This window comes from Corapipo altera, unplaced genomic scaffold, assembly GCF_003945725.1.
Source record: "Corapipo altera isolate COAL_440 unplaced genomic scaffold, ASM394572v1 44, whole genome shotgun sequence".
Classification (NCBI taxonomy): Eukaryota; Metazoa; Chordata; class Aves; order Passeriformes; family Pipridae; genus Corapipo; species Corapipo altera.
In genome coordinates, this window is record NW_020884880.1 from 6,498,325 (window position 1) to 6,570,413 (window position 72,089).

General features: G+C 37.2%; 1 long non-coding RNA gene across 1 annotated transcript; it reads left to right on the forward strand.

The window, feature by feature from the left end:
• The first annotated feature begins 23,247 nt into the window (after positions 1–23,247).
• On the forward strand, positions 23,248–53,187 carry LOC113945261. The gene is made up of 3 exons (XR_003527017.1): positions 23,248–23,325; positions 51,845–51,964; positions 53,031–53,187. It is a non-coding gene; the product is annotated as an uncharacterized LOC113945261 (long non-coding RNA).
• The last annotated feature ends 18,902 nt before the right edge of the window (positions 53,188–72,089 follow it).

The window sequence follows — 72,089 nt, forward strand, 5'->3', positions numbered from 1 at the left end:
TTAGCTTATAAGATAAAGATATATTAAACACTGAATCCAGTCTTCGATGGCTGAAGTGTTATCTGAAATGCTGAGGTCTTGTTTTTTGCCATTACTTTGATTTGAAACAGATCTCTTGCTCTAGAATGTTGTATATTGCAATGACTGATTGAACTCAGTTACTGTGAAATGGGTATATAATTATCCACACCCCTACTAAGAGTCTAAGAGTGGGATGAGTCTTTGACAACCTTTTTTTTTTTTTAACCATGTAACAATACATAATTATTTCTCAAGCAATTTACTTGTAGTCTAAATTTAGGAATTATTTCTCAAGCCAGCTGTTCTCAGTAAAATTGAGAAATAGAGATGATTTAGTGGTTTAGTGAACAAGAGTAAAGATTGCTCAAATGCTAATTTTTTTAATGTTTGAAACCCAAATTTAATTCCCAAACAGTGCAACCTTACTCAGAAATAAGAATGCTAAAACATCTGTAAAGCAGAATGGCAGAATAAAAAAATCTAAGGTTGAAAGTAATTTATCAAGGCAGGACAATCAGATTTAATTTTTGGAAGTCTGTCTCTACAAGAAGTGCTTAGATTGAGAAAAAACAGTATTTTGAATTATTATTATGGAAACAATAATCAGGGACTGATGATGATTATCCTTTAAAGATACTGTAGTCTTTGCCATATAAATGATTCAGGGCATTGCTGAAATGAGTTTTTATGCCAACGAGGCTTTCTGTTGTGTATTTTTTCTGGCAAGAATGGAATATGAACATATGTGGTATACAGTACATACACAATTGGGTTAAAGTTTGTTTGCAAAAGACAGACTCCTTGCAACGTATAGTATGTTAAATGGATATGTAAGCAGTGATTGCTTTATTATCCAGAGACCCTGCAGCATGTATGGCTATAACACAAAATCCTAATCAAGAAGTTTTTAACTTCGTTGGCTGCTATCAGCCAGCTATCAAGGCAAATTTTTGCAAGGGAGGAGCCCCAGCTGCTCAGGAAGCATTGTACACCAGTTCCAACAACTTGTGCCAGTTTTGTGACTAAGAGAAGGGCATGAAACCATGCTCAGCTTCTCAGACTACAAGCGTGCTGCTTGAAGCAGAAACTGGAATAGCCTGAGACTCCTGCAGATACTCTTGTGTAATGAGCCATACTTCAGCTAAGAGGTTTGTTTTGTTGCTTTAAAAAAACCTTTAGAGTATCTGAATAAGGGGCATATGATTAGTTTTACACCATATTCTGTAGAAAGGGAAAATCATCATCTGTGGAAGTCTTACCTCTCCACAGCTGTATGTAACAATGAGAGAGGGGCAGAGTACCAAAACCTGCAAAAAGTGGTAAAGCACTGTTGTGAGGTGCATTTATTTTATTTGTGTGTTTATTTTGAATTTTTACAGAAGTCTAAACATGTACGAAGGCTATCCTGATTCATGGTATTTTCAGGCTTTGATTTCCTTACAAAGCATGAAAATTAAAAGGAAAACCAAAAGTATTTGCAGGCCTGTTTTCAAAGGAACTTGTTCTTAAGAATCTGTCCTTAATACCTTAGCAAAGTTAATTTGGAAAAGAAGAATGGATTGTTGTGGTTTCATAGTCCTATTTCCCTTTCAACCACAAAAATCATGCAAAATGAACCATATTGCATTATTGCATGGTTTTAACCAACTGTTCACCATCATGTACCTACAATGATTTTCTTTTGCTTGCTGAGGATAACACTGTACCAAGAGTGTCACTGCAAGGCATTTTTAATCCAGCAGTGTTAATAAAGAGATGTGGAGATAATTCAAATCTGTGCAGCTGAAGTACCTAGTATATTAATTTCACCACTCTTGTCTGTGCTACTTACCACTACAATATATATTGGAGATATGGACTGTACAGACAATGTCATGAAGGATATAGACATATATTGGAAAGAATTTGGGATGGTAATTGCTGATAATCTACAGGTAAGCAAAGAATCATCAGGAGTGGGTGTGTAATGAGGTTGTGATCCAATTCTTATGTACTCATAATATATCCTATAATAATAGCATACAGTATTGTGAGACATTCTAATCCCTTTATAGGCCATATGGAGTCATGCTGCTTTGTGTTGATAGTGTGGATCTAGTGTCAAAACACGGCTGACCAGCTTCACCACATTCCTCCAAAGCAGTAGTTAGCAGATCTGTGTACTCCTAGGTTTGTTTGTAGTTTGTTTTTGTTGTTGTTGTTGTTGTTTGTTTGAGTTGTATTTTTTCTTTTTTGTTTGTTTGTTTTTTTCTTTTTTAACTCTATGTAGCCAGTCTGGAGTTACTGATTGAAATTCTGAAGCATTGTAAATAATAAGACAATTGACTTTTATTTTCTTTTAAAGTAATGCCACTAAATGAAAGCTATCAGCTAGATCAATATATCATTTCAAAGGTAAGTTTAAAATCACCTTGCATAGGTTTTATCTCTAAGTTTTAGATGACTACACAGAAGGTGTCTGTAGTTGAAATGACCATCTGATTGCCCTTAGCATCCATGTGGTGTATCTATAGGCCCATGCTCCTGTACAGGCTCAGGGCAAGCATTGCTGAACTGCAGGGTACAGCTGTGAACTCAGTGTGTGAGCCTGAGCACCTCCTTATATCCTGCATGCCCTTCTAAGGAGAAGGGATGGCAATGCCCTCGCCTGGTAGCATTGCCAGATGCTTGAGGGAAGGCAGAAGGGGTTCTCTGGTGTTGCCTTCCTACTGCAAGGACATTGTACACTGCCCTGCAAACAGCCTGTACCTTAACTTTGTGTCCAGGCAGAGCTACTGTAGGCAAAATGCTGACCGCTAATGATACAGTATAAATGTTAATTTTGAGCCTAGCTTGCAAAATTCCCCTGCCTGGGTCTTGTCTGCTTGTACACGAAATCTGTCAATGAAATTCAGCAGAACATAAATTATGCTCTCTGATCACAGCACTGAAAGGCCACTGACTTCATCACCCTTTTCTTCCAGCATCAACCTTTATTTTGGCAGTTGTGAAGGATCTATTGTTCATTATTATATCTTTACTGTGCTGAACAGAGTCCTTCTGTTGTAGCACCAAATAGTCTGCAAGGTGTCTATCACCAAGTGACCATTACGTACTGAAGTTCTACTTTTTTTCACTCTTCTGTTTGTAGAATAACTAAATTGATCTCTGTGAAGGGTAAAATACTAAAAAAGAAATCTTTCTTAACTGCTGTTTTTGGAATACTATGGAATGGGTTTCCATAACTCACCTACTTAATTTTGCTTAGAAAACAGATTTTTTTTAACTCATTGAATATTCACTCTTTCTATGACACTCTTCTAGAAGTTTATAATGCTGTATTGGCAAAACAGAATAAATGGAATTATAGGTTTTTGGTTTTGGGGCTCTTTCCCCCTTTAGTTGGTATCTGAAGTACATAAGCTTGTGCAGTGAGCACTTTACCTGCCTCCCGACTTTCTCAGTCTCTGCAGTGCAAGAATTAAAGCACCTTCCTCTCCTCTCTTCCTTTAAAAGACATTTATGTTACTATGGTGAGGAAAGCATGTAGTATTTGGAGCTGCAGACTAAATATAGCTATTTTCATAACTCATTTTAAGTATTACACCAATAATTTGCTGAAGTAATTCATATTACAGCAAGCAAAATTTACATATATGTGCTTGACAAACATTGTAGGAGTTCAGGAAGGTGAACCAACCCTGGCTTTAATCCAGCATTCACTTGCCCTGAATCCAGAACTGGTCAGGTCTAAAACCTCATCATTTCCCATTCCAGACACAATTTTCTGGTAAATGTAAGGGAGACGAGAGAAGTTTTTTGGCTTCCAAAATTTCTAATTTTTGTCACTTTTTTCTTTCTTTTCATAATGGATATAGACATGTAACCAGCATGACTTACTGAATCAGGATTTTTATTTAACACAAAAACTCAAACTGGAAAATAGTGATATTAAATCTGGAAAAAAACCCCAGTAAATTTTAAAGTGTAATTGGGAATCTATAGGAAGACAACTCTAAATTGTATATCACCACAGTCTTACAAAAATCTTTTCTTGAAGGTGTCATTCATGCAGCTCCAAAAAAAACCTGGGAATAGGCTTTTCATTTTTATGGCTTGTTAGCTTCAGTTATATTAGAAGGTACTCCTGTTTAGATGTGCTGGGATGGTTTTCTGGTATGTATTTATAAATGCTTGCTGTAGTATACATAAGTTATTTGGATGAATGATCCTTTTAAGTTACTATATTCGTAAGTAAACTAGCAAATAAACTTTTCAGTTCATGGCCAGTAAAGATCTTATTGTATTAAATAGAGTATCTGAATAATTTACCCTTTTCCCTACTATGGGTAATGTGTAATGTGAGTTCAGAAGTGTTCTTTCCAAGAGCATGGTGAAGAGTAGGCTCAGAAGGGCTCAATTGATGTATTTGCACACTTTACCAAGTACATTGAGAGTATCTGAAGGATCTGTGTCTTAGATGGTGTATAATATCACTTAGAAAAGGCTGAAGAAATAATTCATGACTGTATTACTGTATTTTGTGCAGAGGCTTTCTGAGAAATTATCCTGTCAAAAGTCTGCAGTTGCCTGGCAGTGAATTTGACCTTCAGTTTCTGGACAACTCTGGTGCAAAAGACCCAGCAGTGCAGAGGTTGGTGCCAGTACCGGGTGAGACATGGGCATCCCCACTCTGGAGAGATGCTGAGGGCATGACATCTGCCTATGGGATGGCTGTGAGGAAGACACAGGCAAGTTGGGAGCCCTGGCTGGTGGGATGAGGCTGCAGCTCTGGGGGCAAACGCAGGCAGAGGCTGACAGCGGGCTGTGCACCTGCACAAGCTGAGGGGAAAGTCCAGGTGGTGGCTCTGTTTTACTGGATTAGGATTTTTAGGTGGATGTTTTATTCTGATGAAAAACTTGGCAACTCCCCTTATTATGTCATGCACCAAAAACCGGGGTGCACATGACTAGTGACCATATTTGAGGAGCTGCCTTAATGACCCCTTTCCCACCACACATCAGCAAGATGAATGGGACAGAACCTGAGTTTGGAGAGGATCATTCAGTCACCCCAGCCATGAGACTGTCCCCTTGTCTACTTTCTTTCCTCAGGCACAACATATCTTTTGCCTTCAGTGTCGAATAAATCAGAAGTCCCAGGCACAACTCAGCTTCCAGGGCTCTCTGGTCTTAGTTCATACCCTGGCAAAAGGAATTTGAATGAAACCACACCATTTAGTGTGACCTTAAACTTAGGTTGATCTAATGGAAAGGCGGCAGTGGAAGGGGCCAGCCTGCTCATCCTCTGTTGAGATGGGTAACCTGCCATCTATGGATCCACAAATCTCTCTGATTGTTGTTTGCAGGATGAACCAGCTCACTGCATAATCAAAGAGAAGACTTCTCTTTCTTTTTTCTTTTTTTTTTCTTTTTTTTTTCTTTTCCTCAGCAAGGTTAATTGCTTAGATAATTTACTTTGCATAGTCAGAGTCCCTTAATTTAATGGAAGGAAATTGGCAGGAGGGCATTTCCCATCAGAGCAGGAAAAACAGTTCTGCCAGCTTAGCCCTTGTGTCAGACCTTGTGCCTTGACTTTGACAAGAGGGCCCCACACCCTTCCATGTGCTCTGGTGTGGATGTGTTTGGTAAACACTGAACAAATAAATAGGTATGATAAAGATGGATTTCAGGAATTTTCTCATTAATCAGGAAAACTTATACCAAAGCTATGATGAACATTTGTGGTGCTAAAAAGCAAAAATAATTTCCATTCAGCATGCTCTAATATCCTACTTTGTGAGCAATCTTGTTTGCAGAATTCCAGCCTAGCTGGAGATTTGGTGAGCTGTTAGGCATTGTTCATTTGATCTGGTGCATTTTTTGAGACATATCTGAAATATGATATGGTATTTTCTACTTTAACTTGCTCATACGGACTTCTGAAGTGCAGCTTTCTAGTTTGCCTGTATTTAAATCTGGGATATGTCAATGATGGTTGTACTAATGAAAGCCGCTCAGAATAACAAAGCCCAGATTGTATTTTTGGACAGTAAGCACAGCAGTGCTGTTCAGTGAGATAACCCAAGGGAAAAAGAAATAAGAACGACCTGCTTTTTAAAGTACAGAATTTTCCTGTTCTTTTTGTCGGTATGACTTGATCTTCACCTGTGCTTTTTGTAAAAATGTGTAAAAAGAAGGAATAGTTAAAGGTTGCTAAAACCTCCCTAATTTTGAGAAAACTTTTAACAGAGAAAAAAAATAGTCTTCCTGGCTTTAGAAAGTACATCAAAACCCTAATTCTGCTAATATTTTTATAACAGTCTTGAGAACATGAGTTTCAGTGAGCTAAGAAAAAAAAACTGTAGCTATTTGGAAAGCTTTGTGTGCTTCTCATTACTAATTATTGACTATTTGTAAATATGGTACTGTAGTATTCCCGTTTCATTCTTGCCCTAGCTCATTGCTTTTAAATGTTTTATGACTGTATTGTATTTACTGATGATATAAATGCACCTATAAGTGAAAATTTAATTTATTTTTCCCTTTTGTGAAATACGTAAACCTGGCATCAAACCTAATGTTTTGATTCATTATTCTGTGGCATGCAAAAATGAGTTGATAAGTGTTCTAGTGCAAGTGGCTTTATGTTTTCATCAGGGATAATATTTGACTCAAGAATAACAACAAAAATAGGAATATGCCAGCAATGCATATCAAAACAGCACTTTATTTCTGTAAATATATTTCTCCATATCAGATAACGGCAGTATTTTTATATTTGTAGGCGTGCATCTAAGATTAAGTAATTATAGTAGAACGGTAAAGTTCCAGACTTTCATCCAAATTTAACTGAAGTCAATGGAAGTCTTAAAAAGAGCTGTAACCCTTTATGCCCATCGGCATTCGGGTAATTAGAAACTGCTCAATTGGACCTCTCATTAAAAAAACCCTTTATTTTCTAAACTTAGTGATCTCACACGGTATAGGAAGAGTTTACCCTAGTCAACTTAATGTGAATTATGAGCATTATCCTGATTTTTTTTGTCAGAGAATTAGGTTAGGTATAGTTTGCTGTTTCAGGAGCCACTGAGCTGAATCAGTGTTGCATTTCTGTTGTGAAGGGGATGTGCTGCTCCAACTCTTCTCCTGCCTTTTCCTGCAGGTTGAGCCCCATGTTCTGTTCCCTGGTGGCTCTGGACCTGTCTTTGTGAAAGCGTTCAACTCAGTAGCACCATAGGAAACCTCCAGTTGTTTTTGCTGGTTACTTTTTTGCCAGGTTAGCAAATTGATTTAACTCACAAAAGGGATCAGTGAAACAGTAGAACAGATGTGAAGGAAGAAGAGGAAGTGTGTAGACAGGAGTGGTGGGTAGTTCTGGAGGTGGGAAGTTTTCCTTTTCAGTGATTGCAAACTGTGAAATTGCCCAAGCTTGCTAGTGAAATCTCACCCCTTGGCTGACACTTTCTGGCTAAGACTTTGCCCAGCCACTGTTCCCTGACCAGTGCAAGTCCTTTAGAGCTACAAATTTTGAAGTGATTATTTCTGAAATGTATTTTGGGTATTGTATTTTGTTGATGATTGAAAGGCAGCTCACGAACAGGCCTTTACCATGCAGATTTCAGTCCAGTTCTCACAGAGCTGGAGCTGCCTTTCTGGGCAGTTGCTGGCTGGTGGCTGAAGCACAGCTGCTGTCTGCAATCGTGCAGGATGAGATGGAAACTTTGCAGCTGTGTTTGCTGTTGGGTATCAGTTCCTGCTCAAAGAGCTTTCAGCTCTTGAAATTAGCTTTCATATGCACGGAATTTTTAGAGATTTTTTTTCTCCTTTTAATATTAGCTAAAGGAAATCTGTGCTCTTTTGAAAGTTTTTGTGTAGGGAGAACAAAAAAATAAGAGCCAGATTCTTTCCAGTGCTGTCAGAAATAGAATCACCCTGTAGTTAAATAGCTCCTGTAGCATGCTTGTATCCCAGAACACAATATTTTTTGCTTTTCAAAATTTTTTTTCTTTAAGTCCTTGCCTGCTTCAGGCAGAAGAACATCTTACTTCCCTATGTTTTCAATAGGAGCTGTAAGCAAGTCAAATATTGTTTAATTCAATGTTAGAAGATATCTGATGATGTGCTTTTGGCTAAATAATTCTCCAGTGGGACTATAAGTACCTACCTAGGTACTTGAGATCTAATATAAACAGGTATGCCCCTCCACAAAAAAAAAGTCTAAGATGTTATATTTATTACCATTTTCCTCATTTTTGATAAGATAATCCAACAGCGTGTAGTGTTATCTTCCTTATTTTCACATTAACATGAAATATAGATCTAAGGAGGAACATTCTGAAGGAACATTAACTTGTCTCTTTGCAAAGGAAAAGTAATTTCTGGAAAATGGATACTGTTTTCACATAGATCTGAGTAGAGAGATTTTAAGTATAATTTGGAGTATAGAAAATCCCTACATCATTACTGATTTTTTTTTGCAGCTGTGAAATGCCTTTCTGTTTTCAGGGTAACAAATATTGCTGCATTTATTCACAGATAAATTATGTATTTGTTTATTGGCATGTCTGAAGGGTTACATTGGAATGATCTTATGATTAACGTAAAGTCTGAAGGTGTGGGGACTGTTATCCAGTTCTACTCTATTTTTCCTTTAGTACTAGTTAATCTATTCATAAGGTTAACTTGTATTTTTTTCTGTTATTGTTATTCTCATGTGGAAATTTTCAACCATAAAACCCTAGTCACTGTCTGAGTTTTATGATATTTTAATGCAAAACTTCAAGTTCACAAAAAGCTTCTACACCTGAAATATTTCGGACAAAATATCACAAATATCAGACACTTCTTTTTTTTCAAAAACTTTTTTCACTGAAAAGTGTTACTGAAAAGCAGCTGAGACATATTCAGTCAACTCCATTCTTTGTGCCTTCAAACCTGTAAGTCAGAGTAGTTCTGTCTCTAAGGTCTTCCTGTGAGAGATGTGGCTGCTGGAGTTGTGTGACCTGAGACCAGAGGCAGGAGATGGAGTTCATCTTTTCAGATGGGAGAAATTTGACAAGAAAACTAGTTAACTAGTAACTTTCTAGAATTTCTTGATGATAAATGGCACCAGAGCTTGCAAACAATCACATGGAAGTCTGTAAGATGGTTGAGAAAGACCAGAAGATGAAGCGACTACGTTATGTGACTGTTAAGGTAGACAGCTCGAGGAGACACTGTTTTTGCAATGCTAAACCTCTTGACTGCAACCTCAAATAAAAATGTAAATGGGGTTCCTCAAAACCCAGGTGAGTGTCCTGGAAGGAACTAAAAGGATAGGACAAGGTGTTTCATCAAAAGCATGTGAAATGCAGCCTAGCCTTTTGGTGAAGAGGCAGAGCCCATCATAACCAGGTATCGAGACTTGGAGCTCAGAAAAAGGTTTTGGCTTGAGGTGTTTCTTTAGCAGTGGTTTTTCTTTTTTTTTAATTCTGAAACTCTTTTATCTGGCAAAGTGATTGTTTGGTGTAAGAAAGAACCAAGGAATTTCAAATATCCAGCTACCTATGAGCCATTCCAGTAAGCTGCTTGGAGATTTTCCTCACATTTTGGGGTGTAACAGACTGCATCGGGTTTTGAAGTGTTTGAAGATCTTGAGGGAGATAAGGAGTAAGAACACTTAGGTATTGTCATTCCTTCATCTCGCTGTTTATTTTTACAATCAGAATTAGTCTTGTTGAAAACCTGGTTTAGCTTCAAAGCATAGGTATGTCTCCTCCTCACTATAAACTCTTTGACTGTAGGAACGAACAGACTGTAAGAACTTTCTGCCAGAAGCAAGACAAGGTGTCTTAATAAGACACTCATAATTATGATTTTCCCCCTTCGTGACATTTAAGCATATCTATCTAGAAGACAAAATGTTTTATAAGTTAATCAAAACCAAAGATGTCTTAATATACACTTATAAAACATTGAAACAGTTTGGAGTAGAGGCTGGGATTCTCCTTGTTCTTCTGTCCCAGGAATCCCTGGTTGTCCCTGTAAAAGGAGCAGAAAGGTGACTGTGCAGAATTGGCTGGGAGAGATAAGAGTTATAAAATGGTTTTTGTTTTTTGGTTTTTTTCTGACATGTGAGGTGTCCTTAATTTATTTAGTATCTTTCATACACTTTGTGTTCTTTGTGTGCTGACTTGAGTGTCTTTTTTATACACATTTAAACATTAATGGCCTCTACGGAGGAGGGAAGTGAATAGGTAAGGACAGTTATTTTATTAATTGTCTGCATTTCTGTTTCTGACTCAGTATCCTCAGTAGCAAAGCTTTGCATTTTTTCATTTAATATTTAATTTATATTTTTATATATTTACTTTGGAAACAATAACATAGAATAGCGTGTTTTTTATAGAACCTCTAATTTTACAGTCCTTTCAGTAATACACCTAATGACTGGAAAGACAAAGTTGATACCAATGTAATTAGCACTGTTCTAGGTGTTGTGTATATGCTAGACCTATGCAACACTGAAACATTAAATTTTACCATTATAGGTGATAGCCCCATTCACCAACATTTATGGAGGCATAAGGAAATCACATGAGTAAAATGTATGAGGTGTAGATATGAAATTCAAATCTCAGACATATTTGAATTTAAGGACAAAAGTGGATAGTACAGTGAGGCAACCTGGCCAGTAAGGGTGAGAGAAATTATGGGGTGAACAGTGTTTCACCAGCGTTTTTTTCCTGAAAATAGTAAACTCTCTAAAACCAAACTGATGGCATATATTATATATGAGGCAGCATCTAAGTATTAACCAAGGAAGTGAAAGTTAGGTTAAAGACTGATCAGATAATCAATAAAAACTTAAAAGAGTATTGAGAAAATGAAAAAAAACCCCAATAACTAAACCAACCAACCAACCAAAACATTTTTAATTTTGTTTTCTTTCCCTCTCCTGACCTTTACCAATATTTTCACACACTAGTTAAGGCACACCCTGTAATGGCTATTGGAGGACTGTGAGTGTGGAAGAACAATGTATACAAACATGCAACTGTGAAAAAGAATGGAGTGGGGGAACCCTAACAAATTGCTTCACTTGTAACTCATGAACTAAGTAGCTGTAGAGCACATCATCATTCTTATGAAATGAACTCCCAGTCCTCATATCAGTATTACACCCCTGCTGTTTTTATATACTCTGTTTTTTAGGAGTCTGTTCATACAATATTTGTCTCAATCCCTAAGAACAGGGAAGAGTCAAACACCAGTGGTTATTCTCTGTCCTCATTTCATTTCTGAATAGAGATCTACAACTATTGCTGCCATGTCAGCTCCTGCCTTCAGATGTTTTTGTATTTATCTCATTGTGGACAACAGAAGTGACAAAAATAGTGAAGGGGAAGTCATGACTTCTTTTGCACGTAAAAATCCAAGTGGAAAGAACCATTGAACCAAACACTGCTTCCACGTGAGCCTGGTGTGTTTATGAGGCAGAGCACATTTAGGTCTGGCAAGGGGCCATGCAGTCTTAATGGCACATGGATGGCAGAGTTGCCTGGCAGATGAAGGCATTGTTCACGTTGCCCCGTCACCTTATTATAAAATGTCGCCACAGCCCTATGCCCGTGGCCAAAATTACTTTTAGGTAAGCATTGTGATTTCTAGGACAAATGGTAGGAAATAATCTCTCCACTGTTTCAGAAAGAAGATCTTTGCAGACCATTTTGCCCCTGCGCCTCTCTTGCCTACAGACCTGTCAGAGTAGGAGACCTGTGCATCAACTGGTTGGGAGTGTGGCTCACTATCTGTGAACCAAAAACAATCTTCGCAGCAGATCTGAAGCTCAGGTGTGAGTTTGAGAGTCCAAATTACAGTTTGGATAGTGGCCTCTAGCTACTGGCTTGTGTAGGCTAGTTTGTGTGTGCATCAGGAAGAGAAAGGGAAAAAGAGCAGTCTGAAAGACAAGGAGCAAAGGAGGAGTGATGGTGTAACATGGTGTTGACTACTGCAGCTGTGCAGGCAGATGTGCTTCCAGGGGGTAATTCTGTACTTCGTGTGAATCCTCTGAGAAGTTCAGTAGGACTGAGCTTGTCTAGGTGTCTCTGCCTTTCCCCCCACCTTGAAAAAAGCAGTGAGAGAGGAAGGTTTTAGAACAAGGACAGCCTAGGAGAAGCTTTTGGACATTGTTGTTCATAAGTCCCTCTTGCCTGATTCTTCCTTTTACCTGTGGAAACAGGATTTCATAAGTTGTCTTTTGAACAGATCCACTTATTTGCAAAGACATTATTCCACTAGTTTGCCCTGCAGGCAGGACTACTCATGCCTTAGGATTCTTAAGTATGTAGCATATAGATTTTTAGTATAGCTCTATAGTATCTAACACTTTAAAACAGCAGTTAACAGTTACTAAACTCCCTTTCTCATGCTCTGTATAAAATTCCCACAATTCTTTAAGTTTTGTTTAATGTTCTTTTCAAGGAAAAGATTTTAGTGAGTACATCTTGTTTGGGACATGTACCTAAAAAGATATCATTGTAGTCAAACATATCTTTAAGGCCCAGAGACCTCAGAGAAGCTCCAAAGAAGGCATGTGATCTGAAGATGATGATGCTGAAGAAGAAAGGGGTCTTGAGACCTCCAACTCAGTTCTGGGAAGGTATGTCAAGGGGTGGACCTGAGGGAGGTTCTGGAGGTGGACAATTTTCGAGTTGGATGTATCCATTAGATATGATAATTAATTAGTGCTATAAAATTGTAGAAGCCCAATGATGTATGGTACACTATCATACACTTATGTATTCAGTGTGCCTTAAAGTGCTTTATTAAAGACTTCTCTCTACTTTATCTTATATTAATATTGTCCAGAAAGTTCTTTTCTTCCATTTTTAGACAACACTACACTGAAAAGACTAATTGCTTGGGTCAAAAGGGAAAGTGATACTTCCTGAAGAAGTTTCTCTTGAAGTCTTTACTGACAAAAAACCACATACAATGGATTGGCTGTGCCAGCTGGGGATAAGCAGTTTTCTTTTTTCCTTCAAGTGGTCTCTTAGAAAATAGAAACCCATGTTTCAAAAACTCTGCATCTCTGAGGGTAATAGATCTTCAAAGAGGAGGCCTCTCAAAGTGAATGTCAGCATTACAGGAAAACATTTCAGCGCTCCTTTTATGTGAAAAGTGATTAGATGTTCTTTATTCCTTGAAGTGTATGTGTTTGCCTGCTGTATTTTACTTCTACCCTTATATACATGGCTTTTCTCTGGATGGTGATATAGGTTTGTAAAATAGATCTCTCAAGTACTCTGAAAGGCTATTGAAAAAGCGTGTTGTAGCATGTGCAGTCTTGGTGGTGTCTGAATAGTCTATAAATAAGGAAATCCTGTGATGTTTCAGTAATGACTATTTTGTTTTATTCACATGGCATCTGGGTTTTGAATAATATTATTCAGCCCTTACTCCTTTTTGTGATGTAGAATCTTATTCTTACATGGGTAAAGATGCAGCAATAAAAAGGCAACATTTTGGTTCCTACTCTGACATAGGCAGAGAGAAATACTGCATGCAGGATTAAATGCAGGACTTTGTTGTGGCTTTTATACATTAACTTCAGTGTAGTGATTTGCAACAATCTGGGCCTTACTGAAAAAAATCTCTTTGAAGTAACTGGCAGCATTTTTTGGTTCTCTTGAACTTTCATCTTGGGGAATGGGAGCTGATTTACTGAAAAATACAACCAAGTGAACAAGCAGCAATATATATTTAATGGGCTAATCTTTTGTTTTTACTTTGTGTACACTTCTCAGAATTCTTGAGGTGATTGACTGCTTTGTACTTCTTTGTTCTAGGGTAAACATACACAGACATACTGATGTGGCTGTGTACTATTGTCTGTGCACATGTGGGCTTGTGTTAAAACATTGAATCCCTAAAACAACCTATTTTAACTTTGCATAATAGTGACCACAGGTTGTAGTAGAGAACCTTCTAAGCTGCAGATGCGTTGAGAGCTAATATTGACAGACGTGCAAAAGTGTCGCATTGATTTTTGTCCATAAAATACAGAAAAATATTCAAAATAAGGCAAGAGGAATATGTCTAACTCTGCACTGCATTAAAATATTTATTGTGAAATATTTAGTGCAGATATAAATGTTTAACGCCAAGAGTGCACTTATGGGGTTTTCCATGTTTCTGTTAAATTTTAGGTATAAATTATTAGATGGTGGCAAATGGAAGCAACATCATGTTCTTTGTAGATATGACCCAATGTTTGAATTATTCCATAATGTGGAGAAACGTTTCCCTTTCTGGTCCACAGAACTCAATGTTGTCCAAATTAATTATTATGCATGTGAAATGTCCTCATTGACAAGATGTTTCTCAGTGGAGGAATTGCAATATATGCATACTAGAGTCACTCCGAAAAGCAGAAAGCAAGATTTTCTGCTCACCTTTTGATCTCTCAGAAATCAGTAAGGGACAGAGATGCATTTAGCTGTATTAAGTCATCAGGGAAGACTAAAAAAATTACCCACTTTTAGTAAGCATCTAATTTCCAAATTGCCCCAGCAAATTTAATCTGGTGCTGTGAATTCATAATTAATAGTTCTTATAACAAAATTATCTTTATTGTGCTGTATCAGAGCCCTTGCAGCGCAGCGCGTGTGCTGATAAGCAGGTGCTTTTTAAAGATTGTTAAAGTCTGAAGAAAGTCTATAATTTCAGATTGTAAAAATTTGAGGGCTCCATAACAGAGCTTTCCTTGTCTGCACTGTTAATTTATGTTGTATTACTAAACTTTATCTGTCACACATAAGCATGTTATCTTCCCCTAAAAATGTGCATCTTAATATGAGGTAAGTCAAGGAATTAATTCTGAGAAAAGTGCCATTGCATGCATGTATTTGCACCCTGAACTTTGGGGCCACCAACCACAGGGTGTTACATGGTCACTCTAACTGCAGCTACTGGGTGACTGTTGTCACATGTGCTTCCAGACATGTACAGGTTTTGAGCATTTGTCAGAACAGATGAATGTTCTCTGGTGAAGCTGAGTAATGTGCTATATTTTATTGAGTACAATGGATCCAGTAAGAGTATGCACCATTAACATTCATAACAATAAAATAACCTGTGTTGTTGACAAGAGTTGCATTTGTCTGTATTTGATTTGATGGAGTAAAAAGCATTTAGTAGACATTTCACTGCTGTGAAGGAAAATGAAACACTTCAGTAAAAGCAATGCCGGTGGGGTTGCCATGACACCTGCATATGTACTTCTATGGTTTTGCATGGATTATTTAAAAAATCTCTTACCATGACTATTCTAGTTTGAAAATCAATGCCATGCTGAAGTTACAATCTGGAATGTGAGAAGCTCCCAAATCCCCCTAGCAATGATTGGTACTTTTTGGCAGGCTGTGTTTGTAATGCAATCAATTGTTTTTTAATCTATAGCTCGGTGCTGCACTGGTTTTCAAGCTGCACTGTTGCACTATATTTTTGAAAGAAAAATGTTGTGATATACCAAGCTTTAAAACTGATTTATTTCTTAGCTCAAGCTCAGTTTTCTAGCATGTGATGGTGCAGCATGCAGCAAATTTGTTGCCTAGGGCAGCTTGAGACTATCCATAACTTCGTCACTGGGAAAGAGACAGCTGGATTTTCCCTGTGTATTAGCAGGACTGTGCAGGTTTTGACAGTATTGACTCTTTCTTGCTCACTTTCTCTCATACCTTCAGGCAGGTAGATTCTCCTTGTGGATTAGAATGTTTTAATGTGAAATCAGTCATTGTGAAATGTATTTCTTGTAGAAAGTAGAGGATAGAATAAACACCTGTGCACAGCACATATAAAGCTAAGGATGGGATAGATGCTTTTAACACCTGTTGATTTATGTGAATCTATAGCTGCCATCCTATCTCCAGTCCATCTCCACTTACTTTTGAAAGCTTGTTCTCAGGCTTAACCACCCTTTTTCTTAAAAGCACAGTCAGATTAAAGAGATTTCACACTTTTTATAATCTCATCTGATTGAGCAGGAGGATAGTTAAGAGACAAAACCAAAACACAGTTGTTCACCATTTCCTTAAAACTTGATCAATCTTTAGGCAACAGAGTATTGTAGAAGTAGGCCACATTCCCAAAACAAAGCCAACATTTTCACGTAGTCTGATACTTGTCTCTCTCTTGGGAACTGATGATTAGCACTGTTCTAGAGACTGATATACTTGAATTTTCAGTCTTATTAGCTCAACGGTATGGAACAAGCTGTTGTGATGGATGGGCAGTGCTGAACAGCCAACCTTTTTGCCATGTCCTTTCATGGGACAGGAAGGTCTGGGTGTTGCTTTTCTGTGATGATTCATTTTTGCTTTTGAGTACCTGGTTTGGAATTGTTCTTTAAAACTCAAACAGGTCAGTGTTTGAGATGCTTCAGAAGAACTACTCAAGAAACCTTCATTTCCTGCCTATTTTTCACACTGGTGGTATAGCAACAGCAAGCAGGACTGGAGCAGGCATTAGGTCCTGAAGTTACTTAACTGTACAGGAGTGGGAGCAGACTGAATGAAGGTTCAAATGATGGGGTGCCTCGCTTGACCAAAAGTACAGAAAACAGCTGAGAAAAGATGTGGTTCATCAGCTCAGTGCTTCCATATGAAATGTGTGACAGAAGTATTGTGTGGGAGGATGGAGGTAAATGCACATATGAATGTTTACCTGGAGTCTTGAATGAATCCTCTGCTTCAGTGTCAGCTTACACATGGCAGCACAGAGGCTTCCCAAAGTGGAACAGACATTGCACACAATGCTGTAAAGCTGAAAGAGGGGTAGACTTCGGAAAGTGGCTCAGCTCATGCTGAGTCTTTTGCATAGAGAAGAGCCTTCTGATAATTCTGGCATCTCATTTAGAAAACATTACCCTACTTTTCTGTAAAGTGGAGCTCAGAATGCTTTCAAACTGTCAGGCTTTCTGCATGGAATGGGAGGGCAAGCAGTGATAGTAGTCAGAGATCCTATGTTTTGGAAACAAAACTCAAAAATCTACAGTAGTATTTTGTGTAGAATTTTGTGTGCCTGCAGACAAGCTTGAGAAATGGAAGTGCTGTCACGGATCCTACAGAGAAAGAAAAAAGAGAAAGGGAAATATGATATATGATTCCAGAGGGTGTCCCTTGAAAGCATGTGATTCCAAATCTTGTTCTACAGCCAGACTTCTCTTGGGTTTCACTTTTTTTTAATATATTTTCCTGTGTTTTTTCTCATTTTTCCTTCCAGATCCATACAATCCAATCTCCATGGACTAATATCCAATATGACTGATGTACATTACCATACGCTACTATTTGTTGTAAACTTAAAAGAAAATTATGCTGTTGTCATTTAAAATGTTTTATCTGAACAAGTCAGTATTCCAGATTTTTCCTATTTCCAGTTATTTCTCTTCTCCATATATAGAAGATGAAAGGATATATCTGAAATGTTTTAACAGATTCATCCCTACATAGTGTTGACATACTTGGTCATCAAGATCAAGCTTTCAGTTTGTCAAGTGGGAGACAGAGAAAGAAATTCACTGTTTTATACAGAAAGCTGAAGGCAAATGCATAGTTATAATGGAAGATCTTGGAGGATCTGTAGGGGATTCTGAAATGGCTGTTGAGAGCTCTCAAGAATGAGAAGGCCAGGTAATGTGTGTTGGCATTTTTCTCTTGGATGTTGTTGTCTCTGGTGCTAGCTAAAGGATGTAGAAAGTCCCAGTACTTTTATCAAACATGAACATGATTTTTCTACTGCTGTTACAGGTCCATAGGAGTGGGTGATCTACGAGTGCAGCAGGAATTCAGTCCTGAAGAAACAACAAGCAAAAGCTGTTTGAAGGAGCAGGAAGAGATGTCAGAGAATTGCATTGTTCCTGAAATCGCTTATGGCAACTGCAAGGTCCCTTCCTAAAAAGATAAGAAAGTATGATAGTGACACTAAAATGGATACTGGATTCTGCTCAGCTGAAGGATGTCTTCTGAGTTCAGAGCCCTACATGAGGGGAACCCAATGCATCAGATTGCTGAGCATCCTGCTGGCCAAAATATACCTGGGTGTTATGCCTAGAGCTTTTAATTTTGGTGCAAGGTAACATTTTGGCAAGTGAGTAGAACAAAGGAACAAAAAAGATTGACGGATTATATTATGATCCCAGTCCTGCAATTTCAGGGACACGTACAGACCCTCAGGAGCTTTGTGGATCTTGAGCAGGGTTCATTCCAAACAAAACAATGTCCCCCAAAAAACACATCCTGTTTTTAGACAGCCCGTTTCACCTCTGGTCAGTGGAGAGTGACAGCCTTCTCTAGCGTTGGAGAGAGAGTGTTGGGTTTCTTTCTACAGTGGTCTTAAATAGGGATGTTGAAATCATGTCTAGAAAATTGTATTGGCTTCCACTGACAATAAAGGGAGATGATGTGAGTAGCATAGTCTAGATGACAAACTTTTATACAATAAATATTAGGCAAGAGGAACACAGCCTCCTGATTCATCAGTTCTCTTCTTTCATTTCTCTAATGGTGCTGCTGACACTGCTGACCAGAGTTAGTGCTTTTAAAAGAATTTACTTAAATGTGTTCAGAGAATATGGCATCCTGCTCTTCCATTAACTTCATGTTCTCCACAAGATAGCAGTGCTGTTACTCAGAAGTATTCCATAGAAAGAATTCAGTGTTTGGGGTATTTATTAGAACAGTCTCTATTTTTCTGCTGTATATTGGTCATAGGAAAGACTAAAATGAAAGTAACAGACTTGAGGAGAATAAAATTAGAAGATTTTTGTAATTTTCTGAGAGAAATGCATTTTGGCATTGGAAAATGGGAAAAATAAGAAGCTTTTATTTACTTCACGCAGCAGCAAGCTTCAAACACTCACATGGAAAAGAAAAATCTACGTGACTGGCTGGAAGTATGATATTAAAGGTTGATATAATAAAAGTGCTTCATATAGCACCTTAATATGGCTGCAAGTCTATAAATGGCTGAGACATTTTCCTAGACTTTTGTAGTCATCTTCATATATTGTGCAATATTTATTCTGTCAGGCACCATGTGTTAATTTTTTTTTTGCAATTCAGTGCACACATTTGGAAACACTTCAGTGTACCCCAAATTAAAGTTATTCATCAAGACAACAAAGCTAGTTTGCTTAAAGATTCATGGTTTTTCTTCTGGAGAAGAAAGTTAACAAGCAGCTCTCCTGCTATATTACTGATGTTTAATATTGACTCTTCTACTGACCAGTATTTAAAGATCACGTACTCACTGCTTGGTCACATTTAACATTCTATCAAACTTTGTACACTGTATATTTGCAGTTCACAAATATATGGGGTAGGTTGACCCTAACTGGTAGCTAAGCCCTCACCCTGCAGTGGGATAGGGGAGAGAATTAGAAAAGCAAAAGCAAGAAAATTTCATGGGCCAAGATAAAGGCAGTTTAATAAGTGAAGGGAGAAAAATAAAAAAAAGAAAAATCACCAATTGATGCAAAGGCAATCACTTGCCACCTCCCACCAGCTAACTGATGCCAGGCCAGTCCACAGGTAATGGCTACTTTGGAGAAACTCCCTCTCCTTTATTGCTGAGAGTGACCTTATCTGGTGCATAGTGTCTCTTTGGTCAGCTGGGGGCAGCTCTTCAGGGTGTCTCTCCTCCCCGACTTTTGCCCATCCCCAGCCTACTGCTGGGGCTTGCAGTGAAAAAACAGAGTAGGTCTTGATCCTGTGTGGGCACCACCCAGCCATACTGAAAACATTGGTGTGTTGTTAGCATTCTTTTGGTCAGCCGTCTAAAACAAGGTACCATACAGGTGTAGTGAAGAAAATTAACTCCGTGTGGGCAGTCCCAGTACAATATACCATCTGAGTTAATGCTGCAATCATTTTATCAGCAGCTTATTAGCAGTTAGCAGCAACCATTCTTAGAAGTTAGGGACAGAATATATTTAGGAAGAGATATATTTACTTTTCCTAACTTCACAATATCATATAGGGCTTTATCAGCAAAGTTAGGGAAGATTAGAATCTCCTTGATGTTCATCTTAGTCACTCTTCAGTTGTCCAAAAGAAGTCTATTGTAGTCAACTTCTTTCATAGCCTCCAAGTCCAGTACTTCATTTCAGATTATGTATCCCCAAACTCTAAAATGTATACGGGGAAATAAATGAGAAAAGATACAGTTTTCATATCAGTAAAAATCTTAATTTGTAGGGTTTTATTGTTTTGTAAACAATAGCTGAACATTCAGCATTGATTAAATCTGGTGGTTCATAAAGACATTTTATATACATTTCATTGTTATTTGGGATTCAGAAAAAGGATATTTACATGCAGTACCTGAAGAGACTTTTAAAAAGGTGACACTATAAGTACCTAAGCACCTTGCAAGAGGCTGTAGCTGCTCCATTTATTTATTTTTTGTTCTTTGACAGGAGCTACTAAAACAAATCACCAATGTCCAAGTGGTAATTACAGTTAGACTTCTTTGTTCTCGATTAAAAGTGATTTGTCATTTAACAAAATCAAAGGCTGCCATTTAGTTCAAGTACAGACAAAATGTACTTGTGTAATAAGCTGCACTCCCTCGTATTTTAGGCTGTCTTTTAATCATGTCGTGAAATCTAGATTTTAAAAGGCACATACATAATAGGGAATTGGAGTATTAGCATCGTTTGTTCTTAAATTTCAATTATATAGTATTGTTTCCTTTCAATTCAGTAGAAGTAATTAAGTCTATCACGCTGGTGGTCAATCCCCAGACGCAGCTTGTGCTGCTACTTACTTCAGAAATACATTTTACAACAGACTTTAGAGTAGCTATAAAGAAACAAAAATTGTCAGTCAATCATTACAGCAGAAAAACCTTGGCAGAGGAGTAGGAAGGACTGAATTATGTTTACACAGGTGTGCACCCTGATAATGTTTGCTTTGGTTGAATGAGCCTAGGATTTCATTGGTGGAGCAAAAATAAAAGGTTAACTCAATGGGGCAAATTCACAATGATTAAATTTGTTCTAGATGTGTTCCAAGGAAACCGAGGAATGCTGTTGAGAAGTTCAATTTGCAAGCTTGAAGTCTTATTTCATATTACTTTAGAAGCCTAACAATCCATAATCCTCTGCATAAACATGTTTATGCCCAATTAAAATACGTTGAGTCCCATAATCTTTGTACTGCCTTGTTCTTAGAACTGAAAACTCTCACACTCTCTACCTCACTGTTATTTGAAAATAATTGTTGAAACTTATGTTTCAGATTCTCAAATATCATAAACTGTTGTAATTTTTTGACCTCAGAGGAAACAAGACTTTACATAGGCACTTATTTAGCTTTGGTACATATTCATGCAAAAGTTCAATAAGATGACTGCTTCCTACAGTTTTGGACCCCTAAAGAAACTATGGACAGAATATATTGTTTCCCCAGATATCTCATAAAACTTGAATGTGAATCCTCAAAAGAATGAGTAAGAAAAATCAATATTTGGGAAGAACACAAAACAACATACATTTTTAAGAGTCATTACATGAGCAGTAGTACTGATATGCACAAAATGTACAGCTCACAGTTGGGAAGGTGTTATTTCAAGGCAATTTATCCAAAAAAAGCACGTATCATGTTGTTTGAAACATAAAGTCCATAAGGAAACAACCTCAGCCTCAGTACTGTGTTACTGGCAGAAACCCCATCTTGACTGTGCTGCCTTTTTCCCTCACCAACTCATGCATGTGACTACCACAGGAACGTATTTTTGAAAAAATGCTTGGCTGTTCCTGAATTGCACAAAACTTTCAAAGATGTGGTTAGGCAAAAAATAAACATAAAGCAAACAAACAAAAATTCCTCAAAAGTGTGGCAGCCTGTAAATGTTCCCAAGGAAACCAAGTCAGCATGCTCCTGCTTGCTGGTAATGTGGTAGGTGTTTGCAAAATGTATGAACTTCTCTGATCAGAAACACTATTAAAATATCTCAGCCCAAATCTAATTTGAACTCTTGCAAAAACGATAATATAATGATGTGAAAATTTAGGAAAGAATTATTCTGGTTATGCAGAATATCTTCTCTGTTATTTTGACTTTTTTTTGGAACTAAGCTACAGTAATATAATCTTTTTCTGAAGCTTTAAACGGATGCTGTTGCACTGTGCTTTCATTGTGTATGTGATCATAAATGAGTCGCTGAATTTTTCTTCATATTTACAACTGGACCTCATAATGTTTTTCATATGCCCTTCATTAATCTCGTAGTGTAAACCCAATTTAAATATACCACATAATGCTATCATGTCACAGTATTATATTATGTCATTATTTTTCGACTAAAATTCTGGGGAAATGAACAAATGACTTACAAAATTCAGACATACATTTGACATAAAAATCAATGTAACACTAACCTTTATGGATTTTTTAAACCACCATATTAAAATTAATTCTCTGTGGTTTCCCAAGTTTGTAAGCAGAGGAGGAAGAGATAATGTTCTAATGTCCTTTGGTTTTTTGTAGCCTATTTCAGAAGAATCTAACTAAGAATGGATTATTAAAGACATTTTTGGACATAAAGGTCTGATGTAGACTGAGACCTTAATTTTAATTTCAGCTGTCTTAATGGATTATTTTATGCAGGTTCTGTGGGACTTTAAAAAAAAAATTACTACCCTCACCCACTCCCTGAACTGTTCCTGTCCCTCTTTCTTTCCCCTGTTCCTTATATGTCTGGACAATAAGTCAGGATTTGGGGGCAGGAGCTCCTGTAAAATTTCATTTAATGATACCATTTAACTGGGAAGTGTCTGCTGCATAATGCCACAATTTAAACAAGTTAGCCATATGAAGAAGACTAATTTCTTGTGAGAATACAGTCTACAAATATTGTAGAAAATATGAGGACTTTTACTTAATGGTTTTGTAGACAGGTATGTCATGTAGTCTGTGAATCATCACATGTTTAAAACACCAGCAGACCTTCCTAAAACTTGGACTGTTCTAGGGATATCAGCAGCAGGAGCTTTTTGGGCAAAATAATCCATTAGAAGCACATCTTATTTAACAGTGTGTCCTGTTTTTCCTCAGATTTCTGAGGGAATACCTGAGGACTGATCTTACTCCTTTCAATACAAGAGAAAGGTGTTAGAACATCATAGTTAAAGTTGCAACTAAGCTGCTAAAAGAGATGGTTCTGCCCTTCCCTCTTCATGGTTGCTTATTTCCTCTTTCCTCAGGGCGGTACAACAATCTCCAGTGAACCCTGCAGTGGCTCTGCAGTGAACCAGACTGGGGAACTGAACCTGAAATGGTTACTACTCAGACACGTTTTCCGAGGAGTTCTGGCTCATTTCCCTGCAACAGCTCAGCATGTGTTAGGGCAGGTGGCAGCATGTGTCAGGGCAGAGGTAGGGGAGCAGCACCCATCCTCGCAGTAGGGGCAGAACTCACCCCAGTCTGAGCTGCTCTGCAGACTGGAATGCCAGAAAAACCCTTGGGATTTATTTGGGTCTATTCAAAAGGAGTTTGAAGTGAGGTGTTGAAGAGTGATTGAAAAGCTGTACTACACTCTAGAACCTCGCAATACCAGAATGTCTTGCAAAACTTGGCTTGCTGTCTTGTTCTTAGTCATAAAGTAAACAGGTCCAGTAAAGTAAATGGGAACTGTGTTATGTGCTTGCACGATTTTACTCCATATGAGGGAAGAATCTCTCAATACATTTAGTTTTTTCTTTTATTACCCCTTTACTCAAAGACCTTTCCTCTCCAGAAGGTGAAACCTTGTGTTTCTGCTCGGACTTCCCTTTCTCACTACTGGACTCATCTCTCCTCCCTTCTATCTTTGAAAAATATTAATCACAGATTGACCATCTGACTGAAGTTCTTCCATGCTCAGTAGGAAGACTGACCATCATTTTCCCTGACAGCCATTTTTCACACCTGAGATAAATGCTTACCAGGTTCCCAGCTCCAGCTCCACAAGCTTGGGAACTGTATCAATGTGTACAAGCAAAAGTGCTGTCTGTCAGGATTGGTGCGAAGATATTTGAGTATTGAAAAAAATGTGTCTTTCACAATGGTTTTATGTTTAAAATTTTTCTAGGAAATTAGTCAGCTTTTTACTAGTTTTTCTTTGAAAAGAAGGTTTTGTGAGGAGAATTTAATCTTATATTGTCTTGACATTTGTTGATTGTCATTAAAAGTTAGATTTTTAGATCCACATAAATTTCATTAAAAAAAATGAAAATGATCAAAACAACCAATTGAAACACTATCCATAATTTAAATGTTCTGTGGAGTTGTAGAGCCACTTAACTTCAACTAGTCTAGGTTCTTTTCTTAGGACATTTCAAGCAGAGTTTTCTGTGAAGTTAGGCATACTTTTCTGGAGAAATAAACATTTGCTACTTCTACTAATACATCATTATTCACATTGCTTGCATATTTATGATTCTGGTTTTGATGACTACAGCCACACCCATGCATGGGGACCAGAACATACAGTTCAAAAAAAGAGGTAATAAAACATTCTTAAGAATTTTCAGCATCATTATATATATCCCCATCACCAGGATTTTTTCATTCAGTAGTTTTTAAAATACAGTACATGCCAAACATTGATCCCAATTCAACTTTTGTGTTTCTTTTTCATGAATAGTAATTAGCTCAGGACTTTCAGTAGTGCTTGAAACAACCATTTCTTCCTCTCAGAGTTGTAAGCATGGATTTTTTTACTACTAGAGGGTTTTGCTCCTGTGGTAGATGATGGTGGTAGTGTTTATTCAGGGATTCAGCAGAATGCTGTTGTATTGTGCACAGATTTGTGTTTTCTTGCATAGGAAATTATAGTGTTGATAATTTAAGTCAAATAGTTGTAATCAGGGTTAGAAAAAATGTCAAAGTTACTCTACATAGATCATTTTATACCCTCTGTGTAATGGACTGGCTTAAACTCACTATGTCTTTAATGAAAGAATTTAATTATGGATACAAAACAATTTATTCAACTTCCAATGCAATTCAGTTCTTTGGGGTAGGGGAAAAGGCAAACCTCAACAATCTCTATAAGCATCTATGCGGTTTTCAATTGTCACAGGATATAGGATGCTGTGCACTCACTGTGCTTAGACTGAGTAATTTAAATAGTAAATGGGATGTTAGGACTACTGTTTCTCATTAATTCTATGTACTTTTATAAACAGGGTAAATATCTGTCCCTGATCTGGTAATGAATCCATTCTGTGAGGAAACTGTGGTGTTAAATGTAAAAATCCAACGATGGTCCTGTTGAAGCAATTACACCATTTCCTAATGACCTCAAAGGAGTGAAATGAAGTCTGTACTATTCTGCTGATTTTCTCGTAGTGTCCAATATGCTCTCAGAAGATAGGAGACTGGTCCAAAGCGAAAACCTATGCCTGGCAGTGAGAGCTGTACCTTGGAAAGGCTGTCATGTGCAGCAATGTGAGAAAAGCCCAACTGCCCTGTAAAAGTAACACAGGATTTGGAAGAACAGCTGTGAAATAAGCACCACTGGAATTCAGAAAACTTCTTACTAAAGGCTACTACAGCTGCTACTTTGTTTCTAGAGCTAAAACACAAAAGAGGCACATGCCTATGATCAAAATATATGAACAGCATAACTTGTTTTGTTATCTGCCTTGTAGAAAAAGCAGGGAACCTATAAACATCTTACCCCATCAGTGCAGAGCGAAATAGTGACACCTGTACAGTAGCACTTCTAGTCTTTACGGAGGTTTAATACATTCTGAGCACAGAATACTTGCCTGATTTCTCATGGAAGTTGCTGTCTCATCTTGCCTCATGGAAGAATACAATGTGAGTAATGAGCTGTTTGTGCAGGACAGGTTCTGCATTGAGCTCTGACCACTGCAGCTCTACATGGCCTTTGCAAAAGCACTTGGGAACTTGCTGTGCCTGTATAGAGCTGAATCCTCCTTGCAATTTGAGTAATGTGAGCACCTATGTGCTTAAAGGAACTTCAGCTGTGTTTTATCTGTTAGGCAGAGCTTTCAGCTAATAAAAAGCAGTCCAAAAGAGGCATGCTTTCAGCAAATATTAGGTGTGAAGAATAACCATATACATTATATATACAAAATTTTTCAAAATTACAGTAAATACAGTACATACCAAATTGGCCCTAACACAGTGTTTGGTGTTCTTGCTTTTACAGTAGCAGTCCTAGGAACATTATTTTTTTCTTTTTAAAGGCAGTTGTATCTCCGTTCAAATTGAGCAGTGGTGAACTTTGCGAGTTGCATCTGCACTGCTAGTGCAATTTGCTTGCTAAATTCATTAACTGGATGGTATAGGAAAAGTCATGCCTTTTGCTACTGCCGAAAAGTAGTAACCTTCACAGAAATGTTTCCATGAAGGATTTTCTGCACGTTAGATTTCAATCCACATAAAACCCAGGGCTGTGATTCTTGCTTTATGCTGTCACAAAGTGTGCAATTGCTCAGGAGAGACTTCTAGAACCATCTGGGTGCAATCTTGTGCAATGCACTGTAGGGTTACCCTGCTTGAGCAGGGAGGTTGAACCAGATGACCCACTGTTATCCCTTCCAACCATACCCAATTCTGGGATTCTGTGATTCCTTGTGCTGATCAGAAGTACCTACTGCCACTTGTGTCCCAAGGGACACACTGCAATACTGTTCTTAATATCTCTTTGCATGAGATCTGAAAATAGTCTTTTGTCATGGCATGTATTTGTGTGCATTTTTAAGTACTTAGTTCTATGGATGTTTAAAGAGAGGAGGGATCAAATCAACATGTTTATGATACAACCTTCTTTGAATTTGTCATTCAAGAAGGTCATCGTAGAATTGTGTAAATTTTGTTAGGCATTAGGTGGTCATCTGTGCTTACTAAAACCTATTTAGCTTCAAAATAAACTTGCTCTTGGTTAGGACTGCCCTTGCAGAACATCCTTTCTGTTCTGCAGGTTCTGCCTCTGTCCTAACTGATCAGTATCTGACTTATGTGCGATAGGGTCAGAGACCTACTTATTAGGGCATCCTAGCCAGTGCTGGAGTTCATACAAGAGTTCATAATAGATAGTCAAAGAACTCCCACTACACCTGATTCAAGTAACTGATCATAGGGAATGGTAAGGGCAGCGAGCAGAAACCTGATGTCCCATTTCTAGGCTGTCCTTATGAAAAGTAGCATCTATCCTCAGGCACCTTTCTGCTGATGTTAGGTCACTCATTTTCTTAAGTCACAGTGTCACTTACACATCTTCAAAATATGGCTTCTGCATATTGGAAACCATGTATTTAGAAACAAATTGATTATGAATTACAGACTGCTTTGGAAAACTTGTCTTAAAGTAATGCTACTGATGACCACTGTTAACTGCAAGTACAAAAAAATGAAGGCTCTTTGGAGGCTGCTTATAAAATCTGCTGCTTGCTGCCTTTATCTTCCTTCTAACCATCACAATAGCTATTAGGTTATTGCAGGCATTCAGTCATCTGTGCTCTTAACTTGCTTATGCCAAAGAGACCTGCCTTTTAGCTTACAGGATTAATAGCTGAAGTATGGGTGCTAACTAGAACTTGCTTGATTTGACAGTTCTTTGGGTTTTTTTTTTTTTGTTTCTAAAGAACAGAGAAGCAAGAATGACTCACAAAACTCAATGCCTTTGTCCAGCCCACAGCAGGAACAAGCAACATTATGAAATAGGTGAAATGCCAACAGTAGAAATGTTCTCTCCTACTGGCTAGAGCAGAGAAAGAGTTTGGGTTTGTCTCACTCATATTGCTACTGTCAGAGAGACCACTAATTACTGTACTCTTGCTTTGAGGAATTCCTGTGGGTTTTTTCCATATAAGGGCTGCAGTTTTTCTCAGCACTCACAAGGAGAATAAAGAGACAAAAGGTATGAGAACCTTATTGTCAAATACCCTCTTTATTGGGGTTTTGCCCAGGAACCACACATCAGTGGCTGTAATACCTTCTTCCTGGTATGTCTTTAGTGCTTTGTCTTTGAAGTCTCTAATCAACACATTTTTCCGAATGTGAAATCACCTGAGATCAGTATTATGCCAGACCCTGCATCACCCATTGATATGATGGCAAATGAAAACTATGCCCAACAAGGCTGTTTCTGTCTCTAGAGATGAAGCAGCTGCTACTTCATAACTAAATGGAATTTATGCAGCAAATCATTTTTTATATGCATTAAAATATTTTAAAGGAAAGCACATCTCAAAACAGAGAATGTTACTTAAAATAAAATCAGAAAACTAATTATCTTCCAGACTCTGACTCTTACAGATTCTGTAAAAGGACTTTTCCTGGTTCAGCTTATATCTCTCTGAGATTGGATAACAGGTTATTGTTCTTCCATAAGAAATCTCAAATTATCTACTACACAGTAAGTCCCAAAATTTTTAGTTTTGAAATTTAGGTAATCCATTATAGCGTTCTTGTAGTTCATTTGTTGGGCTTTGGAGTGTGTGTGTAGAAGCAAAAAGCCTAGACAGCTGAAATTATTTTTTTTTCTCCCCCCCCCAAAACCCTTTTTAGTTCTGAAAATACTGACTTTACACATTCAACACCTTCAGTGAAAATATACTCAATATAGTTCTTTGCAGAAGGCAGGTAATCTGTCCTGCTTGTCTTTGATTTCCTTATGGCATTGACAAAGCTCTAAGTATTTTCCTCCCATTGTATTCCTTACATCTAGAAATTCTTTACACTGTTAAAATTCAGGTTTAGTCTTGGCTCAAGTGCAAGCAATTTCTGATCAGTGTAGATCCTAGACCCTTAAGAATCATTTATTTGGTTATCTTTTATGGTTTGGAGCTTCTAAAGGAAAAAAAAGGAAGTGGAAATTTACTCAAGCTAAAAAGTTTCTGTTTGAAAAGGATTTTTTTTCTTTTAATTTTTCAGTCACTGAAGATAAGAAACATGTATTAAAACAAAAAAGAGGCTTGGGGATTTTTGACCCCTGCTAATCAAGACTGTGGTACTGAACTTAGCACATCCAGAAACACGACCAAATTAGTGGGAAGAGATTTGGGGAATTTTGCCTGTAGAGCCTTACAGCAGCAGCTGTTGGCAGAACCATGTGTTATGGTTTGGAGTCTGCTGGTCAGGGGAGCATTCTTTCCACAACAAAAAGGGGATGTTACATTACTCCCTGCAGTTTGAGAAAGCATGGATGCTTCCTAAATTAGCTAGCCATTGCCTTGTTTGTTTATGTTTTGGGTTGGTTGTATGGCTGCAGAATAGCTTAGATGGTAAAGATGACAAGTCTTACATATTTAACATATTACTTTTTTGTTAATAACTGTACCAAAGCCATCTGCTGCCACAGTGAGCTGCAAAGTCAGAAACAAATGAAGTGAATGGTTGGATATCATACGTGTTTTACAGTAAATGACTGTATACAGATCAATAAGGGAAGAACTACTGCTAGTCAGTATATTTAGGCTAATTGATACTTGCCTGTGTTCAGAGTAGACAAGATCTGAAATTGCAAGTAGCTATTATCATAATTTTATATTGTGGTAGCAGTGGAAAACTCATTCACGTACTTAGTCCTAGTGAGCGAAACACTGTGCAGTCACAGAGAGGAAAAGAAAGTACCAGCCTGAAGTGGATGCACTGCAGAGGGTGGAAAATTGAAGATGAGAGGACAGTAGGAAGAGAGTGATATGATTGTAATAGTATTCACGGCCAGTGTGTGAAAAATAGGTCTCCAGAAATGGTGAAAAATCATAAAAAAGTTCTTTTTTAATCCTCCTGTAAAATTTCACCTTATCCTGCACATTTTTCAGTATTTTTTCTGCAGCCAGAAAAACTCCATGCTTACTAAGTTTATAAGGTCAAAGAAAGATATGTTAAAAATTCACACTATGTGTGGGTGAGCTCAAGTCACTTTTGAGTGTTGTTGATTTCATCAGGTTTCAAAGAAGTTGTCGAGTTCTCAGATATAATTTCGGTCCTTCAAAATTTTGGGAAAAACACATTTCTAGGAAGAAGAGATAAATCCTTCAACTCAGCCACAAGAGAAGCTTAATTGAGGCTTACCTCTTTCTGCAACAGCTAAATCAGCTATCTGTGAGCTGCAAATCTGCAGGGAATCAGTCTTTCTTGTAACTACACTTTGGTATGGTCTCATGGAACTTCTCATTTGACCAGGTGATGTTATTTTCAGCTTCTGTTGGTATGAGGATAAATCAATACTGATAATGGCAGGTATTTCTTTTATACAGTCCCTCCTAGCTTGCAAAAGATGGACAATGTCATATTTGACTGAACACATCAAGAATGAGCGTAAAAGACCATTTTTTCCTCACCATTCTCACCCAGCCCAGTACTACTTTCTTCATTGCTTCTTTGACCACCAGCTTGCCTTGAATGCCATTGCTTCAAGCAATTACTGTAATTACCATGTTTTTCCTCAAGGACATGAAGTGCTATTAGCCAGTGTTTTGTGCCATGCTTTAAGTGCCTGCTCAGTCTGCCTGTGCTTGGAGCCATTCTGTTTGTTCGATTAGTTTGGTTTTTTCCCCTTCAGCAATCTTGTTTCATATTTTTACTTCCACAAATGATTGCAAGGTCTAACCTAGGTAATTTTAAGCTGATAAGTTTGTTTGGATAACAGCAGTACTTGTTGGAAGTGCGTGGAAAATTCCTATTGATGCTGAAACTATTTCAGTAATTATGAAAAATGAAAAAATATTTCTTTTTGGATTGCTATATTAGTGCTTAGATTTTAGTTATTACTGTGCAACTATTAAAATTACAGTGTAAGTTCCATTATATTTAATTAATAGTTATCATCTCACTTGGCAGTTCTGTATTCTGAAAAATATTCTTAGCCCTGCAAGCTCTCTACAGCTCTACTTTTCCCAAACCAATTGTAATAAATGAAACTTGTACTGATACATAATTTTTTTTTCTTGAAGTGGCCTTTGTTGTGGCATCAAGATTAAAACAAGACTTGAAGAGAACTAAGAGAATAATTCATGCATATTATTGCCTCATATTTATACCATATGTTCCCAGTCAGCTCTGTACAGCTTACTATGAAAATTTCACAGCAATTAATGCAACAACAACACAGTTTTTAACTAAATACTAGTGAACAATAAATCATCTGGTGTTTATTAATTTGAAAAGTTTCTTGACTCTGCAGTTGATTATGATACTCTGTAGAGCTTGTGAAACCATGTACTCATAAAAAAGGGGAGATATATTTGTCTTTATACGTGCACCAAGAGACTTCTAAATTTGATATTCTGTATATGTATTTTGTTTCCATTCTTTTAAAGTGGAAAATGACAAGATTGTAAAGTGAAGTTTATGGGTATTCTGCCAGACCCTGTAAGAAATGAATGCCCTTTCCGAGGATAGTGAAAACCTTTCAAACTGGTCAGGTTTTCCATTTACTCAAAAGGCATCAGAAGATGTTCTGCAGTTTGAGCAGAAAATATACCATCCTTGGGCCTAGCTCTAAGTATATATTCTATGCACAGGTTTTTCAGTTTATATATAGTATAGGAATGTACATGATATTCATGTCCTGAGTGAAAAATGACAGAACTGTTTAGAAAAGATATCAGGAAGTAACCAGAGACCCAAGAACAATCCTAATCAAATATTCACTGACATGGATAACACAGTCTTTTGCTCATTTTAAATCACACATAGAAAGCAATGAACTATGTCCGTGTGTTTCAGTACTATTTCACATATCTGTATGGTACAAACCCCAGACATTTTACGGACTGGTAGTCTATACTGAAAATCCTATCCTTATCAGTGCCTGATTAGGATCTTAGTATATTTACATTATACTTAATGCATTATATCTGATTATTACATTCTACCTTTTGAACAGATGATAATGTTTGAATTATATGAAATGTATCCATTTATAGATGTTCCAATCAAACTATAGGTTATCCTGCTAACATTTATTTAGTTATTTAGAGTGGTTAGTGAAGAGTCAGAATCACGTTTATAAAATAGGCATTTTCAATGTCATTACCATGAAGAAATCTTCTGAAAAAAACCCCAACAACCAACCAACCAAACAACCCCATAGAAAACCCTCTCTGGATTGATAGTTCCTACTAGATCAGGGAAAGAGAAGCTCTATTTCAAAGGAATGTGAAAGTATGAAAGATCCTGTACTGTCAGGATCTAGATAGTTTAAGGTCAGACTTGGATATAGATACAATAGGAGAGTTTAACTTTGAAAGAGAGTGGAGATTTTTTACCTTTCAAGTAGAACTTTTAAAATGTAGTCAAAATGCCAATCTGGAAAACAAACCTCAGACATTTTTGTACATAAGTTTAAATATTGACAACTCTTTCTACTGTCCCTTTGTCTCAGAGAATATTCAGTGAGTTCCAGCCTTGCCTTCATCTCCTATGTTGCCTTTTTCTTCTGCATGTTTAAGTTCAGAAATGGTGTCAAAGATTCAGTTATTGGACTGGACTGAAGTTCTGTGTTTGTCATGACTATGTGATCTGATCTTAAATGATATATATGCAGGCATAGACCAAGGAGAATAACACAGATATCAAAGGCTAGAAGAGTGGACTTGAATGTCAGCAGGCAATTGTCCATATGACCAAGAGCATCTGAATCATGTGATGCCATTGGCCCTGGAACTTAGACAGTGACACCTTCTAGGCATGGGAGAAAAGTTACTTTAGGTTGTCTAGGCTTTGTTTTTACTCTATGAAAAAGACCAACAGAGCAGTGTTCTCAGTCAGGCTGCCTGTGAAATGGATTTTGGATGGCAGCACTGTAATTTTTCCACATTTGGAAATGTTAGTCGGAAAAAATGGCTAAGGTGTTGGAAAACATTCATGGTTAACCTGGTTGTGATAGTGTCCTTGTGATTTTCTGAAGCATTTGCAAGCAACTTTAAGTCAAATAACCCAGTCTTTCTCTTGTGTTTTTTGGTAAAGACTACTTTCCCTGGTGCACACAGTGGCTTACTCGCTTTCTTGATGTTCATAGAAGAAAACTCGAATCTCTGGGGTATTTTGTGATGAACAAGTGAGTATCCACTGGCTATGTAATTGCATTGTGTGGGACTGGTGCTAGAAATATAGTATTTTTTTAGTACTGTATTGGTTAGTTTTATGAAACTAGATGAATTGTCACACAGCTGTGTGTTATTTTGATCTGGCGTATGATGGGACTTGGGAAAAATAAAGCTCAAGTCCTCCAATCTGATGAGGTATCCTGAGAATAGACCTCCCTGAAACTGTTAGTTGTAACTAGTGAGACAATGTTGGGGGATGTGTGCAGAGGAGGGAAAACAATCAAATATTTACCTACAAGACAAGCTCTAGGCTTAGTCTTTCATACAAGGGTGACTGGTTGGTGTGTGCATAGTCTTTCATACAAGGGTGACTGGTTGGTGTGTGCAGGTGTAGCAGTAAGTCCTGGTGTGTGTCTGGGGCTGCTGGGTGTTGTTGCAATACATATAACAAACATTTAAAGCACGAGAGCAATGCAGACAGATGAGTGCACTGGGTTTACAAATGTTAAATCACACCCACAAACTACTTTCCTTTGTGTACCGCCTGAACCTGTGGCACATTCCAAAGGAGAAGTAAATGGATATGTCTGAGCTGATCTAGCTCACATACTGCCTGCATATTAGTTGTGCTGGAAAAAGAACAACATATATTGAATATCTTTATTCAAGCCTATATGATGCTCGATAATATATTTTTTTTTGTATAGTGGAAAAAAAAATTAGTAAGTGCTTGAATGCAAAGATAATTAGTTAAGTTATTAGCACCAGAAATTATTTTGAATCTAACTTATGTTTAGCATCAAAGCAAAAGTTTATCCTATAACCCTTTCTAATAATATCTCAATGTATGCTTTAGAAATAATACCATCATTTCCTACCAGCTGTTGCACAATTCTGTGTTGCTAGATCGCGCAAAATTCCCAGTGCACAAAATAAATACACAGTGTTCTGTAGTTGGTAGACCTATAAACATTTTTTTTTTTAGTTTATGAGTGAAGGAAGACATAGGAAACAGAATTGTGGTGCTTTGGTTCAGTCTAATCATTAATGAGAGTGAAAAAGAAAGACAAAAAAATCTCAAAAGCATTGCCTTGAAATGTCTTTACTTCTTAACTGGCAACGAAACTATTTGTTCCCTGCAGCTTTATTGAAAGCAAAGGTTTGATTTCACATACAGTCACTACTTTGACATAGCACGGGCATTTGGATATTCACATAGTCCTACATTCAGCCTGGACAGCCTTGTGCTCTCTGGCACGCACACAGTAGGCAAGAGCTCTCCAGCTGTGCACCTGATAGAACCATTTACATCTATTTACACTGTGAATCCTTCTGCCTGAGAGGCAGAACTCTGTACCTGGCAGTTGCTTGCTTAGGAAGGAATAAACTGCTTTTAGGACAAGGGCAGTACAGCGTGTTGCTTTGCAACTATAGGGAGGAGATTTGGGTTCTGAGTGTGCTCATCTCTGATGAGCAGAGATATTTTTTTTTATTTAGCTTGAAAGCTACTTAATCACAAAACTACATTATAGAGGTTCTTCTGCAGGTCTTCCATAAAGAATTTTCAGGGCTCTCTAAGTCAATAACTAAATAAAATAAATCAATTTTTGTTATTTAATTTGACACAGTGCACTATGTCAGCAAACCTCCATGTATTATTCTGAACCAAAGTTTCATTTAAAGACATTAAAATGTGGATATTCCTTCAGAAATAACTTTCCAAGAATTCTGTCAAAACTGAAATACGACAGTTGTCATTCATAGGTAAAAATTATTAAAATAAGATAAAAATCACCATTAAGGTTACAGTTACAGGAAAATAGACATCAGAAAGCATCATGCAAAATAGACATCATGAGCAGTTTAAATATCAAGCTATTTTTCAAGGTCCTCATAAACGTTGCTGATATATGAGAAAGCATAAAAGCGTCAAGATAATCATCAGTACTCACACTCTGCCTTATGAGCCATCAAACCAGATTCATTTAGGACTACCAAAGCATAAAGTTTCTAGTAAAGATAATCTACCAGTTTGTCTTGGCTGAAGTAGGTGTGGTCTTTGTAAGCCTCCAGTTTCCAAACCATGTGCAGTGAAGAAAAGTGCTGCTAATTCGAGCTGTTACCTCCCTTGTGCTAGATGTTACTACTTGTTTAACTACTTCTTTCTGTGGTCAGGCAATGTTTCCTTCTGATCGGTGGGATGAGTAGCAGAGGGTTAACTGAACACTCCTTAAACCTTCCCAGGAAGTTTTAGAACCTGTCTGTCCAGAAACCTAAGGTATGAAGGAGAAAGAACTTTGCTCTGTAAGCAAACTTAAATTTACCTGCATTTCACAAAAACAAACCAAAAACCAAAAAAGAAACCCAAAAAACCCCTGAAGTTTTGACATTGTGGTTTCAATCCCTGCAATATAGTTTAGGTGTATCTAATTTTCCAGCCCTGCTTATAAAACTGATTTATCGTAACATGCCATACATACTTTGATGCCAGGTTAATCAACCCTAAAAACCTGTTATTTTTTCAAAGCAGCCTGATATGGCTATGTACTAAACTCTTGTCACTATTTTATGGTCTCTGGGCTCTAATTCTCTAGAGTCCTTTAGAATTGCTGGGCTATGTTCCTAGTGCTGTGATCCAGCTGCTAGGTGGTTAACATAACATTATACAAACACAGATGTTTCCCTTTCTTTTGCGAAGAATAACACTCTTAATTGCAGCTGGAAAACCAGAAATATTGTCTATTATCAGCACCTCTTGGAGAGGTAGAGAGATTAAAAGAACTAGAGCTTGTTGCTAAATAATTCTGGCTGAATAATAAATAAGTAAGTAAAAGTGTTTAATCCAGCAATACAATTAATTTTATACAGATTTTAAAAATACTTTTTATTTGAAGTATTTTTTTTCAAACATGGGCCTAATAACAGTAAGAGTTTTTATTTCTGAGATGAAAACACTGGTTTAAAATAAGATCTCACAAGCAGTGCCAAATTTACTTTGATACGCTGAATCTGGAAATCTCCCTGTACACTCTTTTTTTTTCATCAGTCAATCATGGAAGCATGACTTCTTAAGCTTTATTTTTCTCCCCACTTGGACAGGTGTGTCCACTGTCTGCATTACAGTGGAAAGTATTTTTCTTCTAAAGATCTCAGTGAAACTTACAGTCAAATGCAAGATTTTCTTAATAGGCTTTTTTTCTTTTGACTTTTTTGCCTAGTAATTGAGAGCATAAACTACATAGAATGCATTTCTATCTGCATAGAGAGAGAAAACAGTGCAGATGCAGCCTGAAATGCTTAAAGAAAGTTGCTGAGGCAGGTCTCTTCTTGCTTCTCTGTGTGGTGTAGGACTGTATTTTTTTATTTAAAACATTTTTTCTGTAACATTTTTTTTTATTTAAGGCCTTTAATTAAATGCTAAAGAAGCTGTATTTTTACCTCGGTTTGCCTAATGTTGTGAGTCATCCCTTGACAAGGTGCTTTAGCTGTGCTGTGAGAGACACTTGCTGAGGTCTGTCCCAGGCAGAGCTGCATGCTGCAGTTACCTCATCATGAGATGTCTTGTACTCGCTATGCTTTAAAGTTAGGAGGGTGTGTGCACTGCTCTCTCAATCTAACTCTTGCAGGATTCTTCTCTTTTAATGTCAAACTCATGAGTCTGGTCTCTTCATTCTGATGTGAAATAAAATGAGATGCACAGTGAATACTTAGTTAAAGGATAAGAAAGCTGTCCCTTAGCAAACAGCTGTTAAAAAAATTCTTTTCAAGTTGGTTAGACATTGATAATAGCTGAGCAACCTGGTCTAAGTTGCAGCTTGGATCCAACTCTGAATTTGGCCCTGCTCTGAGCTTGGGCCTGCTACAGAAGTTCCTTTCAGACTACCAGAAATACTGCAAATTTGCAGTGCTTCACATCAGCAAAAACTGCTAGTAGCCACAATTCTTTCATTCTATCAGAATTTGTTCCCTGTGAGGTTTAGTGCTGTGCAAATAGACACCCATTTACAGAACTTCCCCCCTTCTCAGGACTCCTATTTTCTATTTCTCAGATCTTTTTGTGGAGGCTCCCGTACAGGATCTCCTTAAGCCACTCCAGTTACAACTTATCTGTAAGCTTAAACTGTTTAAATATTAGGTAGTAGCTAACCTTTGTTCTCTGAGGCCGAAACCAGTTCCCGGGCCTCACACAGGCAATTCCTCCAGCACATCTGCAGAGTAATGACAGTAAACAGCTGGGGGTTGGCAGCTCTTTTCTCAGTAGTCTCCTACTTTCATCCTTTGCCCTGCTGCAGATTTTTCAGCTACAGGTGTTGCAGCTGATTTCCTTGCACATCTGCCTTTGAGAAGTGGGAGGAGTATCATGCTCACATCTCTGCTATTCTGTTCACACATGAGCTTAAACCACTCACAGAGGTCAATCTGTGTGAAAACTACGAAATAGAGTGGCTGAACTGTGGGCAGATATTTTTGCCTTTTAGCGCTCTCAAGAAAAGAGAGAGAGAAGACAGCAGTGGTTGCAGTAATAATATCTCCATCCACTGCAGTTATGTGCTTCAATGGACATGTCCCAGATTCTTGGGATGAAACCAGAGGAAAAAAAACAACCCTGCACTATTGTAAATTTTTAAGAATCTTTATTTCTGATCTGAATGCAAAAAATTAATTTGTAGCTTTTTATCTATAAGACAACATGACACTTTTGTCATGCCCTAGAGGTTCTCCACTCTATAATATAAAATCAGGGAATGAGAGTTGCAGGCCATGTCTCTGAGATAAACAAGCCCTAGGTATCCATCTTCTTGTTCTTCCTCTCTTCACAAGACTTTGCAGTGCAAAACCTGGCATATGTTTTAGATGTACTATCTGAATAGTGCAGTGCTTCCAGGTAGGAACATGCTGGCATCTGCATGCCATTGTCTCTTGATAGTAGAAAAGTACAAGCATTACAAGTTCTGGTTTTTCAGCAAATCTTGTCTTAACAAGAAAGATTTGATTCTGCAGTCTGAACACAGGAGTCCTACACAAACAGGGGTTTACTTTGAGCTTGAAGTACTCAGCAGATGAGACAGATTCAGGCTAGATATTCACTGAAGCACAATGCAAAACTCAGAGTCACCCATAGGCATAAGCCAAAGGAAGTTTTGTTTTTCCACGAATAAGACAAATGAAAAAGCAGATCTCCTTGTTGCTCCTTCAGTGACTCTAAGTGTGAAAGAGCTCCTGGACAAAGGTTTGTACTCATTCTGGAAAACATCCCAGGGCAGGGCAGCAAAGTGAGGGTCAGGAGACACAGAACAAGGTGGTGAGACGTGAGTCCCATTTCCAACATTACCGAGCAATTGCTGTTATTGCACTAAGAAAACACATCTTCTGTCTTGTCTCTTTAAATGGAGATAAGCAGTTTTTGACATCCCAGCTTTGAGAGGAGCTCTCTAGGTGTTTGTGTTCACAAAAGATTGAACAAAATCCCCAGACTGTGTTACACAGCATGTTTAATTGACCTAGAAGTTGGTTTTAGCCAGACCCAGCTTTTCCATCTCCCATTCACTGCCAAATTGACTGCCAGATTCTTCTTCAGAAAACCATAAGTCTTGCAGAATTAAGGTCAGACTTCAACAGCCTGAAAATCATAGATCCTCTGTGCACACATTGTCAACCTCCTTTCTGCTGAGAACTCTGCACATCACTTATGTGCACTTACACTCTCCCTAGCAGCTCATGCAGAAAACAAGTGCTAACTTGTTAAAAATTATTTTTTAATTACTAATTTTCAGAGTCCAACAAATTAATAATTAGAAGATAATAAAGTATGTTAGAAAGTGCAAAAGCAGGAACGCTAGCAATCCATGTGTGATGGAAAAATTATAAAAGAGATTTTTAATTGGTCTTGTTTTTGCTTTCCACCACACAGCTCACCTTCCTCTCTTCTGACTTGTTAGCTGTGACTTCAGACAGCGTGTGTATAGAGGAAGTGGTGTCACACTATAAAGCTGCCTCTATTATCAGAGCACTGTTCATATAAAAAGAACTTTAGTAGTGGTAGCCAAAGTTTTCTGTTGGATATATTCCATTGGATTTTTGGGGATGTGCAATTTTGAAAGTGAACTTGTGTCAATACCTAGATGGTTTTGAATCAGGTTTAAGATGTTCAATGGACAATTCTTGTGTGAACACATTTCCCTCTTCAAAATGGGGAACCCGGAGGCACCTTCAGTATCTTCTTAGACTGCACACTGTGTATTATTGAAAAACAAAATAAAAGACATCTTACCACCAGTTTAGAACCCCCCTTCCCCTTTCTTATACATTTTGGTTTTTATAGTAACGTTGCTGAAACTATATCATTTCAGAGGACAGATAAATTATGAAGTTGAATCAAATACAGATGATGTAAAACTTTGTCAAGGTTACGGACCAGGCCTTCACAGTGCTTCCTTTGTATTTCACTTGAATCAGTGATTATCTTCCTGTTCCAAGTCCATTCTCTTTCCTCCTATTCAGGAGTTTTCTATTACCCTCCAGACTATTGTATGACTACGCAAGTAACACAAAGTCCTTTGTATGGTAGAAATCAGGCACGAAATAAACACACCTTTATCCTGCACTCTCAAAACCTTCCTTCTTTCTGCACGTAAATACAGTTCCTATTCAAAAAAACACCAGAACTTTATGAACCCGATGTTGCAGCGTTAGCCAGCTGGCAAAGTCTTAAAAGTACTGGGAAATTTCTTCCATGAAGTCCTCTGCCTCTGTGACACAGCTCTGCTGTTGCGAACAATTGCACAGTAATGTGACTGTTCCAGCTTCCTATACTGACAGTCACGGTACTGACTTTAGCCTCTGTAGGAAAGGAAATGATATACAGACACATGAAGTGGGGAGTCTGGGCCTCTTAATGACACCAAGCTTTGGAATTTTATTCTTTGCATCTGTTTACTCAGCCCTTTCCTATTCTTGTATCCTGCATAATAAAATCATTTATTCAAGTGCTGTTTTCTACCTTTTGGTTCTGCACAGCGATGCAAGAGAGGAAAAAGGAGGAAGGAGATTCTTCCTTTGTGCAGGTTGCAATCCTTCCAGCTTCTCCTCCTGGTGTCAGCAGAGGCACCTCACAAGGAAGGGCAGGGGTCCCAGCAGCCATCAGCAGCTGTTAAGCACATGAAGAAGGAACTGTGATTTTCCTTGATTCATTCTGATTCTTATAATTTGGGTAAGGGAGGACTATGATCCTACCACACAGAACTACTTAAAACAATAGTATGGCCTCAGACATATGCAGTTTTTTGGTATTTTCTCTTGTGCTTTCTCTTGGAACAGGTATAATTTTTTTCTCTCCCCCTTCCCCCCACTACCTGCATCAGTTTCCCACAGATATATGAACAACTTGTCCATGCCTGACATAATTTAACATACTAATGAGTCAACAAGGAATTAGACTCTGCTTTTGTACAACATGTCTCATGTTCTGTACTCACTAAAATTATTGGAGTATCCAGCATTATTGCCTTAAGGATTCCTTGGGGTGATTTTCTCACCGATTACATGATCTGGGTTCAGGGCTTTTTTCCACTACAGCTGTCAGAATCATCCTGTGATCCTGAAACCATTTGGTCAATTGAGCATCTGTTAGGCAACCTCTGCCTTGCCAAGGGTCTTATACTCTTTGTTGTGTACTATTTGGAGCTAAGGAGAAAGATGGGAAGTGTCCATCATATATGTGGCACCAGGAAAAACTTGTCAGTTGGTTATTCGACCCCTGATCTCCTACCAGGGATCTCTGAAGGAGAACATTGATTTTTATTTTATAGCAGTGGTTAAATGTTGACTTTGCAAAAGTCTTTTTTCTCTCTTGGGTTTATTGATAATTTCACTCTTGTAAACTATATGGTACTCAGATGCTTTGTTAGGATTTCTAAAATGCTGCGACCCCACTAAGCAGAAACCAGTGGCACTTAGTGTATTTACTTTGCATATATTCTTAAAGATTTGCATATGTTCTAAAAATATCAGTGTTGTTTTCTTAAAGAGAAGGTTCCTTTGGGTGAAATGCCAGGGATTTAATTTACAAGAGTTTAGCAGAGGCATTGCTGTAGATTAGAGTGGTGGAAAATTGTGAACTGATGACATGGGTGGCAGAGAGTTCAAGAAAAATGTATTACTCTGAGCAAAGTTAAATAGAAATGTCTTATTTTAAAAATCAACTGAAAAGACTCACCAGAGCAGATTATATACACATTATTATATACACATAACCTTCAGAGTGAAAGTGAGTCCTGTACAAAAAAGCTCTGGTAGCTGAGTGCATTAGGAGCCTTGTTTTGCTTTTGCTTTGATCCCCAATGCAGGAGAAAACCTGTGCCATATATTCCTACTTAGTATCTATCCAATACAGTCCAGAATAAATAGCATTTGTCTGGAATGGAAAATTACCTCTTAATTAACTTTTGCACCAGTATACACATTCCTTTTACTTCCTCAAGTGTGAATTAACATAACTCAGGCTGGGATTTTCAAAGGAGCTTTGGTGAATTAGTTGTCTAAATCCCATAAAAACTAATTCTGAACAGTATTTCTTTATCGTGCAGATATTTGAACTCACTGTTGAGTAAAATGCAGTTTTGCAATTTTATTTTAGTTACAACCCATGCTGACTATTTCAAATGATTTGGACAACGAATTTGGTAAATTAATTGTAAAAGCCTCTAATTATTTTCTATCGTTCCCTTTATGTATTTATCATTAGGATATCTGTTAACTCTGGTTAACTGTATTTTCTTGCGATATTTCTAAAATTAAAAATAGTATCTTATCCAGAACACTCTACATGAACAAAAAACTGAATCAGCAAAGGAAAATGTATGTTATAATTTTTCATTGATAAAATAATCTGACTAAGAAATAAGATTAAAAATGATAACTAACACATAAGGGAAAGGCTAGCTCTTCTATTAATCACTTTTAACAAATAAGCTTCCAAAACATCTGTTTGTCACTGACAGACAATGTAGAATTTAAGATACTTTGACGGTGCATGTGTTAGGTTGAAGTTCCATTGGAATATAATGAAGATGGAGATGATGGTAGTGGTTCAGTGGAGACATTAGAAGAAATGTATGGTTAGAGGCTAGGTTAGTGTCTGTTAGATGGGAGCAGGGAATTTTATGAAACAATGTTATGTCAGCCATAAGAGGTCTAATCAGGAAAAAGAAATTTTCCAGTGCCTAGAGGCTGTGGCAAGTCTTTGTGGGCTTAGAAAAGCAATATGAGGTGGTCATGATAACCAAAATCTGGATTGAAAAAATCTGGAAACAATCTGGATTGAAAGTTCAGCATTATACTTGAGTTTTGCCCTTTTCAGTCTTTTTTCCCCCCCTATTTTTCTAGTTGTGTTTAGTTTCCAGAGAGCAGCTTCAGCTATTGTCTCTGAATTAGACAATAAAGGGAAAAATACCCCCAAAGTCTCGTTGCTGGGTTTGTTTTTGGTTGTGGGTTTTTTGTTGTTGTTGCTTTTTTTAGTATTCTCTTTCTATGGCCTCTCACAATAGAAGCAACTAAGAACAAAATATGTATTCCCAAGATTCAACACTTTTTCTCATTAAAAATATGGTAGGAAATGTTCTTGTAGCATTGACATCAGCCCCAGCATTCTCTTAGTAAGTGGGTGAACTCAGACTCTGAAAACTTGGAAATAAATCACATACTTCATCTACTAAATCCTTGAAGTCTGGATATCACAGTTGGGTTTGAAACTTTCTGGGGAGATGGCTTTACCTAAAAGCAAGACTTGAGGGCTTTGTTTTGACTCAGCATATGTGTTCAGACAAAAATTCCAGACCTTTAAAATTTTGCCAGGCACACTTTAAAGCCAGGAAAATGGTGCTTTATTGTGTTTACAATATAGTGTTATTGTTATTTACTATTTGCTTGAATCTGATAGTGTGTTCAGTGCTGTGCAAGACATAGATTTCATGCCACCTAGCCTGAAGAGTTTATAACACAGAGAACAAAAATAAACATCTCCAGGGCTTTAAATTAAAGAAAAAAAATTAAATTAATATACTCTATGGTACAAGAATTTATTTGAATTCACTCAAGCGAAAAGATAACGTCAACATTTAACTGTGTTCAGTTACAAATATCAGACTGGAGAATTAAAGGGATGAATAGTATTTGGCTTTTAAAAAAATCCTCCATTCTGCATATCCTCATTCCTTCCTTGATTCTACACCCCTACCTCCCCCCTCCCCCCAAAAAAAAAAGGCAGAAAAAACCTGGGAAATGTTACTACATCACATTCGTTTTTATAATCATATCTTTCTACTGAGGGGAAAAAGATGCACAGCAGGAACTTTCAAAGATATTCTTAATTTATTACAAAAGTTTTACACAGTGAACAATGAAGTTAGAAAATGTATTTAATACATATGTGCAACAAAAACTTGCATACTATAAAGACTTCATATTTAAAACAACTCACATCCCTATAATCATATCATTAATTATAGTCGGAAAAATTTAGTGTGTTTCTACACCTCTAACACAGTGGCAAGGAATAGAACAAGGATTTGCAGAAATTACATATCCCAGTATTTCTGTGATGGATGTTTTCTTTCTCACTGTATTGCTGCCAGATAAAAAAAGAATGGAATTTTTGTTCAAAAGCTGATCATATTCAAAACCATCTGATCATATGAAAATCACAAAAAAATCCTTCCCTATCAAGTCTAAAAAGTATGCTCGAAGAACAAATGCCTTTTTTTTCTCCCTGGGATTACTTGACAACCTAACACATGCACCCTCAATGTGCTCTGCTTGAAAGTCAGAATGAAAAATCTGGGAAAAATCACCACATACAGCGTAAAAGAGTGATGCAAAAGGATGCTCTGTGCCCCAATATCTACGGTTGCACATAAAAAGGATTTATCCACTGTATGAAGAGCAAAAAACCCTAGGGTTTGTTCCAAGCATATATCTCTTACCACAAAAAAGGCTAAGGCAGCTCAAATCCAAATGTTTGGGCAATGAGGGAGGACTTTACTCTGAGTTTTATCTGTTTCATAAAGCAGCAAAGACCAAAGTAGAATTGTGTAACCTTAAAAGAAGGAGCTACCTTTGAAATTCCCCTATCCTGAAATATTATTAGATGCAGAACTTCAAACAGGGTATTTTGCCACCAACACAGAATATTGTCAGAGAGATTAGAAAAACTTTTTTTTTTTTTTAACTAAACAAGATTTAATTTTTCTATTTTCTTGAATCAGGGATATCAACCTCTTGATATTTCTTTTTGATAACAGAAAATCATCACAGTCTATGATGATAAACTTTAACTAGCGCACATTAAAATACCTATTACAGTTGTTGATTTCACCACAATCAGAAACTGAAGATCTCTGACCCTGTTCATGATGTTTGTCTCCATCCATTTAATTTTCATTGAGTTATGGGAAAAACAATGAGTGTGGGGCTGGGAATTAGGACTCCTGAGCTGTTTCCAGATCTACAGTGCTTTTTATGAGCAGCCTTGCTGGAAGGTATTTGCAAGTACTCAATGCTTTTAATTCTGATTTGTTGGGACCAGTGGGTGCCCAGCCTCTGCAAATGCTAGGCCTTGATACTTGGTGAACTTCAGTTTCCTCAGCTATATAATTTAGACCATAATGTGTACATGCCTCACAGAATGAGTAATTAATTAATGTTTCCAAAACATGTGGAGAACCTCTGGTAAAATATACTGTGAATATGCAACAAAAACATTGTTCACTTTGGTGTGCACTTCCTGGATTCCAGCTTTCTCACCAAGCAAGATCAAGTATAAGAGAAAGTAACAACAGTGTTCAAAGTGCACAGAGTCTGACGAAAAACATAAAAAGTGGCACTGTGATATTACACCCACATGGCAGCTGACTGGAGAAAACTTCACTAATCAAGCACTTTGTGACTCTCATATTTTTCTGCACTGCAAGCTATTCATTGAAAGCTGCAGCCTTACTGCACATAAACAAGTCAGTATCTTTCCATAGCTGAGGGATGCCAGAAGGTGAAGAGAAAAACAACAACAACAAGACAAAGGCACATACCATCAGAAAAGAGAGAAAAAAACAAAACACCACAGCACTCTGAGCTCCATAGCTAATGGAAGAAGTGCTTGAGATGGCAAAGTGCTTAGCTGCAAGCCCAGGGGCGTAGTAGCATAGCAGGATAGAGACTCGCCATGCTTGAGTTATAACATGTGGATCTTGGCTAATATATTGTTAACACAGTGCTGAAGGCCAAATTCTCTCTCAGTAGTACAATTTGAGCTGAACAGTGCCCTGAGGACACAGAGGTGGAAGGGGCAATAACCCAGCACATTTTTGAAATGTTATGAAAATAAGTGAGTGTTGCTCATGTTGGGAACTGCTCTCAGGAGAAGATTACACAAATATAAAAAAATGAGATGTTGAGCTCTCCTAGAGCAAGTAATTAGAAACTGCAAATCATATCTGGCTCTTTGGGGTGTCTTTGTACTACAGATCGAAGTGCCTTTATAATGCAAGTGTTAAAAGAAATTCAGAAGCCTTTTTCTGCCTTCTGCTCGTATAAGGCCTGATCTTCAGTGAAATGAATGTATAGACTAAGACTGGATTTAGCGGCTTTTGGATTAAAATCCTAGTGCCAGGAAGAACTGCACAGAAAAAACATTGTAAGAACAGTGTACTTCAGCAGAGAAGTAGGCTGTAGAAAAATGTGTAAATAACATTGAATCTGTTTCTGGTAAATATCTAAGTGCTTCTCCTGCTGTCATTCATTCTCACACTGAATTTCTTTCTCTCTTGTATGTTGTGCAGATTTATTAGTTAGGTACTACTTGTTTTAACTCTCTTTGCAGTTATATTCTAAAACAGAAAAAAATTAATCTGGACTGTTCAGTAAAGCTCAAGGAATCTTTACAATGACTGATATTTAGATTCTGCAGAAAATACAGATAATTATTTCTTACAGATGGTTTATCAACTCTTAAGATTTAGATAAATATTTTGCTATTTGATGACCTGTTAAAGTGCCTGAGAAATCAATCTACTTTTTTCCACCTACCTCCTACTCGTGATGTATGAATGAAAAAATAGCTTTTTTCCTCATCTGTTGTAAAAAACATTCTTCTCATTTACAAGAACCAAAAGAACAAGAAGAAGGAATGAAAATCTGAAGAGAGTGTATGAAAATGAGTCAACTGTGTCACATTTACAATCACTTCACAGCACATTGAATAATAACTCATACCACCTCTTTTTTTTTTTTTTCTTTTTTTTTTTAGCAGTGAAACATAACTCTGAACTAGTCTTAGCACAGGATGGAGTTTGACCTCATACATAGAATGTTGCCAGTTCTGCCTCACATTCCTGCTTGGGAACACACCTTTCCCCAAGATATCATAGGCATCATCAATTCAATCCAATTTAAAAAATGGTCTTTTGTGGTACATTTGTTTAAAAAACATTTATGTCTGATTTGCTGCTTTAACTTGGTAAAATGTATTTATGTCAAGTTTCTTAAAAACTTCTCCAACTGCTGTTAGTGAAATTAAGTTAAAAACAGAAACAGTATGTCCTAGAAATGGAATTTACCCTTTCACCTGCAGTATTTCTCCAGGGGTTTTTATATATAGTTTTATTTGTTCTAAATAAAAAAACAGACTCTCTGGCAAAATCTTATGACAAAATTCCAAAAAATTCACCTCTTAAAATTTGGTAGAGAACAAATCTTCTTGTTATATAGATTTCTGTATAAAAGGCATTATTTCCTTTCCTATTTGCTTGTTAATCTGGAACAGGATGGCAGGAAATTATTACAATATATAGTAACGTGAAGAGGATTTTTATCCAGGTTTCGGGCAAGGAGTTCAGTGATAAGAGAGAATTCTCATAGGAGATACCATCGGAACCATAATGGGAAGGAAGAAGTCTTACAACCATTTACTTTTTATTTAAATATTTTATTTTAAATTTGATTCTGAAAATCACAGACAATTTCAGTTTTCTAGGAAACCTATCTATTAAGAGCATAGAATCATAGAATTGTAGAATCAGACGGGTTGGAAAGGACCTCTGAGATCATCAAGTCCAACCCTTGATCCACTACCACCACAGAACTAATGTAGAGCAAACAAAATAAACCCTCAAAATAAGCAAATTCTATTATAGTAATTGCTAAAATTCATGGCCCTAGTTAGTAATTGAATCTTTCTTGCAAAACAAATTGAAAGAATCAGTTGAGTTATGATGTCTTTCTCTCCCAAAACATAACAGTTGTGGTTAATTCCCTCAAATTTGGAAGCCCTGCATCCTTCCTCTTCTACCAAACCAGGAAAAGTGGTATTCAACATGGTCTCTCATCATTCAGATAACTCTTTTATCTTTTTATTGTAAGGTACCAGGCTATCTCATGATACTCTGGATTTAACATTCCTGTCAAAGCTGGTCCAAACATTCATATTCAGTGAATGTGAACACAAATGTTTGATGATCAGGGTGTAATAAATTTTTCTCTTTTACTGTCTTTTTTTCTAAGGTGAAAACAGGGATATTTACTGTGATAGTCTCTGTTTTGTGGCAGAGGGTAAGAAATTCTTGGAATCGGACTCTGAATGTGGAGGAATCCAGTTCTAGGTACAGGAATACCTTAGTTGAAAAGTTGCTGCCAGCTTCTACATTACAGGAGTTGCATGGTTTTGGCTGCATCAAGAAGCAGAAAAGAAATTAAGAATGTCACAAAAATTAGATAGGTTCTGTTTGAACTCTTACAAAACTTTCAGTTTTAGATTTAGATGTGTATATACGATGCATTGTCTTAGTTGTTAGGGAGGAGACATTTAAAATAAGGCTGAAGGAAAACTACCAAATTCAGGAAAAAAATTCAAGTTAAGATTGGATTCTCACTTCAAATTAAATAGAAGGATGAACAAACTGGTGTAAACTAGAGTTGCTCAATTGGTTTAATCAGAGGAAAGCAAGGGCATGTGTTGCACTGTGTTGTAAATCCACGTTCTTTTCTTCTTAAAGGACAAGGTGGCTCTTACTCCTAATCTGAACAGGAGAATTTATGCAGCTACACTGACACAATCATAAGAAGTGACATGGGAGTTCAGAATGTATTTTCTATCGGGGCAGGATGCTTTCCATGCGTTACTCTTGTGCAGTGTAGGAAACTACCAGAATTAACTGTTGAGGCAAACAGTTAATAGGGAGCTATTCTGTATTCTACTGCCATTCATACAATCTTGCCAAGTCAAACTTTGCCTTGCTTTTAGCTTTTCTCAATGCTGATTGAGAGATGTTTTCAATGAGAATTACTAGTACCGACAAGTTTGGCCGTAGTCCTAATGTAATCCTTTTGCTGAAGTGACTCAGCAGGCGAATCCCTTTAACAGATATTAAATGTCAGCCTAGGAGACAAGTAGCCCCTGCTGAAATCAATATCTGCTAGTATAGCAGTCATTTAATGGTATTAATTAAAACAGCAGGCTGCTTCTCCCACAGAATTAAAGATAAAATCCATATAAGAAGGTGATCTCTCTATATCCTCTGCCTTTGAATTTTTTAAATGTTAAGGCAGGTTTATTCAGAATTGAGCTTTTTTGACAAAAAAACTGCTTTTACAAGCTGGATGTTTATAAATGTCCATAACAGGTGTATCCCTTTGTAACATGATGAAAGTGTCAAAATCTGACAAAAGGCTTAGCATTCCCACATACTAATAAGCTGTGTTTGGATTGAAAACAAGTGGAGAACAACTATGAAATTCTACCTCACTGACAAAAATAACAACAAAAATAACATCTCAATGATTTGAAGAAAATTTAAATAATGTATTCTTAAGATTCTGATTACATATCCCAGCCAAAACCAGGACTTATGTGTATTATTTTAGTGGAAAAGTGTTATTTCAGTGTACATTCTGATTGACAGTTTTATATGCAGGAATAAGATATTATTATTAACAATAATAAATATAAGGTGAAAAGGTAATGGTTGCTGTTTTTATTAGCTCATATCACCTCAGGAAGCTGAAATTGTAAGAGACAAAAAGAAAGTCAGTGACATTTATAGGTGAATTAGGAGGGACACACCCCACCCCATGTTTGCTTATACCTGTCACCAAATGATTCCAGTTTTCATAATTCAAATTGGAAATAACTTTAAGGGTGTTGATAAGTGCTTGAGTGGAAGTGACAGCTCCTTTAAAGGAACACGTAATTCAGTCTTTATCAAAAAACCAACCAATTAAAGGCAGCAGAGACACTGCTGGGCAGTGGGGGGTGGGTTGGGGGGGAATAAAGAAGAGTGTTGCAATTACAGATTTCTTAATTACAACCATAAAATCAGAAGGATCCTTTAAGTTCATGAACTGTACTGGACAGGAAGGGTTTTGTTTTCCATTCTAGAAGGAACTTGATTTAAGTACTTCAAATGATTAAGGCCTTATATGAGGCCTGTAGGGCACTGTAGGACTTTCTTTCTTAAGTTTTGTTTCTTTGGAAATGGAATTAGTATTTCTTGAACACCAGATAGGTGATCCAAGCTGAAGTGGGGAAAAAACCCCTGTCTTAAATGTACAGCAAAACTATTATTTGGAAAGAGACAGGTAGAAAAAAAGAAATATCAGCAGAGACACAGACAGCCCTTATTTTCTAAGGCCTGATTTTGGGAAACTAAATAATAGAGCGCTAGAAACTAAAGTAGCCTCCCTTGCACTTGGTTTGAGGGTGAAGTTCTGCAGGAATGGTTTTCTGCAGCTTTGGTTTTCTTTGATCTTCTGTCAATGGAGTCCTTTCATTAGTATAACAGTCTCTAAAAATTGTGGTATTATTTTAATGTTTGGTGGTTGAAGTGTAACAGATTCTATATCACTATTGTGTACATGCCTTGAATAAACACGACATATGGTGTCTTAATAAGAGTCACATGATATTTCTGAAAATCTAATGTAAGTAGGAGTCATGGGTGTTAAACAGTATCAAAATTTAAGTCAATTTTATGTAAAGACCTGAATATGGATAAGTATCATGGAATTGTAGAATAGTTTGGGTTGAAAAGGACATTAAAGACCTCCTAGTTCCAACCCCCTACCATGGTCAGGACACCCTTTACTAGACCAGGTTGCTCAAAGCCCCATCTGACCTGGCCTTAAATACTTCCAGGGTTGGGGCATCCACAGCTTCTCTGGGCAAGCTGTTCCAGTGTTTCACCACCCATTTCTTCCTCATATCTACTCTAAATCTGTTATCTTTCAATTTAAAGTCATTAGCCATTGTCCTATCTATATATGATTTTACATTGGTCTGAAAAATTTGCTTTAATGTCCAATTTATACCTCTTACCCTTCAGATAAAAACCCCACGTTCCTCACTACTAATTATACATGCAAAAGGCTTATGAGAAGCACCCATATATAGGAAGACTGAAATGAAGCTAACAGGAAAATCCTATATCAGATTACAAATTTGAAACAAAGTCAATTAAGTCATAGTGTTAATGAGAGGAAGCCGTTATTGAAGTGATAACTTTGATTCCTTGAGTTCAATAAAGCTGTAATTAATTTGGGTTCAGCCTTCTTTGCTGGCTGAAATTTGAAACAAACTTTTAAACAGAAAAGTTATGGGAAATTTGACCCTTCTGTTTACCTTCCACATATCAGGTTAATTTTAAATAAGCAAGACTGACTGTTGTATAACTAATAAGAATTTAGTGAAATTATTATGACTCAATGCTTTAAATGATACTTAGAAAAGCAATTAGAAGTCATTGAATTAATGCATGCTATTTAATAGCTGACCTGGCCAGGCAATTTGTAATCTGAGATTACAAAAGATCACTAAACAGTAAGACTTATCTGCTTGTCAGACTGATCTCATTAATAGTGATCAATATGTCTTTTCCCTGATTGTAAGCATGAGAGAGTAAAAGAACATCCACACCACTGTCAGGGAGAGAAATTATACTTAATTGTTGGAAGCATTTAAAGAGATAGTTAAAAAGAATTCTTCCATTTCTGAGTCAATTTGGCACAAGAATTCACTAATAATTAAATGAGAGTGATTCTGACTATTGAAATATACACAAGGATAGACGTATAACTGGTTACCAGGGAAGAATTACCATAAAAAAGAACTCACAACCCCTTAAAAACTCTGACCAAAATATGAGGAATCTGGGCCCAGATTTCACCTCCCTCTTGAAGAACTAGTTTCATTAAAAACAGGCTGTATTCTGTTGACAGATACGTTTTGTGTCAAAAGCCATTACAGAGATATTAACATATGAAAATTTTTTGACCAGTGAAAATGTTCCCAGTACCATTACGGTAATCTGAGAACATTATGATAGTGTGGGAACTGTCACTGTAAAGTAAGGTAAAGTAAAAGTAATACTTTTATACAGAGAGATTTCTAGAGGAGACGCTCATATTTGTCATTCGTACAGGAAGAAATCCTGATGGTTTGCCCTATTATTCATCATCTAACTTGCCATTTTTAAATCTAGCTGAATCTACAAAAGGGTAGATCATCTAATGATGGGCTATTTTCCTCCAAAGTCAAAAGTAATCTATGGACAGGGCATTGTGTCTTGGCAGAAGGTTTAAATGTCGTCCAGTTTTGAAAGGATTGTGGTTGATGAGCACCAAACCCACCTACTAGCCCCGTGAAATGGCAAAGATTTATAAAATAGCAGAAATCAAAAGGTATAAAAGGAGTCTTTATTCTTCTTTCAGCAGTACCTAGAATGAGCTCTGTATTTTTTTTTCCAGGATAGACTCATTCAGGAAGAAAAAGTGGAACTTTTTATTCACTAGTGGGACCAAACTTGCTTAATGCTTGCCAAACCTTCACCAAGCAAAAAATTGCCAACAGTGATTGGAGTTACAATGGTAAGAGATATAAAGTTCTTATTGCTTGAATGTTTTGTTTTTCTTGAGGAGGTAGGAAAGAGCATTATAAAATAAATAATCAAAATAATAATAAGACCCATCTATACCAAACATTGTCCAGTATGTGACAAGAATGAGATTACAAGAGGAAAGCAAAGCAGTAATGGCATACAAGCAGAACTGCATTGGGAAGAATCTGACCCCAGATGCTGACATATGCACTCAAAAACTGGCGGTCACACACACCACTTACTCCCTGTGGTATTTCTCCATCCGTATGCTGAAGTAAATTTATTGCTCACAATTATGGAAACAGAAGACATAAAACTCCTCATCTTGTTGGTTAGGGAAAATACTGGGAATGTTACATAGTTCTAGACAGTTCTATGAACAAAGCTTCAGTACCCTAAATCTGGTTATATTACAACAACTGACTCCGCCATGGGCAAATGATTGAAGTGCAGATAAGGCAAAGAGTGGGGAGCACCTTAATACTGCTGCTTTTCTCAGTAAAACATGTGGATTGAAAAAACGCCACTACTGCTTTGCTAATAGTTCAATATCACATATTTTCTCCTTGGTAAATTGTGTGTGTAAGGTATTCCACACAGTAGGGGACAGTAAAATAATAATCTAGCTTTTAAAACAAATGCATTGTAATGCCTCTCTGTGTGTGCATGTGTATATATAAGTCAGTATGAACATATGTGTATATATATGTATGTGCATGTAGAGAAGTTTTTTTTTACAGTGTTTTGGAATTTGGATGTAGAAGAATCACCTATGTAAAAATAAAAATTTCACTCTTTCTATTACTGGGAGGTGAATATTCAGCTAGAGAGATCCCCTCTCAGCCCCTCTCTGGTCACTGAGAGAGATTTTGACAGCAAGAATTAGGACCAATTTCAATCTTAACTGATTCACATCCCTTCTGGATTTTGTCCCAAGTGTATAAAAATAGAAAATTATAATAGGATTAGATTGCTGCACTTCCCTGTTTATTAGCCATTATTACTCATTGTATTGTTTGTTTCATTTGTTTGTTTTGCTTTTGCTTCCTGACAAGAACATTGAAGACTGCCTGCAGAGAAACCACTTACTCAAATTGCTCCTTGTGGAGGGAAGGCAGAGTTTTAGAAATGAAGCTTGGAAAGCTAAGCGACAGATTCTGCCTTCTTTTTTATGTGGAGAAGGTTAATTGACTTTGTTGCCAGTTCTGTCAACAGCTGAGGATGAATTCACTACCTCTGTGCAAATTTCAGGTTATGAATAAATAGAATATGATGGCTTTAACTCAGGATTATGTGATTATTAATGTTATTTGGCTACAAAACTGGCTTATCCTAATACCCTCTACAAGTTATATACCTTATTCTGTTATAAATAGAAGATTTAATTGATCAGTGAAAAATGGAGGCAGGCAGTAGAGGAAGCAACTGTGGTGGCTTAAAGAGGATCAGCATGAGCTGCAGGAGAATGCTGGTAATACCATCCCAACCTTGCTGCCAAAGTGTTTTACCAAGCACTGAGGCTACACGTAGACTCTTACAAGTGACAGGCAAGCAAACTTACTCTTACCCTATTGAAAGACCATTATTTTCTCCTACTGATGCACTGCGAAAGCCTGAAACTTTAGATTCCTAAGGTGTCTTGAGTGTCTAAGTAAGTTCAGAAAGGTTTTCTGAGATGCTTTCCTGAGTACACAAATAGCATTTTAGGCTACCAAGTGCTTGGTTAAGTGCCTGCTTTTGAGCTGTGAGGAAATTAGACCAAGAGGTTACAGAAAGCTTTGCTTTACATTTGCTTGCTTGAGAGCAAAGTGGAGTTATCAACTTAAAGGCAAAAATGTTCACCAATAATTGAAAGAGCATTATGTCAAACTGACATTTTTCTAAAGCTCTGTGTGTAGTCTTTTAATGATTCATGGTATGAAATTGAGTAGCAATCAGTGGAAGTATACTTTCTATTTCTCAGTACTATCAAATCCATCTTGAGAAACTTTACGTCCTTATTCCCTTTTTTTTCTGAAATAACATTGGATTATCTCTGGATCTAAATTCCTGGCCTTCAAGCATCATGACTGAAATGATAGATGACTCCTAAAAGATAGTTGACTCTTGAAAGCTGAGGTATATTTGGCATAGAGAAATGTTAAGAAAAAGAAATTCTTGTCTCCCTGTGTTAAAGGGTACCTTCTGCTAGGTTAATATCCAATATATTACCAGAAAACACTGTTATATAACTAAGAACAGATATCATACTTTAATTTGACCACAATTTGGATATAGTACACCTAGTTTAATTATAGGATATGGATAATTTTTTTCAGTGTCTCTACCAACCTGAACTCTACACATCAGCAGGTTTATATAAAAATCTTATTTCTGTCATCTATACCTGGCATACATGCTTACTTATGCGTCTTTAACTGACTGTGGGTAAATTGTTTACAGTCAAGGGATCTTCACTGCATCCCATCTTCACTGCTCAAGAACTGCTGTTGTACCAGGCCTGTTTTTCTCCAGACTAGAGTATCATCTTAGAGTTGAAAATACTCTGTTTTCCATAGGATAACTGCTTGTTATTGCTTTCTTTATAAGAGGTTAAAAAGTTGCACTACCCAAAGATAAACAAAAGCAAAACAATTCAGCCATACACTCGTGGTCAATACAAGAATTTGCTGTCACAGCTGAACAAAGCTGTAAGCAGGTCAAGAAAAGTTCAGACACAGCAAGCCTGACAATCCTTAGACTTGAAGCCTTGTAAATCTGCATGAAGCATATGGCCTGTTAGCAATGGCAATACAGCATTACGTGGTTACCTGGTTACATAATCTTTTATTTATTTCTCTTTTTGTAGCATCTTGCCTGAGACAGCAAAGAGAAAGCTGAACACTCATATAATGATATTATATGGAATTGGGTCATTATTCTGGGCAGAGAATTCTCAGTAATTCAGTTGCTGAGTAACCACAAAGTCTATAGTTGCAGCTCATCACTAGCATAGTCTGCCTCTGATTTGTCTGTGTGTTAGTATTACTTCTTTCAGGTATACTACTATGGCAGGACACTATTCATTTTTCTAATAGGGGGATACTCCCTAATCTACTCACTGGAACTACTAAGAGTAGATAAAGTTAAAAAAATGCCAGAAATGGGTTCACAATAGTGAGAAAATGGACCAATCTTTCTGTTTGCAAATATGTCAGAGATCAGTTTGGTTATAAAAGACATCAACTTAATTTGATGTTAAATGCATGAAGAGAGGTGAGGAATGGAAAACTTTGGTGACTATGATAGAGTCACTTTTATCAGAATCCCAATGCGGTTAATTCTAGCCAGAGAATATTATGAGAATGGTGCTCCCCAGGCAGCTGTATTCATGCCTGAAGGGGGAACTATTTTTTGCTGTTGTTTTACCTCATTGAACAGTGAGTGCATCTATTTCAAACTTACTGAAAGAAATTATTTCCAACTTATTGTAGGCAAGCCCTGACTCCTTTAACCTAGTTGTGTTAGATACTGGTAAGAATATAGTTACACTTGCCCAGAGATGAGCTCTAGCTGCAAAGTGTGTCTGAGCTCTTCTCTTGCTACATTCATGCCATTGCTGGTGTCTAAACCAGTTAGGGTAATGTTAACTTGTATGGGCTATGACTATCTGTAAGAATTGTGCAGTACTGTAGAGGACAGTGGGAAGGGATTTCAATCCCATTTGTTGCATTACAAAGATTATCGTCTTTAATTTGGACTCTGTAAGAAAGAGTTTTTTCTAAATGAGTAAGGACAGGAAAGAGTAAATTTAGGACTTAGCCTGAATGAAGAAAAAAACATATTTGGAACCACAAAACAGATTCGGTCGCAAGGGACCCTTAAAGATACGTAGCCCAACCCCTCTGCTATTTGCAGGGATATCTTTCACTAGATCAGCTTTGTCTAGTAGAGTCTTCCAAGCCTCCAAGTGCAGATGTTTCACAAGGTGTCCAGGAACCATTTCCCAGAGTTTTATCCTCCCAGTGAAAATCTTCCCTTGTGTCCAATCTGAACTTCCCAATTTAGAGTTTGCAACCAGTGTTCCTTGTTATGCTGTCTGGCAACAACAAGAACAGTTTGCTTTCAGGTTTTTGGAAGCACTCATCTACTTCCCACCTACACTTTGGTCAGATTGCCCTCAGCCTCCTTCTCTTCCAGCTCCATAAACTCTCGAACACTGGAAATTTTGGCAGCTTTTTGATCTCTTCTAGTTTTTCTCCATCACTTCTGACCTAGAGACTCAAAACTCCAGAAAGTCCTCGGCTCTCAGAGCCGTGCATCATGTCAGAATATTAGATACAACACTACTGTGCAATCCAACTCCATAGCTAAGACAGACTGAGATGAGGCTTTGATGCCTGCGGTGTACCAAGTTCCAGCTGCCTTAAAATACAACTGATGTTCGGGTTTTTTCCCCGATATGGTTTAATCTCTGGATGAACTAAATTCCATGAAAGGAAAAGTTCACATAGTTTTTTCTCCCAGTGGATAGGTCAGAACATTTCCTTTCCAGTAAATCTGTCTCTTATATTTTCTTTATGCTTTGCATTGTTTTCTGGATGACATTTTTGGCTTGGTATTTATGGCCTGTAGGAGATCTGAAAGCAGTATTTACTTCCTGTAGCTCTAGAGAGGAGAAAAGATATCTTTAAATGTCTCCAGAGCTGTTGCATAAACTTTTGAGTACCCATATGGGGTTCCAAATTACCTGTAATAACTCTGGAAATGCACCAGTCTGTTTTGGACTATAGCCGGATAAAGAGTCTGTTTAATGAGCAGCAGTTCCACAAAACCAAAACAAGATTTTCTGGTGATAAAGAATAAGATGGGGAGTAGTAAGGAATACATTATAGTGCTGCTATACCTATAAATCAACAATCTCATCTCAACAATGATACTGTAATTCTTACTCAACCTCAAAAAAGATATTGAATGACTATGGAGACTTCACATAGAGGTGCAAAAAGTGGTAGAGGGAGAAACACTTTAACCTGAAGACAGTTTAAAACATAGCTATGCTTACTTTAGAAAAACTTCAAATAATAGTGAACTCAATAGTCAAACAGTTTAGTAATTTGGAGTGTCTGTTGCATTGGCAGTGTTGGCTCCTTGAGTCAATGGATTTTGCAGTTCAAGGAGGAACTGAACAAGACTTTTGGAATAAGTAGTACTAAGAAAAATATGTTACAAGGAGTAAAAAACTTGGTAAATCAAAATTTGATCCCTCTCCAGCAAATGAAAACTAGAACAAGGCAAAATTATCCCTATCCCTGTTCCTCAGCATTGGATCTGATCTCAGGCCAGATCCAGGACTCTTTGATCCTCCGGTATGGCAACTGAAGAAATTTTTATGCTGACTATGTGCACACACTCGAAAAGTCTCAAGATCTTCTATTTAGTTGATACCAGAAACTTTCAATATATATTGTGATAATTTATTCTCTCATCCCATCACTCCTTTTGCATCTGCTATATCTTTTATGATATAGAACAACACAATTGAAGACATTATGCTTGTTTTCTCAGTTTTTCGTACTACGGATTTTCAGTATGACTCCCAAATCTGCAATTTTAAACAAGAATTTTTAAGCTTCATTTTTAAGACTTTGGTTGTATTATATTAATTTTTTTGGTGATTTGCCTAGAATATGTTCATGTCTTTTTCCTAGGTGGTTACATTTTTAGGATCCAACAATATGTATGAGTAATTTAAATTATTATGCCTCTTGTCTCCTTAAATCTGGTAGCTCTGTACTACAGCTTGTTACTTAGATGCTGCTTCTACTACTAATTAGAAACTGCAAATCAAAGCCTAATTAAGCACTTCAGCTATGAAAACTGTGCAATACCAAAGAGTAGGTGGATTAAACTGTTTAATACTTGACACAGCCTGTGGAATGAAAAATAGAACAGTGAAAGCATGTTCAAGGAATTGTGAAAATAAGGTTCAGATGGTACAAGTTGGAAATCTTTATTATGCTATACAGGCAATGCTGTTCTGTTTTTTTATGCTACCTTCTACACAGCTTCCTTTTTAGGCATACAGATTTTCACAGTTGGCTATGTAATTTAAGAGCCAGATAATGCCTTTTTTTTTTTTTTTGGTCCAGCTACCAACCCTGTTAGTGTGTATCACACTGAAGTTTTACCAGTGTTGTTTCATATAGGTTAAAAGGAATTTGAGTTAGTCTGTCCATGAGGCTACACTCTGCAATCTTGACATGTTGATTTAACCTGAGTTGAAAATTACTTAAAAAATGTCAATGAACTGTGAATTGAATCATAGAAGACATACTTATCACATCTCTTGTCTTGTGGAGTTGAAATCACACCTTTAATTAAACTAGAACAGGTTTGACTAGAGAGGAAACCTTTAACTTCAGATGTAGTATGAACCATCATGCAATCTGTCACAGAGAAATAATGTGTTGAACTCAATGTCTCCAAGCACAGTTAGTAGAAATTTCACTATTGGCTTATGAAAATATGACATATACGCATTAAGATTTTCTTTAAGGCTGCATTACTAAACTGTATTCCAGTCAAAGGTTTATACACAGATAATTTCACAGGTAGTAGGGAATAATCAGGGAGAAAAATGGTTCCTGATACAGGATGCTCTTTCTGAATTTGAAGAAATTGTTGAAGGTGTTTCCATCTTTTGATTGTCTAACCTACTTTAAAGCACACAATCTGCAGGATTTAGACCTGCTAACACTAGTTGAATGCTACACAGCCTTTCCAAAAATATGCAAAATTTTGAATGGTTTTACTTGTTTCATGAAATTTTTCACTAGTGGAGTCCATGAAGTAGCAATTTCAGATACTCTAAGATGTGAAATTCAAATTTAAAATTTTTATTACTTGTTCTGCATGCCAGCAATATGATTCCAAGTTTGCCAGCTTTGGCACATCAATTTAACATGTTGTCAGCAAATCCAACACAGACTGCTCCAACTACAAATATGACATTCTCCAAATAGCTCCTTATAAAATGCCTTTCAATTGATAAATAATCCTACCAAAAAAACCCCCAAAACCAAACCAAATAAACAAACAAAAAAACCAACAAAAACCCCCACAACAAAACAAAACAAATCAAAACAAACAAACCACAAAGGAAATTATTACCTCTTTGTGAATCAAAGGGAAAAGTAAAAACTTTTAAAAAAATTATCCTTTATGGTGGATTCATGGAAAAATTTTGACCACTCCTGGATTGAACTGAGAATTTCTCCTGTGCATCCAAAATAATTTATGAGTAGATGGTTAGGTTATGATACTTTTCTAAATGGGACTCAGACTCAAGCTCTTCAAAGTGAGAAGGAAATTTGTCGAAGTTTCGGTTTTAGGTTGGATTCCCTAGCTACGTGGAAATCATACAAAATAATACAATTTTGCATCGTATAAACTGTAAATTTTTCTTTGGCAAATGTAAGGATGATCTGTGACTCTCCAGTTTTGTATTCACCTGAAAGGTAAATTGGTGTTAAATAGAGAGCCAAAGAGACCAGTTATGACTTTCAGGCCAAAAAACAGACAGCAACTCTATTTCTCAAATTTAATACTATTAGAATGAATACAGAAAAAATTGGTTTCATTCGAGGACGTCACAAATAGTTCCTAGTTGGTCTGTGTAAATGTCCTATGCTTTTATTTGCTTAAAGCTTTTGAAGGATGCAATGCATAGTTTTCAAAAGTCAGTCACTTCAGTTGAATGAAATTCAGCTAAAAGGTGCATATAACTAGTGTAGCAAAATATAAGCAGTCACCAAACCTAAAAAATTATTTTGTTGCCCAAAGAAACAGTAGCTGTCCTTATCACTCTGTCTCTGTGACAGTGAACACTACCAACACTTATACTGTGAGAGAATTTTATTATAAGTCATTACCAAATTTTAGCATCTCTGGTGAGAGATGGATACTCTGCAATTACAGCTGGGAACACCACGTAAACCAAAACAAGCCAATCATTCCATAAGAAATGTAGCTGTTTCTCATGTGATTTCTATGCATGTTAAGGAGATCTGTTTCTTTATTTCCAGTGCACTGTTAAACACAAATTATGTTTTCACTTCGTACCTTGTTTTGTTTCTAATAAAAAATGTGCATGTTGAAAGGATGCATAGACTCAGCAGTCAGATAGAAAGCCAACAAAAAAGACATATGTAGGCACAATACAATAGAAAGGAAGCCAGTAATGTCTGATCTTTGTTTTCTACTACAGTAGCTAGCAAAATATATGACTATTCTTCAGATTCCCTATTAGTTAATTATACCGTGAAATTAAGGGGAAAAATTCCATTAAGTACTAATTCTCTTTTGTTCTTACTGTTCCTAAAAAATCTTTACATGACTTCACAGCTGACTTGCTCAATTTGAGCAATGTTTTTTTGCCTCTAGTTTGAATGTGATCCAAAGAAGTGTTTGTGCCTGGTACTAATTAACTAACTTTCTATTGATAGGGACTTTGTACTTGAACTAAATAATATTTGATGGTTTGATAGGCTCTTGCCTTCTGCTTTGATAATATCTAGTGAATATTTTCATTGGTATTTATTTTTATTCTCAGATCACTACTGAAAACAACAAGAAGAACTCTGGTTTAGCACTGAATCTTTTACTGTCTGCTCCCCTTTCTTGTCACACTAAAACTGTGCTTGTACTTGATGTGTGGAAAGATAAAAAATGTTGCTTATACCTCTGAACATTAAGTAAAACAGCATATCTTGATTATAGAGAGACTATTTTTTTACCTGTGTCAGCTTTTCCTAAATTGCTTTTCAAATATATAATCCTGAATTATGCTTTGAATGCCCTTTCTATTTCTGCCTCAGTTAACAGAGTAAAGTCTTGTCTTTCTTTGATAGTAACTTTGATTGATAGAGTTCCAAATTCATCTTTAACGAGTTTTTTTAGTCAAATTTTCAGTCTTTTACTTCTGAGCTTATTTGTTCCAGTGAGACTGTGTGTCTGACTCTTCTACAACTTTGTCTTTTTTCTGAATCCATTACTCTATCTGTGCCAGTCACAAAAAATGTCACTTGACTCTTTTGTCCAGCTGTTATCAAAAAAGCATACTGATACTACTTGAAAACATAGTGGTACTATAAAGCCCTTCAGGCAGCAAGAGAGTTTGGGGACAACCACATTTGTGGCTTACCTTTCCCCTTCTGATCCATGGTCACTCCCATCTCCATAAGTCTAGTCCTTTACTCATGTTTGGGCTTGAAGCACCGAACAAATGCTGCTGTCACTCATGGCTCCACCAAAGGGCACTCAATCTCCTAACCCAAACCTCTCTGCATGGGCACCTGCCTATCACCACAGTTCACCCGTCAGTTCTGAGCAGAGGTTGAACAGGCTGTTGTGAACAGAAATGCAGTGTCAGAGATATACAACAGCATTGATGCTTAGTAAGGCTGGTATCTTTCAGTACTGTGCACAAATGGAAATGCATTTTCTCTCTTTGAACTCATGTATCTCCTGTTCAGGGTAAAATCCTAACATATATTTCTGTCTCCAATTTGTGAATGTCCAGACATCAGCTTAGAGAAAGCTCATCAGTATTCCAAAGTCTTTTCCTCCCTTCTCTAGTTATTGTGGACAATGTCAGCCATCTGTCACCTAGACCTAAAACCTGAAGATCACATTTGGCTCAGACCACTACAAGTTCTTAACTTAAGTCTTACTTATCCAATTTATATAATCTCTCTAGGATATGATTTATTTCTTCTTGAAGTGAAATATTCCTTCCTATTATTTTTTATTATACTTTTTTTGAGATACACCTACTATATGTTCTACTACCTGAGACCTCTGAGACACTCAGTTCATCTACTTCAAAGCACACATAGCAACAAACTTCATCACCCTCCTTAGGAAGCGCACCAACCATTTGTTTCCAAACTAAAATAAAATGTGTCTTTCTGTACTCGAAGTGGTCAGAAAAGCTCACATATTCTGAGTTCAGACATGCACCAAAGGCCCCCAGAGTCCTGAAGAGGACTAAGGAGCAACTTATTCATCAGGATGTTAGCTAAGCTATGGAGTCGTGATCCTTTATGTGGGAGTCAAAATGAGAACTAAATACAGGAGATATATGTAAGCATCACTGAGGCATTCTGGCATGTCATTAAGAGGCCAAAGATCAGCTGGCACTGGTAACAAGAAAGTCTTCTACAGGTACATTGACAGCAACAGTGAGATGGAAGAAAATGTGAGTTTGAACTCTGTCATTAGGCTGAAGAGTTTATGATGAAAAATGTGGAAAAATCTGAGGTAGTCAGCACATTCTTTGCTTCAGTCTTTAGTGGCAAGGTCTCATGTTCAGGGAGACAGGTGCCTCACATGGTAGAGGGTCAAATTATTGACTACTTAGGTAAGCGGGACTTACACAGGTCTGACACCAGGTCAGCATGTGTGCTGAGAAAACTAGCCAACATTGCAAGGCCACACTTCCTACTACCTTTGGAAGCTTGTGACAATTGTGGCAAATCCCCACTGGATGAGAAAAGAAAATGTTCTGTCTGTCTAAAAGGCAAGAAGAGGGATTTGGAGATCTGCAGCCTGTTCAACATCAGTTCTGTACCTAGGAAACTTATGAAACAAATCCTTCTACAAGTCTTTTCCATGGTGAGGGAAGGACAAGGAGGAAGAACAGTTGACAAAGATTTACCAAAGGCAGCTCGTACCTGACCAGCTTCTCAGTTCCTTTTGTGATTGAATGACTAACTTAGCAGGTATGGAGAGTGCAGTAGATGTAATTTAACTTGTTTTTATGAAGACTTTTGTCATAGTTTCCCATGCTATCCTCGTAGACAAATTGAGAGATATGGAATGGTCTGTATTAGGTGGGTGGAGATCTGGCTAGACCAACCAGTGCAGTAATCAAAGTCCATGCCAAACAATTTCAAGATTTATATCTCAGTGGTTGATAACTGGGCCAGTTGTGCTGAAGATAGACTGAGGGAAATGCATTTGTTTAGCTTGGTAAAGGGAAGATCTACTTGCAGTCTTCCAGTACCTAATGAAGTGTTTAGACAAGATAAAATTAGACTCTCCTAAGAGATCCATAATGAAAGTACAAGAAACAATACAACAAAATTGGACTTAAAGAAAGAGAGAGAACCTCCAGAGGTTATCTACAATTTAAAATTTTGTATGGTTTTGGGCTTTTTCTGCATGTAGAATCCTGAATTCTTTTCTGCACAGTACCAAAGCATCAGTGGATGGGGTGTAAGGTGCCTTCATTTACCCTCCCGTGAAGTGGAGGAGGTGGGTTTTCTAACCTTTCATGTGTGGGACTTTCAAGAAGGAGGCTTCTGTCTATCATCTCCCGAATAAAAACAGTGTACAAAGAAAAGCATAAGTATTTCTTTAAAGGGATTTTTGAGTAGATCTTTTTATTTCAGAAGAGAATTCTAAGCTGTGGATCCCAGGCAGATAAGGGTGCTCATGTTCCTGTTTCACATTTCTTACATAGTATTTTTTTGGCAGCTTGCTTTCTGCTTAGCCAAAATATTTCTCTGGGTTTTAATTGCGAGCTGATGGCTCTCCTTGGCAGTGGATCCAGTCTAAAGCTCAGACATCAGGCTCTGCATTATGAAAGAAATAATTATTAGCTCTACATTTGAGCCATTATACAGTGTAACACTGCTAAGAAGAAGGTCAAAAGTGCACAGCAAAACATTCCTCTGAAGTTTATTTTGCAGATAGTCTGTTTCTTTGTTTTTAATCTCTTATGCTGGCATGGTTTATGGCTAGTTTCATATTTTAGAATTCATGATCCAGAGTCCTACTCATACACAAACCTTCTTCAAATGACTTTTCATACAATTAAAGTATACTGTTTGCTAGTTTTAGTTGCTTTAGATCCAAATGAAGACTGATCGTATTCTTCCTGCATCACTGAGTAGATTAACTGTTTGATCTGCTAATTAAAGGATAGTGCTTTCTGAAAACACTTTGTTAAGAGTGCGTTTGATAAATTATTTGTTTGAATTGATTCTATTCCAAGCTGTCTTAGCTTGTGGCTTAGGCATTAGTATTACAAGCAAAATATGTCTGTTACCTACTTCAACCATGAATACATTATATAAATGTGAAATGAACTTTTTCCCTTTAGTTTGCTGATGTGAGAGGGTAGGATAGGAAATTCTCACAGCTGGCAGACAAAGAATTACTGTAGTTGCAAAGTGGTTGGAAACACGAATGTTGATTATTTCAATGAAAGAATTTAATTAGGCCTCCTAAGGAACAGGATATTACTGACATCACTGATTGCCAAAATGAGCAAAGTAATACAGCACTTACCATTGCAATATCTCTCTCTTAATGATGCCATTATTAGAATTTGGCTGGCATCCTGAAATGTGTACAATAGCTTGGCAATAGGATAATGATTTGGAAAATCACAGATGTAAGGCAACGATGTGAAAGCCAAAGGTTTACTGAAAAGAAGTCCAGATGAAGCATTTTTAGTTCCTCTCAGTGCCATGTATCTGTAATGTCCTGACTCTTTCTCATTACAGCAACATATAGGATAATTAAAAAGGGAAATAAAAATCACTGGGTTTTCTTAGTCTCACTTTCCCACAGGCAAGCTTTCATTCCTTTTTAGGTTTACTCCCTCCTTTATTAGAAAAGTTCTTCTACCCTATGCTATCCCTATAGACAAGATTTAACAGTCCTTCTGTAAAGTTTCTGGTTTAGTTCCTGCACTGATATTACATTAAGTCAAAGAAACAAGGGACTTCCCCAAGATCCTCTTATAGATCACTTTACAGATATTCAGTTTTCCAATATGGTGGATTCACTGACCTAGATCAATTTCTGTGGTGCTCTACATTGCAACACTCATGTGATATCCCTAGAAAAGCCAGATCAGGGAAGACTCCTTTCTTGCTCTAATACACACCATTCTTCTCCAACACACCTGACAGATAGACTAGTAGTGGAGAGACACAGGTGATGTAGCCGTAAAACCTGACATTATTTGTACCTCTGACAAATAATTTTCAGTTGATCCCTATAGTCCTATTGCACCCCTTCTGTAGCATTTAAGCAGTCTAAAATTGCAGTAAAATCCGTCTCATACAGTGTGTACTAAGTAGTTTAAACTGTCTGGATTTGAATAGACAAATGTAATCCTAAGATCTTTTATTTTCAATTCACACAAAAATACTTAAGGGGAGGATACAGAGGATTGAAGTAAAAAGACGATACATATTTAGATGAATGGCACAGAATGGAAGAATGAAGAGGGGATATCTAATCTATATTTGGAACTTATAAATTCTCTTCTCATACTCCTTTTCTGTCTTCTCTGCAGTACAGACATGGTTTGGCATGCTGGTATTTGAAACAACTGTCTTTAACAGAACCATTTATAGGAGAGATTGAATTTGGGATTCTGTTTTAAGAAAAAAAAATACTTGAAATGGAATTTACATTTGATATTCATATGCAACTAATATTACTCCTGGTAACTAGGAAAGGAGAAATATTTTTAAAAACTTCTTATGGTATAAATATCCCAAAATACTTTGGATTGCGCTTTACATTGAATAGATCTCTATGATTCTTAAAATTTAATTTCCATCTGATATTAAATTGCAGTGAATTCTGCCCCAGTCCTCCATCGTGAACATAAACTAATAGCAGATAACAAAGCTCTTCTGGCTCTATGTGCAGCTACTTTCAGCTCCAAATTCCTTCACACATTTTCAGTTGCTGAGATTACCCAGACTTTGATTACATTCCAACTTTACTCTGTTTGAACTTGCAGCCTCTATTTCAGAAACAGAACAGAGCTACCCCTTCATTCCTTTGCCTTGTATGTAGCATTTCCCTGTTTGTGACAGGTCAGCAAGGCCATGCCTTTGCTCCCCCTCTACCACATCCTGAATCTGAAATGAGTCACCTTCCAGGTAATTCAGACTAATCTCTTCCCAATATTATGTTGTACCCAGAGGAAATTGCTTGTAAGGCAGTGAAATATCCAAAGCTCACCTTCTGACTATTTATAAACCATTTGTATAACAATTATGGATTTGTTATTTAGCACTGTACTGTCATAGCAAAATTTGTTTAATAATAAATAATTTCCTAAGCTTTATGTAAATAAACTCATTTTTGCTATCAAAAACAGGTACACAGTTCTTGCTGAGATGCATATATATATATATATATATATATGTATGTATATATATAAGACAGATTTTGACCACAGTCTGTTAACCTCTAAATAATGACTAGAAATCTTCATGACTCTATTTCTTTTTCCAATGGAAGAAGTGGATAAGAATTGTACATTTTCTTAGATCTGAGAGCAGCTGAGTATGTGATGTCCTAGGGGAAAGCAGAAGTCTGTAAGACTGTCAGTAGACAGATTTCTTGCTGCACTGCATTGACCTGGTGTTTGTATCCCCTCAGGTGGGGCTTTCTTAGATTTCTCTTCGTCCGGAAGCTGATTGAGAGGTCTTATCGATAGTACTGCTCTCGCCTGTCATGTGAGTGTAATCCTGGAAACTATTATGATAAGAAACAGTCTCTGAAAACTTCAAAGGCTTGTTTAGCTGCTGGGTGACAGTACAGTGTTTTGCCATGAGCAAGGCCAGTCAGCTTTACAGGAGGAAAAACATTAAGGGTTTTACTAAGACATAGCTGAGTTACTACTTGTGTTACAGTAGCAACAGCTGAAAATGTAAAAAGGAAGTGAAAACACATCTTGAACCTAATAATGTAAATTGAGTCTGTAGTAATGCTTTGGATTTTTTCAATTACTGCTGCTTGTATCCTGAACTGTGACTATATTTTCAGTATTGTTACCTAGGGAAACCATGGTAATATCCACATACTTCAGAGACGTGTAAAAGCTGTGTAGCTGTGCTAATAAGGAGAATAATTGTCCTCTAAGCTTTAATGATCACATCAAATACCTTTGTTGCCTCCTCAGGACAAATTTTTTTAACTATTTGTGGCACTACAGTATCCAACTGGCCAAAACTTGGTGCTGTCATTTTGATCACCTCTTCCTGCCATCTATAAATCCTGATCAGGTGTTCAGGTGATTCATTTTGAAATCTTGTAGTCTGAGTTCTGAGGTCCAAATTTACTTTTAAATGGTTCTCTACTAAAGAAAAATGTACAGCAATTCTTATGTTATTGCTGTGAATGATTGCTGTAAGGTAAAGTGAGATTTTTTTTCCAAAAGAATAAAACTATTTATGTTTTATCTGTAGCAAGATGGTTTATGTGGAGGATGAGAAATTAGTCTTAAGATGACAAAACTTAAAACAAATAAGTCTTTATGACAATTCCTTTTCTCAGAGTCATATCTAAATGACTGCATGGGGAAAAGAAAATATGACGTGACTATCATTTGATCTATTGAAGAGCTACTGGTTTGAAGCAGAGCCTCCAGAAAAATCTTGTTATATGCCAAGTTTATGACTTAGATTTTTATTCAATGAGATTTTCGAACTTAAATGAGTGAGTGGTATTACAATCACTTGAAGGAAGTTATTTTAAGTACATATCACTTGTGGCTCTGTCTACTGAGGAAATATAACATGGTGGTGTCACAGAGGCCTGGCTCTCGAGGTAGGGAATCTACTAACTGACACTTGATCAGAAACTATCAGAAATTATAAATAACAGATCAGAACCTTTTTGTTTGTAAGGAAGATGATATGTATAACTTTTACTATTACAGAATAAATTCTTCTAACCACTACTACATAAAGTTTGGGCATTGTCTAATATAGTGCAGACCCAATTAAATAATTGATCAGGTATACCTCTTATTACTTGTTGCTAATGGTAAATTATATTCAATAATACTACAGCTTCATTTTTCTTTTGTCTTAATTTGTATAATAAATCTAGAATTACCCTTTAAGAACGTCTTTAAAATTCTATTTTCTTAGTAAAAGTATCTGAGAAAGTTTCCAGATATGTAGGTTTGAACAAAGGTTACAATTTAATTTTTTTTTAATATTTCTACCTTGCTTGTCTCAATCCAATATATATTTTATAAAGTATCTTAATAACTCTGAAATTAATCTGCATACTCCTTGCCAAGCAAACTAATTTGTAGAACTAGGAGAACGTTGAACCTATTCTGTCAGGACCTAATTAATCTTTATTTACATCAGCAGTGTGCAGCTTTTTCTTCCTGGGGGCCAATTATGTCATTTCAAAAAGGTCAAGGGGCCACAAATCGATATTCAAACTGTTTTTCCAGGCTCAATTAGACTGAGTAAGTTTTTGATAATTTCCTCCCCCAGGCTGCCTTTGTGCCTGTCACTCTGAAGAGCAGTGTGCTTGCAGGACCACTATCCCTAGGAGAAGTTGTTGTGGTCCTGCAGACAGAAAAAAAACTTCCAGCTGTTCAAGGAATTAGTCAATAGGACTCCCTGGGAAACTACCTTCAGAGAAAAGGGAGCAGAACAGAGCTGCTAGACCTTTAAGGATGCTTTCCACAGAGTGCAAGAGCTCTCCATCCTCAGGAGTAAGAAATCATGAAAGGAGGGCAAGAGACTGGCATGGCTCATTCAAGACCTGCATTCAAGACCTGCTGGTCAAACTGTAAGGCAAGAAAGAAATGCCCAGGCAGTGAAATCAGGAACAAGTGTCCTGGGAAGAGTATGGAGACACTGCCTGGTTATGTAGGGATGGGGCCATGAAGGCCAAGGCATGGATGGAGCTGAAATTCATAAGGGAGATCCAAAGAATAATAACAAGGGTTTCTACAAGTATGCCAGCCCAGAAGCTCCCAGAATACCAACTGTACCCTAGGCTGCATCAAAAGAGTGTGGCCAAGAGGTCAAGGGAGGTGATTCTCTCCCTCTACTCTGCTTTTGTGACACCCTACTTGGAGTAATATTCCAGCTCTGAGGCCCCCAACAGATTCATGGGTTCCCAAAAGTCTTGTTGGAGTGGGCCTAGGGAGGGCCACAATACCTCTTCCGTGAAGAAAGGCTGAGAGTTGGGGTTGTTCAGTGTGAAGAACAGAAAGCTCTGGGATGACCTTATTGCAACCTTTCAGTACTTACTGGGGGCCTATAAGAAAGATAGGAACAAACTTTTTAGCAGAGCCTGCTGAAATAGGACAAGAGCTAATGTTTTAAATTACAGAGGGTAGGTTTAGCCTAGATAGAAGGGAGAAATTTTTTGGATGAAGGTGGTTAAACACTGGAATGGGTTACTCAGAAAGATGGTAGATGTTCCACTCCTGTAAACATTCAAGGTCTGATGGGACAGAGCTCTGAGCAACCTGATTTAATTGAAGATGACCCTGCTTACTGCTGGGTTGGGCTAGGTGACCTTAGTAGGTCTTCCAACTCACAGTATTCTATAATTCTATGATTATTTTCCAGTGCCTGAATAAGTAATCAGAAGTTGGTGTAGCTGGCAATGAATTAAATTAAGCAAAAAATCTCTAGTTAAGACCCTTTTGCCCATGACAGGTGTTCAGGCTAAGTGCATGTGCCAGCTGTCCTACAGTCTGGAAGATTTACCTAAATCCGATTCAATAATCAAATGGCATTTGTGACCTCTTGCTGACGATAATTCTGTACCAGAAGCAAAAATCAGCAGATGGAATATTTTTCAGATGTGCAAATAATGTAATTATTTACATTAATGTTGTGCTGATTTCATGCTTTCCATAAAGGAAATATGAAGAAATTAATATAAAAAATGTAAAGCAACTTAAAAAATAGAAACTGACACAGCTTTAATTTGCAACCTATGCAAATTGTCTTAACTCTGAAACCATCTGAAACAACTATCAAAAATGGGATAGGTCAATAACAAGCAAAAATGCCATGCTGATGCAGAAATGTAAGTGGAATGGAGTAAAATCACCTCTACACAGTGTGTAAGCCTATTTTTATTGATGAGTATGTTCTATCTTTTTTCATATGAAAAACTTTATACCAGATCAAATCAATGGTGATATTCATGTGTTTACATGCATTCTCATCTGTCATCATAATCTTTATATTCTAGTAAACTACTTTTTGATTCCTGAATTTTTGATCAGGAAATTGGAAGGTATTAAATCATCTTGAAAACACTGTTTTCCCTTCATGCAGAATGATCTGGGACAAAGAGTTCTTTGGATAGGAGAAATCTTAAAAAGTATTTATCTTATTTAAGTAGTTCTATCAAAGTACAGTTAATGGCTTACTGTTATGACTATCCATCTCGACAAACAAAATTATAACCTCTTCTAATGAATACAATTTCTGTCTCCCTGGAAAATGATACCACAGAGATACTATTTTTATCTTTTCTGTCTATCTTTTGTGTTTTCCTTAGGACTATGACAGCACTTTATGCATGTGAAAGACCCAGAGTTCATGCTTTACTGAGCAGAAACCAGTGATCTTGCCTCTACCTCTGCCTCTACTTTTAATGTGTTTTCTATGTTCTGGAAACTCATGCAGAATTCTTATGCCAGTTTGACAGAATTTTATAAGAGTAAGTCTTTTATTTAATATCTATCACAATCCATTAAGAATTCAATCCTGGATGTTGTCTGTCTTTGTGTAACCATTGGATATATAGACATGGAATTAAGAGTACAAACAGTTATGTCTATATGCAAAATATATATATATATGAGGCACTTATCCATGTTTCACTTCAGGGCAATAGGAGTCAAGCTCTGATTTAATCACACACTGCCTTACTTAAAGATAAATGGTAACCAGTGGTAAATATGTGCAAAAGACCACTGAGGCTACAGTACTTAACACAACCAAGATCTCAGAAAAACAAACAATCAGAAATACAAAAAAACTTAGTTATGTGCAATTGCAAATATAATTACATATTAAAAGATGAATAGCAACTGAGAATAGCAAAGTTTCATAAAGTCCTTTACATAAAAAAAAAAAAAAAAGACTACAAATCTGACTTAGGCAACTAATCCTAAGAATAGCCTGAATTTTTACATGCATGCCAAGTTCATGTCCTAAAATCCTCTGGATCTTCTAAAAGACATGAAGTCAGTATGAATTTCACATACCTACAGATATCATGTAAACTTGGAACAGGAAATGTTGGGCTGTTTATAAGAGAGAGTATAGGACATTCTGTCTATCTTAAGCCAATGAGTTGTGTGATGAGTGGCACCCTAAGTGGTGAAGATCAGCCAAGACAAATTGTGACAGCTAGGCAAGAAAAAGGATACATTTAGACAAAGTTAATTTACTTTCGATGATGTTTCCAGGAGTTTTCCTCATATCACAAGAGCTGACTCAACCAAACCTGGATCTAAAAGTGCCCTGGCTATACAAGGGCCATATATTTGATCTTGCACCTGACCTTAGGACTGCTCGTAGAACACAGAATAGACGTGACTATTCTCAAATTTGAGTAAAGTAGGATGATCACACTTTTACACAATTAACTCAAATTTTAGTGTAAAGACCGTTTCTATAACCAAGTGATCCACTCAACCACTAGTGCCATTTTTCCTGAAACAAAGGCCAACCTGTGGTGCTCTGTGTTGAGCTCAGTTCAGCTTTCTTTACAACTCTTGTAGTTACCTCCTATATTGAAGAGTACCTTGCCTGCGCCTACCTCCTCTTAGCGAGGGAGGCCTTGTGGTGGCCACTGACATTCCACACCCTGGCTCAGACCAGTGTTAGTGATTACCTGTGTTGCATAGTGAGATTAATATATAAATCACAAGAATGACCAGCCCTCAGGCCAGTGCACAGTGAGAAAGAAAACACATTTCAGTAGGTGATGACGGTGGGTCCACATCCACATATTCAGCCGCATTGTTTGGCTCTACGGGCTCCACACCATCGTCATTTACATGGAAACTGCAAATGACTCATCAAAGATGGTGTTGCAGATGTCCCTTTTCTTAAGCTACTGCCTTTACCTCTTACGCTTGGCAAGTGCCTCTGACATGGCATCCAAAGGAGAGCAGCCACTTGCCTCTTCTTGCCTGGATCCTGCTTGCTCCGGGTCTCCATGGTGCTATAGGCAGGAGGAGGTCAGCCCTGAGGAGGAGGTCAGAGCTTGTGAACCCTGTAGTATCAAGGACACTTGATGGCTGCCTGTCC